Below are 72,089 nucleotides of genomic sequence, written 5' to 3' on the forward strand. Positions count from 1 at the left end.
TCTTGCATTCTCGTTCATTATCTTCAATGGTTTGTTCTATCTAAATATACCTTTCATTGAGTTTTGAATTTGTGTTTGCATACTACTCTATTTGTGTTGAAAGCTCATCCATAGAGTCCACAATCAGTAATCTTGAATGCATGTCATACTGTTTTGCCTTGTAAAGTCTGATATTTTTCCTTATAGTCTAAAGTTTAAAAAGAAAAAAGAAAAAGAAAATCAAGCATATACAACAAAGAAATTGTGGTTTCTTAGAAAAATCCACGAGTAATTCATAGGTTTTCATGGGTTTGAATTGAAATCTCTCATCCTCTTTAACAACTAACTTTCCAACATGCAAATTTCCTTTTATGCTACTGTTGGATATTAGGTTCTTGTGAAATCTTGAGATACTGAAATGCTAAAAAACATGATAATCTGCAAAAAAGCATAGTTACACGGGATATGTAGAACTAGCTAAAACAGCTTCTTACCACCACCTCACAAGCGTGCGGACTGACAAAACTGAAATATTATACAATGTGGATCCTATATTAGAAGTGAATGAATTATAAAGTAGAAATAGAAAGACAAGTGACAGAATGAAACTGCAGGATAATAAGGCAGAGGAATGTTATATGTAGAAGAACTAAATACTAATGCCACATTCTGTATATTATTTTGAGTTGTTCAATATCAGTTTTACACATACATGACTGAGAATGCTGACAAAAAATTAGAATGCTGAAACTGTTCCTACACTCCTATTAATTCACATAAAAAATCCGTTTGAATGAAACCCCTATGAGAGCAACGCTGATATGTTTACAACCAACCTTCAAACCCTGGAATGTGATCAGATTAGATGAAATGTTAAATTGCAATATAGCTTGTAAACACTATCAAATGCTGAAACTAAACTAACATAATATCAGAGGCAAAAGATCAGCATTCACAAAGTTGATATTAACAAATGGCTTCATAATCCTTAATCGTTAAACAGGTTAGATCTCAGATGCTGTCATATCCCCTATTTCAGATTAAAATAATCAATAATATTTTTTAAGTTGGCTCTGGTCGGTTTGATTTTTGGAACATTTTAAATAATGTCATTTTAATAAATTAAAAGAGTGGTTTTTTTTTGCACTTGCATATAAAAAATATTTATAATAGTAGAACAATTAAAACTAAATTAAAAAATTTAATTAAAATAAATGGAAGGCCTAAAAAGGCAACTGTAAAATGAGCATTTTTCCTCATTTCATCATCAATCATCTTTCTTTGCATCCAATTTTTAAATTTGTTCAATCTAAAGCATCCAAAGATGAAAAAATTTGGTTTGTTTACAAAAACCTCTTGAATTCCACATTTGGGATCAAGAAGGAAAACCCTTGTTTCAAATATTCGGTGATTCCATCTGGGAATAACAATTGTGCTGATTTGTGATGGAACTAGATTTTGCTATAATGCTGCTACAATGTCCCTATAAACAAAATCATCGTTTCATCACCTATGCATATTTGAAAGTTTATAAATTATTTTTAGATTTTTTGGCAATTTTTAGGTCATCCTAAAAGGCTGGATCTGAGATGTTACAGTCATACCAACTGCTGGATGATATTATTGGAGGTTTCGGCACACTATTTTTGGAGGTAGCCCAGCTGCACAAAAATTTTAAATTTTTTTTTCAAGGGTGGCAAACCATTTTGAGATATTGATTGCTGATTGGGGAGGCACCAGCTGTGAGAACAGTCCATACAGGTTTATTTGCCACTATTGAAGTCTAATTTGTGTCTCCAGGGTCTGATCTGCATTACATCAACAGCAAGGAGGGTAGTTTTGGTTATTGTAAGCTCCTACCACAGCCGTACAGCTATTGTACCAGTCCATCCAACCCTTAACCTAGCTAGATCAGCCAGCCATACGAATCCAATAAGGCCTATGTGAATTTAAAATTGTAATTTCGGATCTTCTTTTTGTTTTGGAACTACTTCCAACTTGTAATCCTTGCAAAAAGCAATAAAATCAACCTTTGAGAGTTTCCAAATTTATGTTTGAATCTGATCTGAGCATTTGAAGTGACCTAGTGTTTGTACCAGCCATTGAATTTATCAAAATTTGGTTCAGATTTAGCTTATCAAGTGTTTGAGAGATTGATTAAGTATTTTCCATCATTATCTTCCATTTTAGTTAGCTATTTCAATTTGTTTCTTGTTTTAAAAAAAAATCGGAAAATACCAAAAAAGTATAAAACTATAACAAAATGTAAAGGGTACATGACATATGCTTTGAATGAATCAGAGAAGGCATATCTCTTAACATTCTCTTCAGACATTTTTGGATAAGCCATATAGGCTAGGATTCAATGATGGGACTTGCAGAGTAAGCATGCCCTCAAAACAAGTATTTTGTAGTATCATACAAGCATTCAACATCAAACAGCCTATGACACCACAGAATGTTTTCAGTGAAGTAATGATATCATTCTTAGAAGAAGTAGGTCGAGAACTAAAACTAAGAATGCATCCCATACAAAGTTGAATCAGCAAATTAGTGATTCTCATTATAGTGATAAAAATATTGGCAAGATAACTTGGTGTATAAAGTACTTCAGGAATTGCCTTTTTTGAGTTTTTTCATATTACGCCATTTATCCTTCAAGTCACCAGGAAGACGAGAGTTATGAAATACACCTTTGCCATGCTCTAATATGCATTTCCATTTCATTCCGTTGGAATCGCATGGGAATTTATTCGTACCTTCCTGCAAGGAAAAATAAGCCTCAACTCATACTCTGCTCGTTATTCAAAAAAAAAATCCAAAATCAGCAAAAACTAAGTTTGCATTCCTAGAAAATAGACCTTTAAAATCTCTTCTTCATCCTTTGTCCAAGGCAACTTGACTCTACGTGCACCAGGCAAGGGAAAGGTTTCCCTGCACATATAACAAATGATGAACAGGGTTGAGCATGTTTTAGAAATGGAAACTGTTAGATCATTTATTTTGGACTAAAGACAAAAAATAAGTAAGACTGGAAATATTTTTTTAAAATACATGAGCAGCGTAGACAACTGACACAACAATATAATATGTCAACAAATACAGAAATTGTAGGATAATTAATTATTGTGATCGCTTCTGGTTTCAATTGTGTGTGTTTTTTGATGTAAAAAAACACACAATCGAAACCAGAAGTGATCACAATAACTATCATGGATTGTGGAAAACTAATATCTTTGAAGTATAATTAAGTCATTTAAAATCAAAACTTTCCTAAGTGAATTCTTATTTATACACACCTCATTGATGACTTCTTATCACGAATTCTGTTTTTCCTATCCGCGTAGTGATTTTCTCCAAGATCTCCACTAAGCCTACAATCATGAGCATCTGTCTGCATAAATTGCTGTTTATTTCTGATTCCACCAGGCATTTCATTTTCATGGACAATACTTTTGGAGCCCCTGCTATGTAAAGACAGTTGTTTTCTCTTATAGTAAGACTGAAAATAGTGTCAAAAATTCATGAGCAATGTAGACAAGTGAAACAGCAATATTAGATGACAACAAATACATAAATTGAAAGATATTAAAATCCATGAAATATTCAAAACCCAAGCTTTCCTAGACTGAATTGTATTTGTACACACCTCATCGATGACTCTTTATTACGAATTCTGTTTTTCCTATTCCCATGGTGACTTTCTCCAAGATCTCCATTAAGCATATCATCATGAGCATCTGTCTGCTTAGATTGCTCATTATTTCCAATTTCATCAGGTAATTCATTTTCATGAACAATACTTTTGGAGCTCCTGCTATGTGAAGGCAGTTTTTTTCTCATAGAGGCTAAATTAAATGCACATGGATGACTAGAATGATCCTTCGAAGTGTTCCCTGTGTCTGGAAGCACTTGCTCTTTACTTTTGCAGTTGTCTCGTGAGGTCTGTTTGTTACCTTGGATTGCTTTGATATCAATGAATGCAAGTAACCTCTTTTTGGATTCAAGTGCTTCTTTCTTGGCTGTTCTGTAAGCAGCAAGGGCTTTTTTGTATGAACAGACAGGGCAATCAACACTTTCCCTTGATGTGATAGATATGTCTGATTGCAGACAATTAAAATGTAAAGCAATAGAACACCCATCACAATAGAACAATGATCCACCATCTTTACATTTCAAACAACTTTGTCCGAGGCAATCATTCCCCAGTAACAGATGATCTGGTTCTGGCAGCTCCTCAGAGTCAAGTATGTGATTCTCCTTTCTGCCTTCGGTATCTGAATTATTTTCCTCCTCTCGTTCACTTATTTGTTGTTCCAAGCCATAGTCTCCATCATCAGTGCTTTTGCTACAGTTGCAATTACTATTGTTATTTTTTGACTCGGTGCTACTTGATTCCTGTGGTATTTCTTTATCTCTATTGCAATTCACCTCTTGTCTAGATCCCATAGCCGAAGAATCATTTGTATTTTGAAGATCATTGTTCAAGTTCCCTGTTTGAGAGCCTAAAGTATTTCTCTTCTGTAAATCATTTTCAGAGACATTATATCTAGCCACAATGCATTCTTTTATCTTCTCAACATGCGATGGAGAGATATCATTCTCACTGTGCTTTAATTTTTTTTGACCTTCTGCAATTCTATTCTCACACTGCAAGGTGGCTTCTCTGCAGCATCGCTTTCTAGACACACATGTGATGATTTCATCTCCTGTTGACACATGCTTCTTATGTGGGAAAGATGTACAGGTATAGCGCCCATCAGCGATATCACAAACCAGCTGAAAACCAATAACTGAATATTGTAAACTATCCTGACATGCAAAATAATTCTGTGAATCTAACTAGAAAACCCATTCTCAAGTTGTGAATTGCTTGGCAAGGGACTTTTACCTGATCAATAACAGTTCTACTGAAACAATTCTTCTTCCCATGAATAAAATGAAGCAAATCATTCCTCAATACTTCAACTGGATATTTCTCTAATGCTGAAAGACAGGAACTTTTATCCTGTGAATTGATAACAGCACAATTCAAGTTAAATCAATAAATGACAAATTTGGCAAAGGCCTCTTAATTTAAGCAGAAAAAATAATATACTTTAAACCCAATTCTAATCCAATTTTATGCTACTGCATAAAATTCTTAAGCTTACAAAGCTCTAGGTTTCCCTTCAATGTTGATTTTCTATATGAGAAAGAACGAAGTACATACTTTTACCAGCCCTAGGAGCTCATTCCTTCGGCTGACAAATGGCAGCAATAAGTCATATTCTCCAAACACCTGATTTAAATCATCTTCAAAACCCTCCCAATCTCTTTCTCCATCTTCATCAACCTCTCTTATGTGGCCTAAAACAACCTAACTACATACAATTAGACATAGAATTAGGGATTTTATACACCATCTGACTAGTCTTTAAAAATTGAAGTAAAATAAGCCTTGAAGAATATTTTTATATAAACTAGACAAAACAATGACAAAAAAAATGTTGGTTAAAAATGGGGTTTATAAAGCAGATCTCACCCCATCTTCAAATTTCACAAAATTGAAAAACGCAAGAGCAAAAAATTCAATGCATTCTTTGCTACCAAATACAATGTTGTCTTGACTATCTAATCCAACAACAAACAACTATCATGAAGTGGAAAAAGACTAGAAAACATCAAAAAACCTAGTTTGCCAAGAGACAGTGCACTTTATTATTGATGATGCCATACAGGTTACAACAATACCATCATCACTTAATCTATCATCAAAGCTGAGTTCTACTTCAAACTGTAGCGTCCAGATGTGGTTAATCTTACAGGCATGATGCTACATCTTTAACTAAGTTCTCAGAAGAGAAATACAACCAGAGATAAAAACCTAATGAATTTGTACTGAGTCTCTGCATAAATATGCTATTTCCGTACAAGCAAATTGTCGGGTAACAATATGATATTTCAAGGCACACATCAACAAACATTCAAAAGAATCGATCTTGTTTCCATGGCAATTAAAGAGTGCAATATTCATCACCGTATACAGATGAGAGTATGCTCCTAGCATGCATATGTTGATTGGAACAAAAAACACACTTAAAATCTATTTTCTGTATCACATGTACCATCAAATCTCACTTAGCCACTCTGGCACAGGCTTTGAGCAATAAGTACCATGGAAGAGAAAAGTTCCAAACAACCATATCATAATCCACTGAGTTCAAGCACAACATAAACAGAATACACGAATTAGCTTTTCCAATTCAGGTGCAAACTAACGCAATCAGGGATATTGTATGTTCTCAACACAGATTTGTTGGATACAATGGCTTATAATATATGGTTTCCATTTTTTTAGAGTATACAGTTTTACACAGGATTACAAGTAGTCTGCTTTCATAGTGTAAAATCTTTGATGTGTGTGACAGTATATGGAAGGAGTCTTTTCGTACAGGATTCCAATTGAACACGAATTGTAGTCATTTCATACAGGATTCCAATTGAACACAAATTATAATTATGCCTGTAAATCCTTGGATGTATGCCAGGAAAGAGTGATTCACATCCAGAAGGAAACAAAGAAAAAGTGAGTGTGTGAAACAGTGAAAGTGACTGAGTTTACCACATCATCTGAACAAAATCACTCACCCAACCATATTTTCAAATACCAGATTAACTTCTTAAGACTGATGCAGCAAATCTATTTCCATGTTGTAAGCAAAACCATAACCAACTAAATAAAGGATATTCTTACATTAATATAATCCATCTATACATAAAAAGTAGTGACTGTTTAGACGACTTCTTTGCCCTTATTGATAATGTTCCTAACTTCACTAGAAATGTCATTTCAGAAAATTAACAGTTCTGTTTTTTCTTCCAGTCCCATTCCCATATTGGCAAGGGAATCTCTCCACTCAATTACCTTCCCATTATACAATCAATCTCCTGTTGTTCTCTAAAATGTACTTGATTTGCACTTTGAACCATTTCTCATGGATAAACTGTTAATAACTTTGGAGTCTCCTTCCCCGATTAAGTGTTCACTTTGTCTCTCTTGCTAAGCTGATCTGAATTCAAAGGCGAATCCAGGTAACAATACTAAGTATGTGGAAACTTGCAGTATTGCTTAACAAAAGTGGAGAATAGCATAACTCATGGATAGAGTTGTGAACTTCAAAAGTCGAAATTCATTCAATCCAAAATGAAGTTTATATAATTATCTGGAATGCCAACAATCTCCAAAATCTCATCAATTTGAAATGAACAGTTGACTAAATAAAAATGATAAACAAAATTACAGTTTTCAAAAAATTAGAAATTTAGATACCGCAACTTGGCAGGGTCATAAGTTTCTGCTTGGTGCTCGAAATCTGAAACTGTTTACACCATTGGAAAGATCTGCAAGAGCTATAATTTCGGTGCCTAAATATCTTTGCCTTCAGCTAACAATTTTTAGGAACCGACAACAGTTTTGACCCCAAATTCTGCTCTGAAGGTCTCCGAAAATGCAAATTACTAAAATGTAGAAAATACCAAAAAATTTGGATTTTTGGTTTTTTCCATCTCTGCTTGTTCCATCACCCCCAGACTGATCCGGATAATAAGTTGAACCCTAATAATAGTGCAGGCCACTACCAAATTATAGGTAACTGACCCATAATCATCTGCATATGCTAACATTAGGTACCAAATTTCATTTCTTCAAATGCCCCATCTTCTTGCAAGGACCAGGTTGCCTTTGGATTCTTAGTTAAAGATGAGTATAAACCATCTCTTTTTAGTGGTTTCCATTTCGCTAAAACTCTATTTCCAAACTTGACCTTAAGAGAAATATAAATACTCAGCAGTATACTTGGATTTACTTTTCAAGTACCAAATATCCTGTAAACTCAATAGAAAGTTCAAATTAAAACTTAAAGGCATCTATATTGGTGGATACATCAACTGATAGTGCCATCCCATACAGGAGGGTTCCTAAATTTCAAATGCAGGGATCGTTTAAAAATTGGAGGCTATTTTTCTGGTTGGTCCAATGTCTTTTTGTTATTGCTACTTACTTTTCAGTTCACGTAAAATCTGGAGGGAATTTTTCAACATAAAATTTGCATGGAGAATGTCAAGAAAAAATTGTAAGGAAAGTCCAATCTGTAGGCACATGGCAAAAAATTAAAAACTGTGGCTGCATAATCTCAGCCCTGTCTCCCATCCTAAGCTGTAGCCACTCCTACTTGTAAGGAGAAGATTCCAAAACATGCTGTAAGTTTATAGAATTTGCATTGGTCACCTGTGCCTTAACAAGAGAAGCAGTGGTCCCTGCATGGGAGAATGCTGTAGGAACTAAACTCTTGCATTGTTTATCAAATCCCATAAATTAGGTCAAGTAATGTCAGAATTTTAATATGTTCAACACATGTTAACCATTGATTACAGAACAATGAAATAAACTGTACAGAAATAAAATGCAGAAAATTTTGCACAGCACACAAAATTTACTTAGTAAAAACCTTATTGTCAAAAACCCCACAAAAAAGTATTATTGAGTTATATTAATCAAAACCTGGCTTTTACCTCTACTCTCCCCTTCCACACACAGCTTCAATACCTCTGGTAAACTTTAACAAATCTCAAATTAACAAATCTCAAATTTACATATCCAAATTGTCACAGAAGAATCCTTAAATGTAGGATGAAACTACCCAATACTCTTTTGGGTTGTTTTATCTTTTTGTTGGAAAATGAGCCACACTCAACAGCAACTCAGCAGCAAATGGGTGGTAGGCTCAACTCCTAGCTGGTCCATAAAAAAATTTACACTTTTTCAATTTTAGTATAAGATCCTTTAATTAATAAAATGATATTTATATTAGTTTATTAATTAATACTCAATCCAAATGGTTATATATATCATAAGGTAAATGATCTTTCAATTGATAAAGTAATATTTATTTATAAACTGTTATTTAAACAATCAACCCCTTATGGCCATATATGCCATAAAAATTAATATATGGCTAAAGTTCATATTAAATATAACCTCATTAGAGCATAATATGTGTGCTGACTCCTGGTCACTTTAGACAAAGAAGGATTCTGTATGTTGGCCTCTTGAATTAGATTTTGAAGTCCCTTGGCTCTTTTAAGTTGAGGATTATCCATAGATTCCTCCTCCTTCCATTCATCTGCTTGAAATTGATTATCTTCAGAAACAGAACACTCTTCATAGGTTTCAACAGATTGCAAAGATGAAAAGGGTTTTATAAGTATATGCCAATTCCTACTAAATATAGTATCCATATTTGAAGGGTAATATACTCTTAATGTAATGTCCCCTCTTTGAATAGGATTTAATTATAAATAATAATAATAAACTTAAAATACAAAAGATTAAAAAAAATATAATATAAATAAAATTTAATTCATGAAATGGAAAGTTGTGACTCCCTCAAACATGAGATATAAAAGGGAGAAGAGAACCCAATTTGAGGGCAGAATACTTAAGGGAATCAGAAGTGCAGATCTGATTTAAATAAGTGCAGAGCTGATTTGAATAAGAAGTGCAGATCTGATAAGACAACAATGAGGGGGCATGACCCTTTAAATGGATGTCTCTTTTCCAAGAGATGTGTCTCCTCAATAAAATAGGATAGTATAAAAGGGTATGGAATGGAGGGAGGAAGAAGAAAGAAGGAAGCATGTAAAACAAGGAGAGATTAATGGAAGTACAAAGGAATGTGCAGAAACGATGAGGGGTTAAAACTCTTTCAAGGGTGATAATTGTTAAAGGTCGTGACCCTTGCAAAGGGAAGATATGATGAAGAGTTGTGACTCTCCCTCACATGGGAAGATATAAAGGGAAGAAGATTTCATCTGAGGAATACATCGAAGGGAGATCAACTTGTGGAATAGAAAATAAGCATGTAGTGAATAATCAGAAGTGCAGATCTGATTTGAATAATAAGACGGCAATGCGGAGACATGACCCATTTGAATGGATGTCTCTTTCCAAAGAGATATATCTCCTCAATGAGATATGAAGGTATAAAAAGAGTAAGCAATTAATGGAAGAGGATCATGATTGAATCTCTCACGCAGAATCAGATTCTAAGCAGAGTCAGTAAATAAATACATTTGCCAAGGAAGATCGAAGCATTCAGCATAACAGCACTTCAGTCGAGGATCGACTCAGAGGTTGAACAGCATATAAACCAAAGTAAAGTCATTTCCAGATCAGGCCAAACGACAGACTGATGCTATATCAGATCTGCCTTCCTCAGCACTATCCTTCTTACAATCACTTGTTGCTTATGCATGATACATAATGCTTAAGGGTATGTTCCTATAGAATATAAGATGTGCTTGATTGTTTGAAATCCCTCTTGTGGGATAAGGCCTGAGGAGTAAGATGTGGGCAGTAAGCAGGCTCGTAAGGAGGCCATCCTAGTAGGATCATTGCCACCTAGCACAAAGAGAGCACTTACAAAATCAAGTAACCCCCTTCCAACCTCCACCAAATCCTACAAGAGGGCATGTGTCTTCAGGAAGATGAGACATGAATGGGGAAAGACAGTACAAGCCGCCAAGCAAGCAAGAGGGCTGTGGTAGACATCCCCTTGGGCTTGATATAGAAATGGCTTTCGGCGGACCCATCATGTCTACTCCTCCAAACTCTTATGTGTTTAGTAGTATTATTAGTAATCTACGACTATGATTAATTTGCCTAATCCAAACGATTAAGTAAATATGTGTATATGTATCTATATGTATGTATGTATCTGTATGTATGTATACATATAGATATACATATATACGTATGTGTGTGTGTGTGTGTGTGTGTATACATATGTATATATATACATATACATGTACATACATACATACATACATACATATATATATATATATATGTTGTCATGTTGTGATTCTAGGATTTGCATATGTTGTCATGTTGTGATTGTAGGATTCAAATTCAAGATTGCATTATTGAAGAAATATTTATTTGGTAAGATGTAACCCTAACCCTAATTTGTTGCAATTGTTTTAGGGCAAATTCTAGGGCCAGTTAGGAAGGGGACATTACACTTAAGCCTTTTCCTCCATATCCTACAAAACGACATTTGAAAGAAGTTGGATTGAGTTTCTTTCTTTTGTTTTTAGCTATGAGTACTAAAGTATGGCTTCCAAATATTTTCAGGCGGAAGGCATTAGGTTTCTTTTTCTCTCACATTTCCAAGTGTGTTGGTAAGTTTAATGTCTTTGAAGTAACCCCTTTAAGAATGCAAACAGCTGTTTTCATAGCTTTATCTCATAAAAACATTGGTACATTAGCAGAATGCATCATGAATCTAACCATTTCCATAATGGTTATGTTTTCTCTTTCTACCATACCATTTTGTTGTAGAGAATAGGAAGTGGTTAGTTCCAAATGAATCCTACAAGAAGCACACAATTCCCCCAACGCTCTATTTATGTACTCTCTTCTATTACCTATTCTGAGATTTTTCAATTCAAAATTAGACTGATTTCCAATCGAGGATTTATATTCTTTCAATTAAGCGAGAATTGCATTTTTTATTTAAAGCTAGTATGCCCATATCATTCTAGTGTAATCATCAAGGTTAGAGCATACAAAGATCCATTAAAAGATGGGACCTGTAAAAGTTCCATTAAGTCACTATGGACCAGTTCTAGTGAATTAGAAGATTTGACAATTTCGGTCTTAAGTTTGTCTAGGAAAATGGAGGGACATTCCAATAGAGATTTTCTCTTGAAGAAGACATCAAAATAATGAAATAATTTTGGGGAAATTGTTTGTTGATAATTGGGTCACAAGGCCATTCATTATATTCATTCACCTACTAGAAAACCTTCACAAGTGAGTAGATTATTTCTAGTTTTTCATAAACCAATTGTAAGGTTTTTGCAATACATATCATTTAGACTTGTGATATTTAGGCCCCAATCTTTTCGGCCAAAGTGGAGTATCATTTTTGGCTTTGGTGGAAAAACAAATTTCTCTTGAGAAACCACTAAAAATATGTATGCCATTGTAATGTCCCCTTTTGGGGGGACCCTGGATCTTACCCTAAAATCACAAGATTCATTAAAATAAGAAATGTAAGATAGTTAGGAATCATACTTTTACCAATAAAACGTCTTTATCAATATAAATCTGGTTGAGATCTTGCAACCATGTTAGATAATATTTGAAATATAATTTATAAGACTAATTATTTCTAGTAGGGTTAGTAATCACACAAGTATAATTATGTAAAATCATCATAATTCATTAGATATGTCACATCTATAGTCATCACAATAGGTTTGAATGTGGGAGCACAATAGGTTGGCCTAAAGCAATTCTCACACTAAGCCCAAGAGCGGATATATCATCCCCCTTGGCCACAAGCGGCAAGCACATTGGACATCCATCATGGGATGGTCTACCTAGTGGAATGATTGTCTCTGCCCTCCCTATTGATGTCACCACATCTATATTCATTTTTAGTATTCAATCACAATAGGGTTTGAATGAGGGAGCATGATAGGTTGGCCCGAAGCAATCCTTACACTAATCCCAAGAGTGGACACTCACCCTTTTGACCGCAAGTGGCAGGCACATTGGACATCCAGCATGGGGTGGTCTACCTAGTGGGGTGCTTGTGTCTCCCCTCCCTATTCATGTATCCTTATTCATCCTCTTATGACTTGTGATTCCTCCAACAATCAACAATTGTAGAGGTTGGGAAGGAAATCGTAATAGGGTGGTCGAATAATCCTATCTAAGCCCAAGAGAAAACACTTACCCTTTTGGCCCCAAGTGGCAAGCACATTGGACATCCATCATGGGGTGGTCTACTGATGGTGATCTCGTATCTGCTCCCTTTCTTGCATTTCCTGCTCTTCTCCACATGATTGCTTGTTAGGGTATAGATAGATTAATGGTTGAGAATATGTATTTCACATTATCACATACAATTATTGATTCCACTAATTCATGCCACTATAATTGTAGAACATAAGATTACTGCAGGTTATATAGTTTCAGTCTGCTGATGCAATTTAGACAGATTTGACTTGATGCTGATTCCCTCCTTGAATATTGAATGGTTCGATCTATTTATTGTATCGCTAGGTATTGTTTTCTCTCTTATGAGTTATGAGGATCAATGTTCCTTTTTTAAATGATTCCTTGATGCTTGATGCTTGATGATTGATGCTTGATGCTTGATATCTTCTGGATTGATCTGCTATTTATGAGCACTGATTGCTAGTTGGATTGATTGCCTTCCTTCATGGCCCGATGCCTATATACTATTGCTGTATAGTAACTGATTGTCGCACTATTTAATACGTTGTCTCCTATTTAAGATGATTGCTGCTTTTAACTTATTGCTTTTAGGATTTAGATCTGCTGTTAGATCCTAGAACATTTCATTCCCTTTCCCCCCTTTACTTCTATCTTACATATCCTTTTTTATACGCAATCCTCCCTTTCTTGAAAGGAGGCAACGTTTATAAATAGGAACGACTTTTCAAGTGTGGTGACTTCTCCCCCAAGAGAGGCGTCTAATCATGAGCCGACATTCGTATCATTTAATTGCTTAATATCCTTTAATGTATTTGGACTCTCTAAATTGTGTGATTATGTCAAGATAGGTCAGCCTTCTTACAAGGTGATTCTAATCCAATGAGTCGACCTTTCACATATATTTTATTGCCTAAATTTACTTACTAAAGCTACGAAACAATGTTGCCCTAGGTCGGCCCTAACTTCCTTCTGCCCTAGTCGGCCCTATACCATGCAATGCATTGCCCAGGTTTAGGTATTAATACTGTTGTGATTGATTTGTTGAAGTCTTCATGGCGGGGGGGCATAATAGCCATTTTCCAAAATACCTTAGGTAAATCTTTAAGAAGAATTTTGTAATATTTTTTGCATTCATTGAGAACAAACAATAAGTTTTTTCTTAATTTAGGAACAAATAATACATCTTCTATAAAACTGTTAGGGTAAGGTCTCATGGAGGGGGGCTTCCTAAAAACATTCTGTGGGTGCTGCTGAGATTTTTAAGGAATATTTTAAAGCTAGTAATTCTATGAATTTAGTACTGCTGTTCAGCTTAAAAGTTTACGCTCCAAAATTTAGGGAAGTGCGTGGTCTCATGAAGAATGCTGTGAATAAAAAATTAATATATAAACATCATTTTTCTTCTATTTCTTTTCAGGACGGAATCTAAATTATTAGCTGATTAACAAGTGGCATAAAAAATTCCTAAGCTAGTGGGGCAATTTCTAGCCCCACCCCAATTTCAACTGTTGAAATATGCAGTCCTAGAAATTGGGAAGTGCTATTTTTCAATAAAAGATTCCAAATAATACTGTAGCACAAAAAAATTTGTTTCGTGAGACCTCCTACTCTCTGAAAATAGATCCTGAAGCCCCCAATGGGACCTTACCCTTAGAGATTTAAGCTATAACTTGCCCATGTGCTTCTATAACTAAGCTTATCTCCTCAATACACTTTCTCATTACAATAGACAAAATCTAAAGAATATCATACATATATGTCATATGTCTTGATGCACCACTATCTAGGAACCATTCATTATCGATAAAAGCAGAAAAAGTAGTATAGAGATAAATTGTTCGATTTAAGTTTTGAATGATACTAACTAATTGAATTCTACATAGTTTTAAATCCTTGTGCACTGTTTTTAGTGTTCTACATCCTTCATTGGAAGGATTGGGGCAGAAATTCATCTCCAACACTTCTTAAAATAATGAAAAATGCTTCTTGCTAGCAATAAGTATTGACCTAATTTGCTTTAGCATCAATTCCATTCACAATAGACCATTGGTTTTTGGCCATGAATTTGGCCTTCAACAAAATTTTCCAAATGCTATAATTGGTCTTATGTGATTCGAATGATTTCGAAATAACAAAAGTTGATTTCCAAAAGCCATTTGCAGCTACAAGGAAGTGCTGGGAATGGGGCCAGTATTCGACAAAGCATCAAAGGGCAAGAAGAAGCTTGCTGTGGATTAAAACTTGTGGGCTGAAGGCTGCCAGGCCTCACACAAAAATAAGAGCAACTTCAATCTGCCTAAAACCCTTAATATTTCAAACATTCTTACTGACCCTCACATTGGCAAGACTACAATTGCCAAGGCACCCGCCTCTAATCCAAGTAACCTCACCCGAAGTGAATTCTTCCACTTTTACTCTACTTCTTAATCAAACAGTCCCTATTCCCCTGCTTTTCCACCATCAAACCATATTCCATAAATTTGTATGGGTGAAGAAATCTCAAATTGTGAAGAATTCGTATAAGATCATGCATTGATATGTACATTTATTGTACTTTCACCCAAGTTGAGCAACCTAAATACTTGGATTATGAAGTTATGGAAATAAGCAATTGAGGACATAACCATCTACCACTGTACAAGTGGGTTTTCTATTCTTGAGTTTGAAACTATCAAATACAAAGAGGTAGTGATCACTGTTAGACCATGGCATCTTCAGACAAATTGCCTCTACAAAAAACCTTGGTTTCCCTCCTTTGACTCTTGAACTAATTTGTTCTCCTCAGAATATGCGTATTTGATTGCCTTACTACTACAATTCTAGGAATTACAAGGACATTATGCTATTGGAAGTGTGCCCAAAAAATTAACAATATATCAATGCAATCCACTCGTTACACCTACACGCCTACACTCGCATACATGTGGACCTCACCAAGGGACTCCTGGCTAAGATTTCACATAAGGTAGACAATAGAAGATTGCACCAACAAGTTGGCTATGCAAAAAATGCTTCTCGATGCAAAAAATGCTTCTGAATGGAGCATCTTTCTTCCCTATATCCTAAAAACCCGATTCAAGAAAGCCATCGACATCACGCCAAGCTTAGCTGGTGGTCTAAAGTCAAAGCCCATCATTTTACCATCACCCCTAGGGTAAAGTGTGAAAAGGTTTTACCACAAGTTCCCTCTTAAGGGGCTTCCCCCAAACTCTCCCTCAGATTCACTCATTTTTTCTAAAGATGCTTTGAATAAGGCCATGACCAAATAGGAGGCCTTATTGGCACACACTTTCCCAAAAGAAATAAAGATCCTTCCAGAATAATCATGAAGAGCATTAGTCTCTTCTCGAGAGGTTCTCTATGCCTCTTTTAAAGGACCATCTTTGTGCATGGGTCCCTTACATGGCCTCGTTTCTCAAACCATTTCTAATTCTCTTTCTTTTGTGGGGGTGCTTTTATATTTAGATGTAATGAGGACACTTATAAACCCTGCTACTCGCTCTCCTTCATTTCATGCTTGTCATCCTCTAAAGTTAGGCTTAGAACTCCTGATCAGACTTAACCACATCTAAAAACTAACTTGCAAATATATGAGCGTTTTCTAAAGATCTTGTTGTTCCTACGATTCATTGCATAGTTGGAGTGGGAATTCAACATACTTGGAGCTCAAGGTTTCTTTCTTCTCAAAGGAAGGTGCATCATTCATTGCAAAGGAGCTTACTTCAATTCTTATTTTGAGACATTTTGCATTCACATTCTCTCTCTACCATGTGGATTCATTAACCTTGCAAGGACATCAAGAGGTTACATCTTGGGAGGGGCTACTTACTCCTTTCTCTCTCTACTCTAAAGGGGGTCCCTTCTCTCTCTATTTGGGGGGTAGGGGAAGGGGGGTATGGGGGGAGTAGAGAGGGTATTCTCTCATTTTAGGTATTTCTTCTCTTTGGAAGGGATTTCTATGGACAAGGGTACCTCATCAAACTCCGTTTGTCAAGATCCATCTTTTAGCCCAACTAAGTTATTTTTGAGGGAGGGTGTTAGTGTAGATTTCTATTTTCCTACCATTAGGTCTTTTCTACACTTTAAATTAAGCTCACTTAGGTCAACATTATGAGTATTAATGTGAATGGATTGAGTTGTCAACATCTTCCATAGGGCTTATTCTTTCATATTTTGGGATATCTCAACACTTCCTATTGGTTGTATTTGCCACCCCCTCCCTCCCACATAGTCCATATGTACTCACTCTCCTAGCTTGTACTTTCATTCATGATTTTTGAGTTTTCTTAATGCTATTTTTCCTTTTGGAGCATTCGCATTTCTCTCGTTGGATTCCAGCTTTATAATGCTATTTTGATCTTTAATCATTTGTATTTGTAGTTTCATGTTTTTTATTTCATACACTAGTTTTGGGGTAATCATCTACTTTGCGAGTTTTAACACTAAGGCTTGGCACTATCTCTCAAAGAAATTGGAATTATTTGTGTGAATGCAAAAAGAATTGTCATTCTACACTCAAAAAAACATCTAATATCTAAATTTTCTCCTTTTGCAAAGAGTTTTATTACACCAGCTCATTTAAAAGCTTCATCAAGCAAATCTATGGAAGGGGATATGGATGATAATAAAATGGATTTGGAAATTCAACCTATTGATACTTTGAAAATCTCACAATTAGAATTATCAAAATTGAAACCTAATTGTGGTCCTAAACAAAGGAAAGGCCTAAAAACAACCTTGAAAAAAATCAAGGTCAACCTTCAAAAGGGTGTCGGAAACTCATGGTTAATTATCTAAGTAAATATGGAGATGTAAAACACCACCCCATCGGGGGTATACTAATCCTTTCATAGAACATGAGGAGCCTCAATGCCCCAAACAAACAACATTTTCTTAAGCATTAGCTCCAAGCACAAATAATGGGCATTCTAATTTTGCAAAAAAAACTTAGTAAGGGGACTAATTTGATGATCGAACCCTTATGGAAACACTAGAAATGTGATTTTGTGGATGCTTTCGGGGTTTTGAGAGAATTGGGGGATGTTGACAATGCATTTAAGTGTCTCGTAGAAAACATCTCCTTTTTCCTTTTCAGCACTTATGGACCAACTAGTCCTCTACTCACGTGCAAGGTTTGGAACAATATTTCATCCTTAATCTTAAACCTACATCAAGGGCACGTCATTGTGGGTGAATATTTCAACAATATTATCAAGACTTGGGACAAGCAAAGAGGGGTCTCTAGGCCTACACAATCCCAAGTAGACTTCTATACTTTTTTGAGAATATGAACTTGATTGATGTACTTCCTCAAAAATGGAATATCTACTTGGACCAAGAGAAGAAAGGTTTTAATTAAATAGTTAAAACTTAAAAGATTGAATCATTTTCTTCATTTGCATCTTTAGCTTGATCTAAACTATACTATGGAAAATAATATTTTGTCAATAATCGATTTAGATCAATATCTAATCTCCCTGAACATTTTGAAGCATTTCAATGGACTCTCCTCCTAAATGCCCCTTCAAATTTGAGGTCGTATGGCTAAGTGACCCCGATTTAGAAGACTTTTTACAAAAGTGGTTGGCTGATGCTTCAAATCCCACAATTCTAAAATGTTTGTCTTAGTCAAAAATTAAAACACGTCATAAAAATGTTGAAAGGATTGGAATCACCTATACTTTAAGACCAACTTCCACGAAAAAGAGAGTCAATTTAGAGTAAGAAGAGTTGGGCTAACTTATTCAAACAATGGTCATGGATCAAGCCTCTTTTGGTACATTTGCCTAAATCATATGAAGAATATCGAAGAGAAGAGTAGTTCTAGAAACAAAAAAATGAGAGTTGTGACTAAAAGAGTGGGAAAAATATACCAAATTTTTAAACAACTCGAGGTGTATTTACAAGCATTTCCTAAATCCATTTGATGAAAGGCAAATTGTTGGATTATGACTCTAATATCTAGAATGAAGCCATCATTTTTTTCAAGAAATCCTTTACCCATTGGAGGCATCTCATTCGCAATCTCACATTAGTTTTTTGGACAAGTGTGTCCACCCTTTTCTCCAAACCAAAATGCAATGATCATGGCTCCATTTGCAAAAGGAGGAAGTCAAAACTACTCTGTTTCATATGCAAAAGGACAAGACTCCAAGGCCGAATGGCTTTCCTATATAGCCTTTTTTCAATGCTTTTGGTAAAATGTGACTAGGGAGGTTTGAGAGGTGGTGAGAACTTCCAAGAAATTAAAAAAGATTCTCAAAGACTTTTATAACACTTTTGTTGCAATCATTCCTAGGATGGATACAAACTCTGAGCCTTTTGTTGATTTTTGATGCAGCCGTAACCGGTAAAACCCTCAAAGAGAATCAACCGACTTATGCAGCAAAAGCAACACAACGAAAGCAGCCAGAAAACATAAGAAGATTACATAAACAGATCATATTAATGCCTTAGAACTTCTGGCAATCATCCGGCAGTCATCATATAATCATCAAAGAACATCCGGCAATTAACCGGTTACATGCAGGCTATCAGCCAGATAAAACCCAATCCGGAACTCTAAGAACCAACCAGATCACAAAATGCGAATCTCAATGCTTATTCTCAATTCTACTTCCTTTGCCCCTACAAATGATTACATAATAACATATTTATACCCACCAGAACATATCTGGGTTGGCCTCATAAGATTCATATATATATTCTGATAAAGGAAGATTCCTCCATGGTCAAAATTCCTTCCTCCTAGCAAAAATCTGCCCAAGATTTGCATGGCGCCAAAGTAAGGTCAACGTGGAAAATGGAAAATATTGTGAATTCCATGGCAAGGTCAAAAATCCGCCTAAGAAGGTCATAGGGCGGCAGAATGAGGTGACCTTGGAATTCATTGAAATGCATTAAATCCTTGGCAAGCACAAAATTCCGCCCTACTCCTCAGCAGGGCACCAAAATGGAGGGGTCATGGAGGATTCAGCATTTGATGAAATTCCTCCTCCACAGTGAAATTCCGCCCAAGGCATGGTGAAGGAGCCAAAACAAGGAAGTGATGGAAGATTCCAAACAAAGTGTGAATTCCTCTGCACATGGAAATAGCGCCCTAGACTAATGGAAAGCACCAAATTGAGGGGTGCTTGGAGGCATGGAAAATGATCAAATTCCAAGACATGGTAAATTCCATGCTTAAGCTTGAAAAATGAAAATTTGTCTAAGGCATGAAAGTCAAAGGGTCAAGGAGGAATGAAAGAAAAAAATCCCCTTGAGAAATTTTTTGAAATTTCCATTTTTAGACACCAAATCTTATCAAAATCTGCAAAGTTTTGCAGATTTGGACTCGTGAGATAATTTTCTCTCTCCTGGACCCGGGTCCTAAATTTTAGGAAAATTCCAAAAAAATAGGAAACATGGCAAATTGGTGAAAAAGCTCCCTGTGGACATGATGAATTCAAAGAGCACAAAAATTCCATCCTCAAGGAACAAATTTCCAGAATTTTTTCTCCAATTCCAAAATGTGCCCAAGGTTGGAAGCAAGACATAAAATCAAGGTTCACGAAGAAAGGTTCAAAATTCAAAAAAAATTCCTTCCTCAGGGAAGAATTGCGCCCAAGAAGAAGAAATTCCAGGAAAGGTGAAAATTTGGCTAAGTGTCGGAAATTCCTTCCTTCAAGACAAAATTCCAGGAAAGGTAAAAAATTGACTAAGTATTTGAAATTTCTTTCTTCAAGACATAGTTCTTGGAAATCATGAAAATTGGCTAAGGCATGAAGAATTTCCTTCCTCGGGGGCAAGGAACAAATTTCTTTCCACAGGAGAATTCCTTCACAACATGAATTCCACATCGGGATGAATTGAAGGTGGAAAAAACAATTTCTAGGGCAAGGATGAATTGAAAAAGAAATTTCCCCCCCATGGAAAAATTTGAAAAATCCATTCTCGAGCATCAAGAATCATCTGAATTTGAAAATGATGGTAGACTTGGAGTCATTAGGGAATTTTCTCTCTCCTGGACCGTGGAACCCTAATTTGTGGATAATTCCTAAAAAATAGGAGATGGTGGAAAATCATTAAAAACCTCCTCCAGAGCAAGGAAAGTTCGAGAAACTTCAAGAAAATTCTTCATGGATCAAATTCTTCTCTCCTGAAGTTTTCTCTTTCCAAGGGTTTCTCGCCAAGTGGCACCCGAGTCAATGCACACTGAATTAATGAAGCATCTCATCTCTTTGCATGCAGCCGTCACATTTATGGCATTATGGCAGATTCCTTTTGCATGCAGCCGTCACATTTATGGCATTATGGCAGATTCCTTTTGCATGCAGCTGTCACGTTCAAGAGATGATGGTGCATTTATGGCATCATGGGCAAATTTTGCACATTCATTGCATAGTGGGCACCTTTTGAATGTAATGGTTAATTAATGCTTTATGGGTGCCATTTTTGGAAGGATTGTAATTAATTGTATATGGGATTTATGGGGTATTTATTGTTGATTCCCAACTTGTTGCATCTTGAGTGGGGAATCTTCTAGGGCGAAACCCTATTTAGGGTTTTGCATGTAATCATGGCCTGAGGCCTTTATAAAGGGGTGACCCCCCTCATTTCTAAAGGAGGGAGACTTTGTATGAAATTGTTGCGATAAGTTTTGAGATAATAACAGTGAAACATTGTTCTCTGATGGTGTCCACTTAAATTATTTTTTCAAAGCTTGCATGGTTTCACCTTCCTCACTTAGATTAGAAATAGTAAAGTGCTTTGATTTCAATGGAGAATGTAATGGTATCTGATGAATTTCCATGGTTCATACTTTTTGCATCTTGTTGATTGTAAGTTGCAATGTAAAGTTAGTCTGAGACCCCTAAATTTGTGCTAAGTTCGATTGTGGATAGTTGTTTGGATTGCGTCGTTTTTTGGGTATTCAAATGTACTTTCTCGATTTGAAAATCCTCTAGCATCCCCAGAAGATTGCACCGGTTATTGCGGAGTTGTAGTTGATCTTTGCGAAGCAGAGCTTGGTTTATTTGGAATTTGTCCACCAAAGCACTATTCATTGTTATCACTACTCTTAGGAGTAGATTTAGATCCGTCTAGACCCTTTCCCTTTTACTTTCAATTCATTTTAGTCTGTTCGAAGCAACAGCATCGCAGAATTGCCATATCCGATGATGGAGTTCCAACCACAACAAAGAAGTGAAAGAATTATGCAAACGTAAGGCCCCTTGGATTACCAGCAATCGCAGCAACCAACTGAGTCACGTCCGTAGCATAAAGGAACCTTGGAGTCGATTGTTTGAACTTCATGCAATCTTAGCATGCAATCGCACTTTGATCAAGAGAGAGTGAAGTGACTGTAAGGCAGCTTTATTTTGTGTTCGACGTAGTCATAAAAAACATGTCAACACGGTGCCTCAACCGGCTTTTCTAACCTCTGACTCTCTCTGTTTCTCTTCCTTTACTTCAGATCTACACATTGTCTCTGTTTACTATTCTCTTTCTTCTGCAATTCCGGTTTGTTTCTGCCACAAGACTTCATCCGGTTTGTCACCATAAGCTCTCTGTCATCCGGTTCTATCTGTCCATCAAGTTCAACTGTCAGATCTTTATGCAAACTCATGTCACCCTTCGGTATAACCTCTGCAACTAGTTTCATCGGATCTTTCTTCAAGTCACCTTCCGGTATAACCTCTGCCACCAGTTTCTTGGTACTGAAACTCTTCTCAAGGCTCAGATTCTTCACCTCCTTCTCTTTCTCCTTGAAAGAAATCAATGTGAACTTATGCCCATCCTTCTACAGTCATAAATAGCTCCTCTATCATACTGCCAAGGTTTTCCCAACAAGACATGACAAGCACTCATAGATACAACATCACACAAAACTTCATCTCTGAAAGGCCCAATATTAAAATTCACCAAACACTATTCCTTTATCTCTATCTTTTGATCATCTTGTAACCAACTCACCTCATAAGGACAAGGATGCTCAAGCCTCTTCAATCCAAGCTTCACAACCATCTCCTCAGATACCAAATTGTCAATACTTTCACTATCTACAATAACCTTGCAACACTTACCACCTGGCTTACACACAATCTGGAAAAGATTCTTCCTCTGAGTAGATCCGGTATCCTTTCTTCTGAACATCAGGGATTCTCCTTGCTCCGGTGCACAGTGAGATCCGGTACCTTCATTTTCCAGTTCCTCATTTGCCACACAACTTCTTGCCATTCCCTGCTTACATTCATAGAATCTATGTCCGGTTTCTCAACACTTGTAACATTTGCCAGGAAATTCTCTTTCGGTACTGCTACTGCCTTTCCTCTGTATCTTTTGCTCCGGTTCTTTACTCCACTTAGGTTTAAATTCATCTTCTTCAACCAGTTTCTTCATATTGTCACTCATTTGTCCTTTGAATTTCTCCTTCCCTCTATTCGGTTGTCTTCTCCTCATCTTCTCCTCAGCCTTCAAAGCATACTGGTAAGCTTCTTCAACTGTGGAAACCTTCAACATACTTATCTCATCTTGAATGTTAAAAGCAATTCCATTGATGTACCTTGCCACCTTTTCTCTGTCCATCTCTCTATGTCTAGATCTAATCACCACCTTGTAGAATTCCTCAGTATATTCCTTCACAGTCATGTTTCCCTATTTCAGGTTCTGCAACTTCTTGAACAATTCCAATTCATAGTCTCCTGGTATGAACTTGGCCTTCAATCTTGCAACCATCTGTCTCCATCGGGTGATCTTCAATTCACCATTCTCTACTCTATCTTTTCTGCAATTCTTTCCACCATAAGGCAGCATGCCCTTTCAACTTAGTCTGTGCCAACCGGACTCTCTGTGGGTCCTTGACATCCTCAAACTCGAAGTAATCATCCAACTCTCTAATCCAATCAATCAGATCCTTCGGGTTTAGCATTCCGGAAAAGTTGGAAACTTCAACTTTATGAACTTTACTCGCTTGCACCATTGCTCTCAGGAATCTTTCCTCTCTTTCATCTTTTGGTCCTTCAGCTTCCTCAAGCTCTTCACCGGCTTCTTCATATTCATCCTCAGAATCAAGGTTTATCTGCAAACCAGCCAAAACGTTTCGGATTTCATTCCTCACTTCATTCTTGAAGCCTTCCATCATCTGCTCTACCCTTTGGGGGTTTGTCCTTCTAGGTAGCATCTCATCTTCCACTCCAGTGAACTGCCTCAACTCAGCGGTCTGACTGCCGGTTTCAATTGCCTCCCCTCGGCGATCTATTGAACACATGCACAACTTGCCTCCAATCGGCGATCTATCCACCCAAAGGAATGTCTCAATGTTCGCAAACAATTCTTCCACGAACCAGTCCATAACCAACTCTGATACCACTTGATGTAGCCATAACCGGTAAAAACCTCAAAGAGAATCAACCGACTTATGCAGCAAGAGCAACACAATGAAAGAAGCCAGAAAACATAAAAAGATTACATAAACAGATCATATTAATGCCTTAGAACTTCTGGCAATCATCCGGCAATCATCATATAATCATCAAAGAACATCCGGCAATTAACCAGTTACATGCAGGCTATCAACCAGATAAAACCCAATCCGGGACTCTAAGAATCAACCAGATCAAAAAATGCAAATCTCAATACTTATTCTCAATTCTACTTCCTCTGCCCCTACAAATGATTACATAATAACATATTTATACCCACCGGAACATATCCAATTCGGCCTCATAAGATTACATTTACCAATGCAAGAAAATGAAATGTGTAAATAGGTCGGCCCTAAGAATTAAAGAAATCTTTCTGGAAAATAACAACCACGAAGTGCAGTTCAGCAGGAAGGTCGGCCACACGCCAAAGAGCATCGGAAAAGACCCGAAATGGATTCACACACCAAGAATCGCACCGGTAATGAAGGAAAACCAACCGGTAAGCACAAGAACTGCTCTGGAACCCAAAAACAGTCAACTGGAAGCGATAACTGACCGGAAAAGAACCCAAATAAACTGGAAATCTGGAATTAAGCACATGAACCAGCTTGGAAACCGAAAATAAGAACTGCCACGAAGAACAAGCAACTACCGATGCCAATCAGTAAGAACACAGAAAAAAGCATAAAGAACTAGACAAGAACAAAACTGAAAAGAAATATTTTTGGTTGATGCAAGATTGCTCATTGACCGGAGATGCTCCTGCATCAATTTCGGACCTATCTCTCTTTGTGACACTATTTATAATACAGTTTCAAAGGCAATGGCATTGTGGTTGAGTCAAATCTTCCCTTCATCAAATTTGAGCAACTGGGTTTTGTCACCAACAAGGTATCACAAAAAGGGTTTTCTCATCTCTCATAAGAATTTACTTTCAATGACCTACAACAAATTGAAAAGAGTGCTAAAATTGTATATTAGCAAAGCCTATGTTAGGTGGATTGGATATATTTCATGCTTATCTTGAAAAGGTTTGGTTTTCATTTGGAATGAAGCAAATGGAGTTTTATTTACAACTCTAGTCCTAGATACTCCATTTTGCAAAATGGGAGCCCTTACGGCTTCTTTGAACATCTTCTCAAGGCACTCGATAAGGAGATCCTCCATCCCCTTTGTTGTTTATCATTATAGCAAAAGATTTGGGCAGATCCTTCCTTTCAGCAAGACAATGTAGCAACTAAAGGGGATCAAAGCAACATATAAGTAATTTGCCAATGACAATTTTTTGTTTGTGGTTGTGATGGTTAAAAGAGGCATATGAGTTCAAGGTTATCTTTTACCAATATACACTAGCATCTAGCTAACATAGAAATCAGCCTAAATATGAGATTTTCTTTGCTAATGTGTCTTGAGTTTTGCAAAGAAGAACCAATCAAACTCTTGGCTTTTGTTTAGGTTCTCTCCCCAACAACAAGTCTACGGGGTTCCTTTGTTCATTGGGGCTAGCTCTACTCTAGAAACATTTGGTTGAGGCTTTTAAAGCTAAGCTCAACTCTTAAATAAGTAAAGAACTTTCTTTTGCCAACAAGAATTTAGTTGATTAAGTACATCTTCTCCCTACCTATCTATACAATGTCTACATTAGAGACTTCAACTACTATCACCAAAATTTGGAAATGATCATTGTGGAAGTTCCTATGTCGAGAATCAAGAGACCAAAAGAAAACTCCTTAGATTGCTTGGTGTAAAGTCTATTCTCTATAAGGAAGTGAGTTTGGCATCAAAATACTAGAAAAACAAAATTTTATTGTTAGTGTAAAGTTGACTCAAGGCATGTTCTCCTAACAAGAGACTAAGTGGTGTTAGCTTCTCCAAAACGATGGATTTGGATTCCTGAAATCCTATTAGGATACTCACAACAGCTAATCCTCCCAAGGGTTCTCACATTTGGAATAGCAGATCATCTCTCTTGGGAGATAAAAAACGGAAGATTAGTGAACTTCTAGCTCGATTCTTGGAATGCTTTCCCTCTTTTGGATAACTCGCCCTCTCTCCCTCTCTCCAAGAGACTAGGTACGTACTCATTACTATGTGAGACCGCAAACGTTGTGATCATTGGATTTGCAAAGTTCAAATAGGTTTCTGTATGATTGAATGGAAGGACTTTTCATCTCTTCCATTTTTTGAAGAGCAAATAGGACACACAATTTTTCTTGTTGGTAGGAAGGTTCATTATTATCAAGAAAATGATATTATTCATTGGACGATTTTGAAAATGGGCTCTTATTCAGCAAAGAATGGATACATCATGTTGGCAAATCACTCCTTTGAGAGGTCTCAACTCTTGGAAATCTACAATTACAGAAAAAGGCCCATCTCCCTTAGGTTGGTGCTATTGCAAGGATGGTTGCCCATGGAAAATTTTAACTCAAGACTAACTTCACAAGTACAACTTCCAAGGTCCCTCAAGTTGTCCAATGTGCCTTAATGCAAAAGAAAATGTGGCACTTCTTCTCATTAATTGTCCATTCTCAACCAAATGCTAGACTTGGTTGTGTGCTAAGTTAAACTAGCATAGAGCTCTACTAGATACATTATTGAAATTATTCTAGGTTTCTACTATTATAAAATCCATTGTAATCTTTTCTAGAATTTGGCTTACTAGCCCTTTTATATTGCTTTGGCACTCTGGAAGGAGAGACATTAAAGTTTTTTTTAAGTAAAGCTCTCACTACTATAGAGGTGATTTCCAAACTCAAAGTGGCTATTTATGAAGTTGTTCAATCTCGTGCTACTATTGCATTGCTTAAGGCTAAGAAGATTATTCCATAGGATGCAGCTCTAGTTAAGTCATGGTATCTTCTTAAGCTCTCTCTCATCAATGAGGTGCTTAATGACAAGCCTACTCCTTTGCCAAGATACAAGGTCAAAAGGTGTCCTCCCTAGTCTAGCCATATAAAAATTAATTTTGATGGGATCTCTTCAGGTAATTCCATTTTCTCCAAGGTGAGTCGCATCATTTAAAATGGCTTAGGTGCATCAGATTTAGCAGCCTGTAAGCTCAAGCGTTAGATTGTTTCACTTTGCAAGCCTATATGAAATTGCAATATGGAACAAATAATGCAGCCAAAGCCTAAGCTTTCATTATCAAGCATTAGATTGTTTCCCTTTGCAATAAAAATCAAATCTGTATTGAAGGATATTGTATGATTGTTATCAACACCATCAAGAAGAGAACCTCCCCAAACTGGAAGATTAATAACATTCTAAATCAAGCGTGAAATATAATGGATTCTTTTATAATTATCTATATTCAGCATTATAGAGAGACAAATACAATAGAAAGCATTTTAGCAAACTAAAGTATTGATTCCCAAAAAAATGAAATGATAGATTCTTTAGAGCATTGGGAAGGATTAACAAAGAATATGGGAGGCCAGCTCCTAATATTTGGCTTTGATGTTTCATAGTTACTTCCTCCATGGTGTAGGAATCTTACCACCTCTCTCAATTATTTCTTTGCATACAAAAGAAATTTCTTGAAATCACACATAGTTGGAAAAATCGAGCTCTACTTCAAGAATTCTCTTTATATTTCTTCTAAAGGTTTGTTTGTTGACAACTTCGCCTTTCTCTCCCATGCTAAGAAAGAGCTTGTTGAAGTTGGCATTGTTTTCTCGTTGAACTATTATTTTTCTTTACTCGGATATGGGGAAATGATCTTTAGACACCCAATAACTAAGATCAAAAAGAAAAAAAAAACATTATTCAAAGTAGTTTGGTTGAAGAGGTTATCAAAGACATACTAGGACCGGATTATTTAGAAATGGACACAAGGAGCAAGGCTGATTCATGTTGGTGTAATTATTTAATTAAAACTTATATTAAATTTACTTAGATAATTTATTTTATTTACTCTAGTAAATTAGAAAATAATGAGCACGTCATCTCCTTGATTGATGGAAGTCTTGGACCTCCTCAATCTCATTCACTCCTTGATTGAAGATAGTTAGAGGCCACCACTCCCTCATATAGATGACTTCTACTGACACCATCGTTCCTACATGTTGAGTCAGTCCACCACATTATCACTAACTCAACTCCTCTGAGACACTTGTAACCCTAACTTATGCATCCCAAATTCTATGTATTGCAGTCTATTTCCTTTGTTTTTCATTATGAATACAAATATTGGAATGTTGTTATGTTCCTTTTGTTTGCTCTTGAATTTGTCATTGTAATGTTGTTTTGTTGGCAGGTAGATTTATTATTGCAAGTTCATTATTAAATCTAAGTTGGTATCAAAACAAGGCAATTTAGGTGTCAATTGATTTCATTCTAATCTATTGTTTAGGTTCTTTTTATAGGGTTTAGTCTTGTAGTTTTGGTGATCTTTGATTACCTTCTATAGGAGGCCTTCAAGGAAGAAATGCATTATCTCGCTTCATCTAGAAGGATCAACTTAGCTAAGTTATAATTTTGTTTGTCCAAATTGTACATCGTAAAGTCAACTTACAATATTTTTTACCATAGGGTTTCATTGGGTATTTTGTAAGTTTAAAAGATGTCAAAACCTACAAATCACCTAATCATTTGCCAAAATCAAAATAGGTCAACCCAAATTGTGAAGATTTTTTGCAGGTGTTTTTTTTTAATTCTTGTCATATAGCCCTAATCAACACTAACAATCTCCAAAAATCATTGCACCTCCTAGTTCAACCGTTGTGCTGCCCAATTTAGCCACCAACACCAATTCTCCGCCATACCACTACCAACTTGCAGCCTAACTACAGCTCTAAAGTGACACCACCCAGTCATTTTAAACAAGTCATCAATCCATTGCCCCTACTAAACATGCCACTCAAGCATACCCACAATCAATAAGGGTGTCTTCTAACTTTTGCCTAGCAAGTCAAAATTTGACAAGATGTTTTAAATTGCTTAAAACTCTACAAAACCAAATTTTCAATCTATTTTTACTTTTGGTAAGCCCATTTTTCTAAAAATTTATAAAATCACTATACACTATAAACAAGTGATTGGAACTTTTCTTTTTATTAAATTACACTAAAATAAAGTGCAACAGACTACTTTTTTTTGTGTGTGGAGAGTGGATCTAGTTGGGCAAGTATCAAGGTGTGTTGAGTTTAATGCTCTCTTGTTCTTTTTCCTGGTTTCTCTTTTCACACAATCCAACATGGTCAACAATCTCCTCTAATGCTCACGCCATTTAACTATTCTCTCTATAAAAATAAAATGCAAAGTATAATGCATAGTAAAGTAGACACATAATTGAAGTATCAGAAACTAATCCAGCAAATGAACCAACATAAACAGAGCTTCTTAAAAAATATGATGAGGCATTTGGCACTTTGTGTTTACCAATCTCTCCAAATCATCTATTTCAAGTTGAGTCAGTCACTACACCTAATAAAATCTAGACAACACTTGAACGCTTGTATGTTAAACCATAAAACTAATGAAATTTGTGGCCATCAATTAGACATGAATTGATTATCAACCCTATCAACTTTGAAAACATTCAAGACTTAGTTTCAAATTCAATGTCCCCTAACTATCAAAAGACCTGATGTACAACTAGTTGTAGGTGCTATCTTAATGTTGGGTCATATGTAATGTCCCCAATTTTTAAAGAGACAATTAATTAAATTGATTTTTATTAAGTTGTCAAAAATAAGTAAAATATTCAAATGATGACTTAATATTAATTAATTTAATAACAATAAACTAATAAAATATTATTGTCACTTTATTTCTCCAAGTGGGACAATCTTCTAGATGATTCCTTGAGATCTTTATGACAGGGTTCTTGGTGATCTATTAGGCATGCTTTTGATTCGATAAACATTTGATGATTTCTAGAGACAAAAACCTTCAAGAGTTTAGCAGAATAGTTGGACGACAGCCTGGTTCTTCTGGAGGGGTGGATTCGCGGCGGACTTCACATATGTGCCAAATTTGTGAAGTCTTCTTTCAAAGACAAATTTGCAAAAATAAAGGGATTCGTCGTATTGTGTTATTCAAAACATTTTAAGTACTGCAAAGGTTGAATGTAGGCACCGATAAAGCTTCTTGTGGGGAGTCTATTAGGAATATTTTGATTTCAATATTGATAGGGGCAAGTTAAATTATTTGTATGGAAGTCAAATGTTTATTTAGTTGTCCATTATCGAGGTTATCTCATGGAAAAAGCTTGAACAATGAATATTTCATTGGTGAAGACTAACATTTGTGGTCATCTTTTCATTGGCTAGGCAAAGCATTATAGAGGATTGATCGATTTATTTAATCTATTGATCAAGTATAGGGTCGTGGTATTATTTGAAGGAAAAGCGAGTATTGGGCCTATCATTAATATATGTGATAAGGGTTTATTGTGCTGTGGGAAATAACCTTCGAAAGTTATTTGATGAGTGGAGGCACCACCTTAACACTTTATCGTGAAATGATAATCCAATGTTGTTATTAATTAAGGAGAGGAATACTCCTTATATAGAAAATCATAAGATGATCTTGTATCGACCTCTTGCCTATCCTATACATATAATAAAAGGTCAAAGATTTGTGATAGTTGTGTATTGGTTATATCCTTTGAATTCAGCTAAGCACCAAATTTATGATTTTGTTATTATTTCTCTACAAGTTCTAAATGACATATATGTAAATCTGAAGCAAACATTGAATATGTTAAAGTAGTTAAGAATGAAATGCATTCATCTGTGACATTTTGTGGGAGATGTTGTTAAGTCTTGCTAATATTCTTGTTTAGGGATATTTCATCATAAATGTTTTGTCTTTGTGTCAACACTGTATTCCAGTAGACCTGCCTTAGCAACTACTTTTACCATGCCAAACTTTCATGTGTTTGTAGAACATCTCACTCATGAGCAAGATAAGCTAATCAAATGAGTACAACATATAGTTAGTCTTTCAAATCCACTACCTTGATTGCCAACCAATCACAGAAGAGTTAGAACAGAAGTTTTCAAGAAACAATGAGAAGAAAACAAAGACATAAACTCAACGAAGCGAATCCTCCTAGGACCTAGACTACTCCAAATGTGAATACTCAACCAAAAAGGGAAAAGGGAGGCAACCAATGTGGTTATTGTAATAACGAAACATGATTATTAAAAATGCATGCAAAAATAAATTGACTCGCTCACAATGCAAATAAAGAAGAACAAGATCATTATTCCTGAGTCCTCCCTCCTCAAAAATTGAGAAAGGAAAAAGTGAAGTTCCCACAACCATTGCCTCATCATCATCTTTGTTGATGGTGTTTTTACGCACTATGCAACACAGAATAAAATACTAAGTATTATATCCTCTCTTGAACAAAGACTTCCCAAATGCTAAGCTACGTGATCAAGTGGGATGACTCCAAGGTTCTCGAATGTCAAGTCTTGACGACCTCTTGGATAGACTCAGTTTATATGATTTGATATTGCTAGAATCACAAGGTGGACTTACATTTGAATGCTTGAATGCCTTGCATATCGTTGGGACGTGGGAATTCACTTGATTGAAAAAAAAGGGGAAAAAGGATAGGGTTGAGAAAGATAATCTACTCCTAGCAATGCAAGAGCAATGGACAATCTTTGATGAAACTCGACTAAGCTTTGCTTTGACATGCAATGAACATCTCCACAAGGCTAGTGTGATCTCCTAGGGATAGCTTTATGATTTTCAAATCACCACCACAAGCATAGATACCCTCAAGGTGAAGCATATCACTGATGGAGTGATATGCTTCTACACAAGGCACTTTACCATCAACAAGATGTTAGTAGTATAGATATAAGAATTTCACCATTGATCATACACAGTTCTTCCATTCATCTAAAAAACATGAAAATTAAATGAGAAGTAGAGATCATGCAAATTGTTGAATCAACACATCAATTTCACCATATCTTCAATGAAGTTCTTCTCACAACAATGTCTTGACAACAATCTTTGCCTTCTCTTCCTACTCTACTCTAACTGCTTGCTATCTATTCTCTACTCTTGAAATATTAATCTACTACCATAAACTTTTACAAATGAAGATGTGAAGCCTTATATAATGCTCTCATTACAATTGAGTTGCTCAAATCGATTCGCAATCAATGGCCAAGATTGAAAGATAGAAACCCTAATTAGGGTTTGTTACACCCATTGCAAAGCATTTAATGCTTGACCAATGACAAAATTACATTTGATGGGAAACATGTCCTTCCTTGAATAATTGACTAATAGATGGTGACGGTAGGTGCATCGAACTTTGTGCCCACATGTGGTAGTTATCCTCTTTGATGGATGAGCTAGGTACATTGAATCTGGACGCATTAGCTTGAAATGATGTGATTGGATAAGTGATGGTTGGGTGCTACCTTAGCTTGATTGATCTTTGTAACTCATCACAAGTTGTAAATGAATGAGGCATATCCCCTGATGCTCAACATTATCAAGCGCCTGATATGATGATGACTTTGCTCAAATCAATCCTCTAACTTTGATTAACTCTTCTAAAACTAACTTTCGTCTTGATCACTTGCATTCCCCTTGTCTTGTGTGGAAACTCCTTCGTCTTGATCGTCTTTGATCTTCTTTGCCTTTCTTGGTTACTCTCTTGTGCTAGCAATACTTCGTGGATTTCCGGAGGAAATTCAAGACTATGTAAATTTCTTCCTTGAGTGCTTGATGTTATTGCCACTCTTTGCCTTGTAGTGCTTGACTTTCATTATTCCTAATGTGAAATCCTTTCCTTTGAGCAGCTTCCTTGTAACCTTCTACCCACTGGTAAAGCCTTCATGTATGTCTTCTCATCTATTGCAATTGAAGTGTGCTAGCGTATCAACATGTTGATCGTGTTCTTTGCCTTTGCTGCCATCCTTGTGTTGATCTTGATATGTTTCTTGTTACTTTGCAGTTGTGATGACCTTCACCACGTTACAATCCTTTATGTGACTGCATCCTAATTGTGAAGTTTGACTTGCGCCTTTGCATTGTAGTGCCTTGTGCTTGGCAATCCCATCAGCTGCCTTGTATAAGCTTGAGACTTGAAGTGCAATGTCTCCCTCGGGCCCTTGTCTTTGCTCATGTGGTGAAATCTTGAGATTGTATGTGAGCTGATAAGCCTTCATCTTGGAGCTGATCTTCTTCACTTGCTTTGCATGTTCATCCTACTTACATCAAACCTGAAAACAAACTTAAATTGAATCAAAACATTGCAAAAAGTACTTAATCAAGCTTCCTACTACCTTCTCTAAATCTGGAAATAAATTTTCTGATGATGGAAACATCTGATTTTAAGTCTGATTTTGTGTCTCAGGTGTTACATCCCACTTGTGCCCTAAATATTTTGATGTTGTTTGTGCATTGATACTTGTTGCTTAATATTGTTGAATGGTGATTCGCAATACACATGTTATTAATTTAGCTTTAATCATTATGAACTATGAGTTGATTGCTTCTTTATTAATAAATGCAATGACAAAGATATGTCAAGATTTCGGACTAACTACATGATTTGACCTATCGGGATGACTTCAAGGTTCTTCCCTATAGGATCTCTACGTGTGGATAAGCTCTCTGTGGTATGATGTGATTTGCTGGAATCACAAGGGGACTTACACTTCAATGACCTGAACGTCTGATTTGCTGGAATCACAAGTCCTACTAACTAACTGGAAGACAAACAAATGGCAAAAGATGCAAGGTTCAAGAAGTCTACTCTGCTACCTAGAATGCAAGAAGATGGATGAATGACTAGGTGGATTCCTACTGGCTGGGTCTCACCATCAGGCTGAACAATTCAACACCAACTCAGTGCGATCTTCTAAGGGATGCTTCCAATAAGTTTAAATTGTACACCATCTGACAATGATCACCATTCAAGAAAATGCATGAAACAATAGACGTGTAACGACTTATGATTAAGCTCATTTCATTCCAGTTGACCACACAAGGCGTCCTTACAATCAGTAAGAGGCTAGTGGTATGGATTAAACGGATTCCACACAGGTGCATTCAACAATTTCCTTCATTCGATCTAATCATCTACCATCTAGAATTGAAGATTCAACAAGAAACCATGCATATCGCACGAAACAACACACTTCACCATTACTTCAATGAAAATGGAGTTTGTTTACAATCAATGGCAACAATTTCTTGCCTTGTCCTCCTATTCTACTCTAATTGCTACTCTATCAACTGACTATTCACCTTCTAACTACTCTCTATCCATCTCTATTATTCCTTTCATAAATGAAGAGTCAGGGCTTATATAGTGCCCACAATACAATTCGATGGCTAAGATCAATTTGAGATCAATGGCCAAGATTCAATAATGAAAACCCTAATTAGGGTTTGTTACAACCATTACATAACATTTAATGCTTGACCAATGATAAAATTACATCTTTAGGACACATGTCTTCTCTGAAAAAATCGACCAATGGATAGCTGGGGTAGGTACATCGAAGTTTGTGCCACCTCCCATGAGTTGGGTACATTGAATCTGGACATGCTGAGGTGGACCAACCTGACTGGAGGAGTGATGACTGGGATGCCAACTCGTTTGACACTTGGTTGATGCCAATTTGATGTTGCTGAGAAGCTAGCTTTAATTAACTCTTCTGAAACTATCTGCTTCTTCAACGAACCCTTGCTTTAACTTCTTTTGTCTTTGATGTGCAGGATGATTGATGTACCTCACCTTGAAATGCTGGATTGGAAGAAGTTATTCCTGATGATGCTTGACCGAAGAAGGCCGTCCTTGTCGATGCTAGACTGGAGGAGGTCGCCCTTATCCTTGCTTGATCTTCTTTGATGATACTGAGCTGGAGGAGATCATCCTTGTCCTGGACCGGATCTTCTTTGATGAGAGCCTTCCGACTTATAGATCCTCCGAACTTTGGAGTCGCCATCTTGATACCTACACAACATTTCAAAATTAGTAATATATCTTGCAATCTAGAAATTAAACTTAAAAGGAAGATTTAAGATTTTAATTAGGAAACTTCATGATAAATCTTGAGTTATCATTTCCTAATTAACCATGTAATACTTAGATTTTTCCAAAACAAATGTCCAAAAATCAAACCTTAAACAAGGGTGTCAAGATGATTTTGCCATACCTCCTCTTGAGTATTAAACTCTAAGAAATGATGTAAAAATAGATGAATTTCGCTAGGCAAAGTTTAAATCATAGCCTCCTCTTGGATGAATCACGCCTCCATTAACCTCCAACACTTAGCAAACTTCGCCTCCAATCTTCTGGATTTCGCTCCTCAAATTGCTCCTCAATTAGTAGAATTTCGCCTCCAACATGCTATATTTCGCTCCTCCAATTCGCACTTCAGCTTTGCACTTGAAAAAGGATGAATGAATGATTAAAACTTGAACAAAGCATCTCCTATTATATAGAGCGCTCACCCCTTTGCTTCCTCTAGGCCGACTTGGCAAAAAAGGGGGTAAAAAATAAGTAAAATCTCAAAAAAGGGGGCCGACTTGGCTAATAAAAACAAAATAAGGCCTTGAGCGCTTTATTAATTTTAAATGCCTCCAAAATAAGTTTCGATTTTCTAATGCTTAAAATCAATTTATTAAATGCCAAAATGCTTTAATTTAATGCTAATTTAATTTTAATTTTCCAAATGCCTCAAAATTAGCAATCTTGGCGATCAAATGCAATTTGGAGAATATTAATTTTCAAAACAAGGCTTGATTAAACTCCATGATGATTTCGCCCTGGACCCTCTCTGAGGGTCAGGAGCGATTTTTGAATTTTAGCCTTGAATACTTCACATCTTGACTTGAAAATCTCCTGGAGGGTAAATTGATATCCAGTTAACGCGTTGCACTTTAAATTTGACATTTTTTATGAGGAAAAATAGGTGAAAATGTAAATTTCGCCTTGGACCCTCAGCAAGGGTCAGGAGCGATTTTTCATTCTTTAGCTAAAATCCACCTTGGCTCGATTGTTGACCCTTCAATATCACTTCTAAGATCCATTTCCTTGCACTATAAAGTTAATTCATCAATAATTTTGAAGGAAATAATGTCTTTTAAGGCCATTTCGCTCTGGACCTTCACTGAGGGTCAAGAGCGATTTTTCATCCTTTGCTCAGATTTAGCATTTTTCAACCTCCAAAATCTCTTCAAGACATTTCAACTAGGCCTTCTCATTGACTCGCAAACTTAGCTCTATCAAATTTTGGAGAAAAGGTGTGATTTTGAAGTTTTTCGCCCTAGACCCTCAGCAAGGGTCAGAAGCGATTTTTGCAAACTAGGCTTGATTCTTCGCCATTTTTCATTGAAATTTTATTCATCACTTGGCAATGTTCTTCCTTTATCCATCTCATCCAAACTCGCTTTGTTGTTACAAGGTAAAATGAAGATTTTCAATAATTTCGCTATGGGCCCTCTCAGAGGGTCAGGAGCGATTTTTGCTCTGGGCCTTCACTGAGGGTTAGGAGCGATTTTTCATTTTTAGACACATTTCTCCATCCTCTGGACTCCAAATTGCTTCTAAGGCATAAAACATCATCTCCTCTTCCTATCCACACAAGATTTTGCCTCAATTCGTCAAACAAAGGAGAGAATCCTGGAAAATCGCTATGGGCCCTCTCTGAGGGTCAGGAGCGATTTTTGTAATTGCCTTCAAAATACTGACTTTCAACAATCTCCTTTCACTCCAAGGCATTTTAAACATTATTTCAAACCTATGTCTAGACTTGTCTTTCCTCAAACTTGGATGAAAAGTTCCCATATTAGGTTTTTCGCTCTGGGCCCTCTCTGAGGGTCAGGAGCGATTTTCGCTCTGGGCCTTCACTGAGGGTCAAGAGCGATTTTCGCTCTGGGCCCTCTCTAAGGGTCAGGAGCGATTTTTTGATTTTGGGTTGATTTCCTCTTTCGTTGATCATCCAAATTATATTCAATGGGTAGAACATGCTTTCCTTCATCCCTTCCAATCATAAAAATCACTTTGATCTTGCAAGAATAATGCATTTTTGAAAATCTCGCTCTGGGCCTTCACTGAGGGTCAGGAGCGATTTTTCGCTCTGGGCCTTCACTAAGGGTCAGGAGCGATTTTCGCTCTGGGCTTTCACTGAGGGTCAGGAGCGATTTTTTGACCTTTTGAACTCTCCGTCAGGATAATTTTATGGAATATAACATTTAAGTATACTTTCGGGATGTTTGAGAGTGGTTTCATACCTCCAGGAGTTATATTGCAAAATCTAGTTTTTGGAGGTTTTTCAGTTTCCAGACTTAGTCAAATTTCAGGATCAGGATATTCCAGACTTAGCCAAATTTCAAGATAAGGACATCACTCCAGCAGGACCTGCTATCCAGGTGATCCCCTTGGCGACACTCAAAATGCAAAGGCTAATAGACAAAACCCTAAAAGACCCAGAAAACAAACCCTAGAAAGCAAAAAGCAGGGGGGTCCCCATTTGCAATGGGGCGATGTGTGAAATGGTCACAACAGGCTACCATTCAAGATCAAACAGTAATGACACTGAGTGAAATGTGAACTATATAACTGCTGTAATTTAAGATTGATAAAGCTGAAAAGGAAATTGGCACTTTAAAATGGGGGTAGTGAATTTTGCATGTCTCATAAACAAGGGTTCATTCTTGTACTCGTAGGAGAGCAGGTTGCTAGCTCAAGGGCACAAGAATGAATTCCGTTTTAAATTAATCAAAGGTGATGTCAATAGAAGGATTACACCATAAGAATATGTGACACCCTATGAGTCAAGCCACCTTGAGTTTGTTGACCAACATGAGTAACTTGGGTCTAAACATGAGTGTCAACCAATAAGCCTTTTAGGGTCACTATGCAAATAGCGTAGAGACTTACAAGATGACTTGGAAACTTCATTAGGTTAAGTCTTGCTGAGTTGGGTGATGAACAATGACTAGATGCATTCGCATGTTGCAACTCTTAAATCCTTTGGCCAAGGTGATGCTACAAACTGTAAGCGTCACTCAGTTATTTGATCCAATTATACAACCCAGTGAGAGGTCATACTTATTAGAATATTTAATTATATTTTAGTCACCTATATTTAGTCCCTTGTTTAATGGTCATTTAGCTTTTTAGTTAATTAGCTTCTAAGCTTTATTTAAGCATTTTGCTTTTTCTTTTTAGTTAATTAGCTTATAAGCTTTATTTAGCGTTCAGCTTTTTCGTAGTTCACTTTAAACGACTTGTTCTTAATTTAGAACGTCGTCTTGTAATCTCTATATATACGCTTGTATATTGTTGAATAGATTATCCAATTATTTGAGCAATCAATTTTTCATGGTATCAAAGCGGGATATAAAATTTTTTGGAAAATTTATAATTCTAAAATAATTTCTTATTGAAATTTTTTTTTAGTGAGATTTTTCTGAAGTTTTTTTTCTGGGCAAATTGGATCCAAGAAGTTTAGAAATTTTGCAGGTCTGGCCGCCTAGGGTTTGCTGAAGGAAAAAAATCGGTTTTTTTCAAGTCGTGATTTTATTTGGTGCAATTTTCTGGGTGTTTCTTTTGCAAGGTCGCGTTTTGTCTTCGGCGTGATTTTATTTTCACGGCGGGATTTCTTTTTTTCCGCGATCTTTACTGCACATCCCATGCACGATATTCAATGTCGTGTCTGTGATTTTTCACGGGATCTTCTTCAGCTTGCACGCAGTTTTCGGCAAGTTTTGTTGTTCATGAGTTTTTTCGACCACATTTTTGCGATTTTTCGAGTTGATTTTATCTGTTTGGAAGCCAAGATAGGATGACTCAATAGGGTGCCCTAGAGACTATCCCAGGCCCAAGGGCAGACCTTGTCCCCCTTGGCCTCATGTGACCTGTGTCGTTCATATTGCGTAAACCAGAAATTAATGCAGCACATAAACAATTAGACAACCACACATTGAACAAATGAACACCAAGATTTTCTAAGTGGACAACCCAAACAGGGAAAAACCACGGTGAACACCTACCCACAAAAATATATCCACTATGTATATCAGATTACAATGAAAAGAGCTCAATGCTCTAGACTTGCAAACCAAGGCTAACTGCTCTTGAGGCAAGATACAAAAGAGGACTTGCAAACCTGAAGCTAACTGCAACAGGGCAAGATACAAAAATGATATGAAAAGAAGGATTTCCTAATCATGAAGTTGTCCTTGAACTCTGCATCAAGCAACCAACATCAGCACACACAACTCAAACCTCAACTGCCAACACTCTATCTCATATCTTTGTCACAGTCTCAACACAACTTGCATATCATTCGAACACAACTCTTCTTCTCTACTCTTCACCAAACCTCACTGACTATCTTCACATCACACATCTACACTCCACACCTCATCACTCACTCAACTCAATCACATTCATCCTTATATACAAGATAGATCATCAAAGCTTGAACCAAGTCGATTTGAACCAAAATAAACCATTCGGACCAAAAACACACACGCTGATCCACTCCAAGAGAAAGAGGGGACCAAAACACATCTTCCAAAGATCACTTCATCAATTTGCAATCACTGAAATATAACAAACAGCATATCAACATGCTACGCATCCATATAAGCAATTAACAGTCAAAACATATCCTCCAACATCAATTTGCAATCACTGAAATATAACAAACAGCATATCAACATGCTACGCATCCATATAAGCAATTAACAGTCAAAACATATCCTCCAATGCAAATAACTCTAATCCGGATCTTCACACGCTACGGTGACACCCCATAACACATCAAACAATCTTCCACAAATCATATCCGAACCTAAGGATAGGTCTAACATAGAATATCACAACCAGCTATGAATAATGCCACAACACTTGGGGAACACAAGATATTTCCGAACCATTGAACTATCATATCCACGATACCAAAACTATATCCAAAGAAGATAACAATAACAAACAACATTAGCAACACTTTCCGAAACCAAACACTTCCAGAACAACCAATAGAACAACTGCATTGCCAACACAACAAGATATCATTGCACCACAGACATTCCAGACCAACAACAATCCAGAACAAGAAGTTTGACATCAATGACAACCACAGCAAGACATACTTCCAACGATCTTCCCCTTTGTCATTGATGGCAACACTTGACAACACGCAACTGAACTCAACCTGCCACAAAAACCTCTAAATCTGCAAAACAATATTGCTTTGTCTCTATCTTTCCCTGAAACCAAGAAACTTCTCTATCTCTCCCCCTTTGCCATCAAGGACAAAGGCCTCAACAACACTACGCACGCCACTACTCCCCATGAGAGCAGCCACAACATCAATTTAGGAAAAGAAATCAGCATGAAAGCTCCCCCTGGAAAGATGCATCTCCATAATGCACCTAGCTAGAAGGAGGAAGGGCAATAACCCCAAGCTTCTCCCAAAAAAACTCAAATGTATCCTTTGCCAATGACTTGGTGAAAATATTTGCAACTTGCTCTTTTGTAGAAATGTACTCCAACCGAACTTCCTTCTCAACAACTTTCTAACTTAAGTAGTGATATCTGATTGAATTATGTTTTGTTCTTGAATGCATGACTGGATTCTTCGAAATGTTTATTGCACTTGTATTGTCAAATATAATAGGAATTGCTTCATCACATGTTACCTTGATATCCTTAAGAAACTGTCTCATCCACATTACCTAAGCACAACATGATGTCGCTGCAATATAATCTGCTTCAGTAGTAGATAGGAAAACTGATTCTTGTTTCTTACTAAACCAAAAGACCAATCTATCCCCTAAACAGAATGCACCACCACTAGTACTCTTCCGATCATCAACACTTCCAGCCCAATCTGCATCAGTATAAGCTTTCAACATGAAATCTCCACCTTTTTTGTACCGGAGTCCAAAATCCACAATACCTTTCAAATATTTGAAAAAAAAATTCACAACTTGCTCATGTGTCACCTTCGGATTTACCTGAAATCTAGCCACCAGACACACAGCTTGCATGATATCTGGTTTGCACGCAATCAAATACAACAATCCATAAATCCATCAATTCCCTTATTCAATTGAAGTCTCTCCTTTAGTAGCCTTCAATTTTACGCTGGAGGGTTATGTCTCTTCCGTTGGTCACAACCTTTCCAAGATTGGTGTCTCCTCATAATGTCGTTTGCCCCTTAACAATTTGTGTTGTTAATCATAATGAAATTGCTGCCTTAATCATTATTGAGATTGTTGCTTGTTAATAATGAGATTGCTAGTTTTATAAATAATGAGATTGCTGGTTTTATAAATAATGTGATCACTCTTCACAATATTTATATGTGTTGTTGTATGGTGATCGTTGGGTGTGAATCATCCTATGCATCGGTGCAGGGTTAGTTTCTAAAGTCTGATAGGATAGAGTCAGTCTTGGTCCAAAAGGAATTAAGAAAATCGCGAAGTCTTAAATAAGAAAATTTTATCGTGCATAGGTGTTCCTTTATTTACCTAAGGATGGTACAAGCATTTAATATCATGGCGGGGGCATGACAGTTTCTTAATACTTATCCCTTCTAATTGTTTTGTCTTCTAGTGTCTTTCAAATTTCAGGGACATTACACAATTCTAGAGTTGATTCACAATGATCTTGTAGCTTCATTTCCTACTTTGTCATTCAATAAATGTTAGTACCTCCTCATATTCATGGATGAATTCTCAAGGTTCACAACACTTCAAGGCTTTAGTTGAGAAATATATAGGTAAGGACATCAAAATACTTCACATAGATAATGTTAAGGAGTGTGTCTACAATCAGTTTGAGGATTTTTGTTCTATAAAAGGAGTTGATATTCACCACTCTATTTCATATATCCCACAATAGAACAAAGAAGCAGAAAGGAAGAATAGATCCTTTAAAGCGATGGCTAACTGCATGATAGAATCACGATCATTAGCAGCACAACTCTAGTCAAACCAATCAAGTGCTAACTACATATAGAACCACACTCCACACAAAGCCTTGGAAGGCATCTCTCCAATCAAGGCTTGGAGTGATCACAAACCATCAATTAACCAACTTACAATTTTTTTATCTCAAACTTGGGCCCATATACCTTCATAAAAAACAAAAGGTTATGGCTCCACAAACCAAGCCTCACATATTTGTGGGTTATCTAACTATGGACCACATACTCACGATGTGATCATTGCTCGAAGTGTTAACATTGAAAAAAGACCTTCCCCTATTATTGACACTTCGCATTCATCCTCCACACGAGGGTATCATCCAAACAGTGATTCTGATTTCAAGATAGAAGAAACTCATCCTCCCTCTACACCCACCAATCCTAACTCTCCCACACACAAACCTACTCCTATTACAACTACATTTCCACTTTACGTTCATCAAACATTACAAGCAGCATCTACATCAATTGGGGAGCCATCAAGATATGCCTTGTATATACATAGCTCAAGCTTAATATTGATGATCATTTGATGGCGTTTTTATGTACGATCGAACACAAAATAAAGTATTGAATGCTCTATCCTCTCTTGACCAAAGACTTCTCAAATACTGAAGATGGTGAAGGATCACTTGAGACGACTCCAAGATTTACGTCACGTCTTGACGTGTTAGATAGCTTCAATGGTGTGATATGTTTGTTGCACCTACAAAGGGACTTACATGGTTGTTCTTCAAGCTCAATGACTGACATTTTCGGAATGATGTTGCAATATCGCTCTTTCCTACTACTAAAAAAAAAAAAAAAGGAGTAAGGTTTGGAAATGCTACGCTAATGCTAAGAATGCAAGACAATGGACAATATCAAGTGAGCTAAACTAGGCTTTGTTTTGACATGCTATGAACATCTCCACAACACTAGTGCAATCTTCTAAGGGCAGCTTGATGATTTACAAATCACTACCACAAGCATAGATACCTTCAAGATGAAGCTTATCAATGATGAAATAGTAATTGAAGTTAAGCTTTAGCTATAATTGGTTCAGTTGACTACGCATAATACTTCATCATCAATGGAGTACTAGTAGTATGAACAATGAGAGCTTCACTATCAATTATGCACATGCATCTTTCATTCATCTAAAATACTTAAAGGAAATTCTATTCTAATTTTTTTTGTCTTTTCAAATATTAGGTTCTCTCATAAAAGGATGAAGAAACAAGCAAATGCTCCAAAACTCAATAAGTCACCAACACTTCAATGATTTTATTAATTCTGCAGCATCAAGCAACAATTCTTCAAAACTCTTCTAATCGATCCTTTACAAATGAAATGAGTGGGGCTTATATAGTGCTCCCAAATATAATGAATGGCCAAGATTAGATCAAGATCAAGGGCCAAGATTATGCCACCTAAACCCTAATTAAGGTTTGTTACATCAAAACCTAATCTTATTGCAAATTTTTTTAATATCAGCCAATAGGAATGTGACATCCAATTGGCGCAACATTGAGAAAATATCTTCCAATGAGAAAAAAGATGCCACATGGGATCATAACAAATTATCTTCTAGAAGCTTATTTCCCTTATCCTTTTCTTTTGGTGCAAATTCAACGAATCTAGACACCATGAATTCAATCTTAGTTATTGGAGCAGCAGGCAAGTTCTTCAGTTGTTCTTCAATGAAGCTGACTTTGTCTAAGGCAGAGGCAAAGTTTGTCTCCCATCTCGGTCCATAATCTCTAGTCTTCACTAGCAAGTACCATGAATGCGTGTATGTCATCCAACTGTCTCTCGAGAGGTAACCGTTTGTTCCAAAGAATATGATCTTCACTCTCTCAGCTAGCTGCCCTGCATCTATGGGAATTCCTTCATTCATCTACTTTTTGAGTATGATCTCAACTACCTCCACAATCTTATCATGTATCAAGTTAATTGCTCCATAAACTTGGGTGCATCCACTATTGATATCTTCGAAAATGAACTTCCTCATTCAGAGCAAGTTACACCGTTGCCAGAAATCAAGCGATTGTCCATCTCTCAATAATCCACCATTCACCAAGGTTTGCCTAGGTAAGTTCTTCATTGCTTGCAATCTCGGCATGGTATAGTCTCTGGTGAATATGAAGGTGTCATAAGCTGCCATGAGGATTTGAGTTCTTTCAAGAACACTTACGGCTTTATCAAATATCTTCACTAATTCCTTCAATAATGCATTCGCCTTCTTGAAAGTCCTATCTATCCAAGCATCCATCAAGTGTGTCAAAGTTCTCATCTTTTCCAAATTATCAACTAAGTTTGGAGGATGCAACAGTGGTGGCGTAGCTAATGGATCATGTTGCCTTAGCAGCTGCTTAAACTACTGGAAGTAACTTCTCAATGCACTTCTTTTTCCAATTTCTTGTTCTTTTCTACTTCCAACTTTAACACATCGTGAACTGTCTTCATTGTGTCATTCAAATCTTCCATCATCTGCTCGATGGTGAGGGGACCTAAGTCAATAGTCTCCAAGTCATACTCTTCTATTGTGATCTCGCCTTCAGGCTTATCTACTCTTGGAGTGGCAATTTGTATTACTCGAGATCCTGTACTATCCCTTGTCATCTTTGACATCTTAGTTGCTTTCTTCTTTTCAGCGAGCTCTTGAGTTTTGTTCAAGAAACTATCCAGATCATTAGTAGGATCCTCCTCTGCTACTATTACTTCTTTTGCCAAACTCTCCCTGAGCCATGTTGGGATAGAAGACTTCTCTTCTCCTACCTATGCCTCATTAAGTTGTTGGTCTTCTCGGGTGGAGAAGTTACTTCTTCATCTTCATTCTCAATATCCACATATGCATCATTGCCTTCCTTATCATCGTTCTGCTCATGTGGAACTGAATTGTCTCGTCCTAGTGGTTGCTTACCTATGTCCGTCTTATCACCTCTACTATTATGAACTATAGACTCTACAAATCCATTCACTCCATGATCAATGCTTCCTCTAAGTGGGTAACCTTCCTGGTTGGCTGCTTGATTCATCTCTACTTCGTGTACTAAGGAAGTACTATTGGAAGGGTAGCCTGAACTTGATTTATGCTTCTTGTTTGAAGGCTCTTCCTTATGACTTTCTTTTCTCTTCGATACAATAGAGTGAGCTGATTAGGCGGCACTTCTACTAACGCTCGTGCTTTCTATATCTTCATCAGAGGATTCTACTTCTCCCATCAATTCGAAGGTTAGTTGTGTATTTTGACTCTCTAGCTTCTATATTTGAATATTCACCCATCTTCGTGTGTATGCTAAGATTGGCATCATTAAATCCTTCAAATTAGTGATGTCAACATTACTCCAATTGACTCCCACCTTCTTGTCTTTCTCTTGTGCATATATCAACTAAAGGCGATCTCCACTATCTTGTGCTTGATCTGAAATGTCGGAGACCTTACATGTCCTGACGATGTGTTGATGTGTCTTTTGTCCATGACCAAACACAGAATAAAATACCCAGAGGTATCTTATTCTCTCTTGAGTAAAGTTCCCGAATGCTGAAGATATCGCAGAAGGATCAATTGGAGGAACTTCAAGGTTCTGTTATGTAGGTTCTCTACTCGGGGATAAGCACCAGTGGTCGTTGTGTTTGCTGTTTTACAAGGGGCCTTGCATACTTCCAAAGAAAGCTTGTTCGTGCCACTACTTTTCGATGAGGAACTGGATTCTCCTAATACTAAATGATGTTTCAAAAAAGGACAAAAGATAATGGTTTTAAGGAGATGAGACTAAACTAATCCTAAGAATGACTCAATGAAGACTGGTCTAGGTAAAACTCTACCAATTTCAGTATTGCCAAAAGATTACAACTCCGCTGGAATTGGTGCTATCTTCTAAGGGGATTCAATGATTTTCAAGTCATCAATGGGATAGATACTATTAGTAGGATACATATCAATACCTCCAACAATGATTGAACTCTTAAACAATCTTAATGTTTCCAGTTGACCACACAGGGCGTTCTTACAATTAGTAAAGAGCTAGTGGTTTGGATTATGAGTTTTACCAAAGATCAAGCATAACATTCATCCTTCAATCTTAAAACTTAAATACTATCTCTACTAAGAGTGATTCAAGAAGATAAACAACCATGAAAATAGCCACAAGGATTGCAATAAAATACCATAACTTCAATATTTCATTGATCTCATAGCCAAATAAAACAACAATTGTTCAACTTTCTTTCTTCGCTACTTTTCCTGCTGCTAACAATATTAAACTTATTTCTCTTTTCTGATTCTAACTCTTTAACTCCTAAAAATGAAATGAGTGAGGGCTTATATAGCACTCTCAAATACAATGAACGGCCTGGATCAAAAGAAGATCAATGGCTAAGATTTTGACACCTAAACCCTAATTAGGGTTTGTTACAAAAAAGTCCCCATTTGGATAAACATTATCAATCCATAGCCAATAGGAATTGGCACAAATAACGAGGAAACATAGCCCAATGGGAATAAAGTTGCCACATCATTTTATAACAACTTTTCATCTAGAATTTTGTTCCCTTTCCTATGCTCTTTTCTAGCATATTCAATGAATCTGGACGTAATTCCCTCAATTTCAGCAATGGGAATCTCATGAAGATTCTTTATTCATTCTTCCAAGTGGAGGACTTGATCAAAAGCTGTGAGAAGGGTCGTCTCCCATCCAGGCTCTAGCTCTTTTGTTTTCTCGATCAGGAACATAGTAGCATACATCTGACCTCGCAGCTCCTCTGTGGCCATGTTCTCCTCCTTGCAAAAAATGATCTTGATCCTGTCTTCCAACTCTTGGACATCAACATCTGTCTCGATCTCAATCCTTCTGTCAAGGATCGTACACAATACATCAAACACCTTGTCTTGAATAGGGTGGATGGTGTCTTCAACTCGGTTGCATCTGGTATTGGTGTCTTCGAAAAGAACTTCCTTCATCTAGAGTAATGTTGACCATTGCAAAAGGTTGTGGTTTCCTCCATCCATTATCTTCTCTTGTGCTAAAATCTGTCTCGGTGTCCTTATCACTTGCAAGACCGGGATGATAACGTCTCTAGTGTGAGTGAATGCATCTACAGTTATCAATAGATTATGAATGATCTCAAGGACCTGGATAGCCCGATGGACTGTCTTCATCATTCTTGTTGCAAATTCAATGGCTACCTTGTAAGATTCATCAATCCAAGAACTCATAAGTTGGGCTAAGTTCTTCATCTTTTCTGCCTCATTTATTGATTCGGGAGGAAGTGCATACAAAGGTGATATCGTTGGATCATGTCGCCTCAATGGCTGACTAAGATGACTAAAGTAATTTCTCCAAGCACTAACCTCTCTTTCTAGCTTCTTATTATTTTCCATTTCTTCTTTGAGTTTGTCATTAAGTGTTCTCACTGAATCAGTTGCTTCTTCCATGGCTTGCTCGGAGGTAAGTGGACCAAGATCAAATGTCTCTAGATCATATTCCTCTACTAGAATCTCATCCTCATACTTGTCCACCACGGGTGTGGCTATCTGTACCTTTCTGGATCCTGCTTCATCTTTAATTACCTTTGACATCTTTGTGGCCTTCTTCTTTTCTATCTCTTCATGGGAATTTCCTATGAGACTTTCCAAATCGAATACTTGTTCTTCCTCTTCGACCACAACTACCCTTGTCAGTCTTTCTTTTAGCCAATCTGGAATAGAAGAATTTCTTTCTCTTACTTGTATTTCCTTAGGCAGGGGTCTATCTTCTCTGAAGGGAGATGTTGCTTCATCATCATTCCTTCCTTCTTGTTGTTCATTAGCACCAACTTGGAGAGATTGACTTGATGAATGCTGAGGTGTTTGTCCTTTATCTTGTTTATCATTCTGCACCATGGATTCCATAGACTCATCAATCTCATACACTATCTGTCTTTGATCTTCTCTTTGACTTGTTTCCTTTTCATGCCTAGAAGACGTACTCGATGGACGATTGGGATTCACCTTTTGTTTCTTCTTGGAAGGTTCTCTCTTCTCAGGTCCTTCCTTTCTCTTCGATCCTTTGGAATGAGAAGCATTCTCACTCACACTTGCTTCTCCTTCTTCCGTTCTTGTTTCCAGGGTGAATGTCATGGATACATTTTGCTCCTTCAACTTTTGATGTTGTACGTCCACCCATCTGCGAGTGCAAGTTAAAACAGGATCCATCAATGCTCTTAGGTCTGCAACTTCTGGCTCATTCCAATCTATCTTCCCCTCTTTATCCTCCTTCTCATAGGAAGATTGGAGATATCTACCACTGTCCTGGGCTTGATCGGCTACTCTGTAAACTTTACATTTCCTAATGAGATCTAAGGGTAATCTGGAATGCATCTTTCTTTTCACCTCCATATCATCCTGGACATTCATCCACAAGTCCTCCACTTGAAACTCATGTTTGTATTTCTTCCCAACTGTCTCTTCCATGTGACCATGAGGATCGAAATTCTCCCTTGAGGCAAAGGATGTGAACGAATACAGAGATAACTCCTCTGCATCCTCCGCAGCCTGAGAATTAGGACATACTTCAATTGAATTCCCTAGTAGAATGGGTACAGGGATTCCATTTCCATGCTTATGTCAATTACTTGAGGATATTACAGGGATTCCATTTCCATGCGGCCTTGATGATGCCACTCTCAATTATCCTCTTGGCAACAGGCGATGGCTTGCCGATGTAGGGCACTTCTCGAAACTTCTTCACATTGAAGTTTCCTAGATTAGTGTCTCCGATATTGCTCCACTTAGACACGATCCTGGTCTCCAAGTCATCGTTCTTCTGATCTTCTTTGATGAGACCCTGTCGGGTGGTGGATCCACTGGCCTTGGGGGTCGTCATTTGATACCTACACAAAAGGCTTAAGTTTGGTTTGAGCATAATATCTTAAGGTAGGAGATTTAAGACCTTTCAAGGAAATAAATAGATTACAATTTGAAAATAATGTGATAAATCCTTAGAATTATGAATTTTCAAATTGATATTACTTATGAATTAAATCAGATTATGCAAGACTTAACCTTACAAAGGATTGATATAGAAAATCAAATCTAATCTTCAATATGCATTCAAAAAATCTGATTGTACATACCTCCTCCTTGATTCCTAGTTATCAACCTTGAAAATCGATAAAGGAAAATGAAGATTTGCTGGATGAAAGGTCTTTGATCTGAATTTCAGGTCCTCCCCTTTGATGACTTAACCTTCAATCAGCTTCCAGCCAGCCTTCAATCAGCCTTCAAGTGAGAAATTCGCCTTCAATCAGCCTTCAAGTGAGAAATTCGCCTTCAATCAGCCTTCAACCAGCTCTTAACCAGTTTTCTCCAATCAAGAAATAAGCCTTCAATCTGCTGGAATTCGCACCTCTAGGTCTGCTCTCTAAAATCACATAAGAAAGAATGAATGAATGATTAAAGAAAAACTAAACTACACCTCTCCTTTATAGGGTGCTCCACCATTTTACTACTAGGCCGACTTGGTTAATGTGTTAAAAAAAATAAAATAAAATAAAATAAAAAAGCCTTGCACAAGCTGGCCAACTTGGCAATAAAACACAAAAAAATGTGTTAGAGCGCTAAAGTATGAGAATTTTGATTTTAAGGCTTGAAAGAAATTAATTAATTCATTTTTACAAGTGCCTTAGCTCATGCGAATTTGTCTTATTCTCATAAGTGAGGTTTGATTAGCGATTTAATGGGAGGATATAGGTAAGCCTAGTGGATGCTAGAATTTGTTCAAGGTTTGATGAAGGCACATTTTCTCCATAGGCACTAGAATGCTCACGATATGAGGAAGGCTCAAACCACCCCAAGGAGGCTTGCTTGAACTTCTCACCTAGGTTCATTTACCCCATCTATCAACACCTTCATAATCTTGATTTGTCATCACCTCATGCTCTTGTCATCATAACTTTGCAACTTGCCTTTGTCATAGTCCAAACAAGGTGAAGAATAGGCTTTTCCAAGGATTTCGCCCTGGCCCCTTTGAAAGGGTCAGGAGCGATTTCCTTGATTTTGTCTCAATTGCCTCATTTTTTCACTCCAAAATCCTCTTAAAGGTGAGCATATGCTAGCTTTAGTTTAACAAAGCCTAGGGATCCAATTCTTTAGCTTCTAACATGGGCAAATTAGGTGATTATGAGAATTTCGCTCAGGACCCTTTGGAAGGGTTAGGAGCGAAATTCACCTTTTAGGTCAAAATTCACCCTTCTTTCACTGACAATCTCTTCTAAGGCAATCTCTAAGGTCCATTCACCTTGATCACTGACTTGGCTCAACAAAATCTTGAGGGAAACATGACATTTTATGAATTTCGCTCTGGACCCTTTGGAAGGGTCAGGAGCGAAATTCAAGTCTTAGGCTTAATTCTTGACCTCCTTCACTTCAATTCATCTCACAAAGCAAAGTAACATCATTCCAATCTCAACCACACCCTAGGAATCACAATCCTGGCTTCGCACAAGGAGGAAATGGTGGATTTGAAGAATTTCGCTCTGGACCCTTTGGAAGGGTCAGGAGCGAAATTCATATTTAGCTCAAAATTCACACTTTTGGTGATCAAAAAATCTCTCAAAGGCAATTCAAAGAGCTTCTCACCCTGGTCTAGGCCTGACTTCACTCAAATTCTAGAGAAAAAGATGGTTTTAGGGTTTTTCGCTTTGGACCCTTTGGAAGTCAGGAGCGAAAATCTTATTTTGAGCCTATTCCTCCATCCTTTCAACCTCAATCAAGTCCAAAAGGCAAGAAAACACTTCTTCACACTCATCCAAGCTATAAAAACCCAAAGTTTGACTTGACTTGCAAGAAAAATAGGTGATTGTAGAATTTTCACTCTGGACCCTTTGGAAGGGTCAAGAGCGAAAATCTTGGTTTGCACAAATCCTTCAAATTCCTGGATCACTAGTAAGTCAAAGTCATTCTTAGGGACATCTCCTTCTTGAATTTACCTTAGCCCACACATGATCTAGCACAAAGTTAAGAGAAAAGAGTGGTTTTGAGAAAATTCGCTTTGACCCTTTGGAAGGGTCAGGAGCGAATTTCTCATTCTTGACTTGATTCTTCATCCTTTCAAACTCATTCTTCCTTATAAGATAAAATTGCATCGTTTTTCACCCAAGGAACAAAGTTTTACGCCAAAGCAAGGTTAAAAAATAGGTTTGTAAGGAATTTCGCTCTGGACCCTTTGGAAGGGTCAAGAGTGAAATTCATGTTCTAGGCTAAAATCCTTCACATTCTCACCTCCCATCACTTCAAAACTAGAATGTAGGTCCAAACAAGGAAGACAATGAGGTTTATTGAGATTTTCACTCTGGACCCTTTGGAAGGGTCAGGGGCGAAAACCATGTCTTAGGCTTGATTGTTCATTTTTTCAACTCCAAACTTCCTTGGGAGGCAAACATAGACCATTCTTCTTGCATCTCCACCAAGGTCCTGATCTTGTCTAAGGGGAAAATGAGTGTTTTCAAGAATTTCGCTCTGGACCCTTTGGAAGGGTCAGGAGCGAAATTCAATTTTTAGGCTAAAATCCTCCATTTCCTCCACCTCTAGTCATTCCCTTAGACAAAAACATGTCAAACACTTCCATTCATGCCTTAGAAACTAGGAATTTGGTCTTGACAAGTGAGAAATTGAGGTTTGAGGGGATTTTCGCTCTGGACCCTTTGGAAGGGTCAAGAGCGAAATCCGCACTCTTGGCTAGTTTCTCACTTTCTTTCATCTCATGCTCCTTCAAACTTGATAGATTCAACTTCCTCCTATCGCAATCAAGACAATCTACCATCCAACTGGCTCTAGACAAGGTCAAACTAGGTCTTTAAGGCCAAAAGAAGGCTAAATGGAGGATTTTGCTCTAGACCCTTTGGAAGGGTCAGGAGCGAAATTCTCCTTGCAGGTTGATTTTCGCCATTTCAAAGTCTCAACCTCCTCTCTAAGGAAAACATGCATCAAAACCTTATCAACTATGCCTCAAAAGTCAACAATCTTGGTCATATCCTTGAGAAAAGTGGAGAAAAGGTAGATTTCGCTCTGGACCCTTTGGAAGGGTCAAGAGCGAAATCCATGCCTTAGGTCAAAATCTTCATCCTTTAATGCTTTCAATCACTTCTTAGGCAAGAACATATCAAAAACCTTCACTATATGCCTAAGGAACAAGACTTCTTGAGCAAACCAGGAGAAAAAAAAGGTGTCTTCTTGGAATTTCACTCTGGACCCTTTGGAAGGGTCAGGAGCGAAATTCTTGGTTTAGGTTGATTTCACACCTCTTTCCTACTCAATTCACCTTCAAACTTGGTTAGATTCACTTCTCCTTATCACCATGATGTCCACTTGCCACTTGCTCAGCTTGAAACAAGACCTTTCCAATGCCTGAGGCAAAATATGAGGTCAAATGAGGATTTCGCTCTGGACCCTTTGGAAGGGTCAGGAGCGAATTTCCTCTTCCAGGCAAATTTTCATCATTTTGTTACTTCAAACTTCCTTCCTAAGGCAAATGTACATCGCAGTGTTCCACACCATGCAATAGAAGTTTCAAACTTGGTCAAGACAAGGGAGAGAGCAAAGAAATATGAATTTTGCCCTGGACCCTTTGGAAGGGTCAAGAGCGAATTTCATCGTTTTGGCTCATTTTATACCTCAAAACTCCTTTCCTTGCCTCGGATATAACTTTTCAAGACCTCTTTAATCATTATCAAGTAAAATTTGCTCATTAATTTCTGAAATCGCCTCCTGAATCTCCCTTCAGCCACTGACTCTGCTTCAATGACTCTGACAAGAAAACCAACATTCCTGACCTACCCTAACCTGAGACCTATCATCTCCCTTTGCACAATCTATCCATCCTCATTCTCCTGAAAGGTAAAACCTCTAGAACAACCCTAGGGTTCAAGGTGGACAACACCTGACTTCCCAAATCCAAACTTCACTAAGCTTTGATAGAAACCCTAATCTACCCAACCCAAGCGACCACTTCACTCACTCAAAACACCTAGCAAGCAGAGAAAACCTAACTAAGGGAAAGGCAAAACCCAAGAAAAAGAGGGGGGTCCCCATTCTAATGGGGCAATGTGTGACATGGTAACAACACGATGTCAATTGATAGTCTTGAGCACATTCTTCTTCTTATCTCAAAATTGTCCTGAGCATTCATGAAATGATCTTCCAGTTGCAGCTTGTGTTTGTGCTTCCTTCCATTTGCTCTTCTGATATTGCCGCGAGGATCAAAGCTATCTCTAGAAAGTATGGGATAAGAAAGTGAGATTTCAACTCCTCTTCCACTTTCTCTCTTGCCTATAAGGATGGACACACTTCTAATGATTGCCCAATTGAGATAGGAAAAGTGACTCTCACTTTGTGTCTATTCTTTTGTACTTTATTATACATCATTGACTACCTCACCAACTCAAGTAATACTATCTTGTTGATAGGATAGCGCGGTAGCATGTAGGGTGGACAAGAGCATCCTTGAATTTTGATGTAGGTGAACTTAGGAAACTGAATATACCAAGCACCAAATTTCTTTATCAACTCCTTCGCTTGCAGGGATAGCCTTTGATGAATGTTGCCTTGCAAAGTTCTTGTTATGTGCATGGAGAAGGCATTATTCACCCTTCTGTAATGTGCTATGCCAGGATAGTGCAGTTGTGTATATGATAAGGGTTTGTCATGTACCGATTCCAATCTTCGGGGTTGCCATGCTCTACCTGTGAGAGTATTTAAGTTAGGGTTTTGATATGATTTCAATGTCAACGATATCCAAAATGTGTCTAGGTTAGTAATCCCTCTATAAAATCATTGAAATCATTGATGAATTACTAAAACCCTAGGCGTAAATATCAACCCTAGACTCGTCTAGATTTGAAAAAATGATCATCTAATCAAAATACATTGCATTTAAGCATACTAGTTGATCAAAATGCAATAAAAGAAGCATCCTACTAATTTGCTTCCAGCCTCATGATAATTTGAACTTCAGCTCTCTTATCCTTCGAATATTGAACTTAGGAAACTGGATATACCAAGCGCCAAATTTCTTTATCAACCCCTTTGCATGCGGGGATAGCCTTTGATGAATGTTGCCTTGCATGGTTCTTGTTATGTGCATGGTGAAGGCATCATTCACCCTTTCATAATGTGCTATGCCAGGATAGTGCAGTTGTGTATATGACTCGCACGCTCTCAACTCTTTGGCTCCTATTCTAAGGATCATACTACAAACCTAACCTAAAACCTAAAACTAAAAGCAAAAGAGGGGGTCCCCATTTGTGATGGGGCGATGTTTGAAATGGTCACAACAGTATGCAACAATTGGAACAGTTAATAAATACAAAGCACATCTTGTCACAAAAGGATTCCCGCAGGTGTCTAACATATACTATATCAGGACCTTTGCACCTACTTCCAAAATAATTCCATCCCCCACCTCACTCTAGCCATCATAGTTGCTCACCACTAGCTTATTTATCAAATGGACTTGAAGAGTGATTTTCTACATATTGATCTAAAAGAAGAGATATATATGTGACAACCAGAGGGATTCATTCATAATTATTCTTTGGTATGCAGACTTGGGAAGCCCCTCTATGGCCTCAAACAAGTGCTTCAAGCTAGGTATGCCAAGATAGAGACATTCCTTATTTTTGTTGATTTCACCCAATATCACTCTAACTTTCACCCAATATCACTCTAACCCTACTCTCTACATTTAGTGACAAGTTGATGAGCTTCCCCTTTTGGTGTTGTACATCAACGACCTAATTCATCACTAGAAGTTCTTCATCCCTCGTTGGCTTCATACAATCCACACTACATTACACATTCTCTATAACTAACAAGGGATTGTTGCGTTACTTCCTTGTGATTCAGATCACACAAACTAATTGCAGGATAAATTTTGCTCAACCCAAGTATGTCTTGGATCTTCTCTGACAATTTCAAATAATAATTGTAAGCTTGCCTCAACTCTCTCTATTAGACGTTGAATTGGAGGCAAATTCCACTTCAAAACAAACATCCATTGGGAAGAGTCCAAGGGATCGAATCTCACAATTTAGTTGTTTCATCTATCCCTCTTTCAGTAGAGAGAAGACAAGCTCGACTTGAAGTCATGTGTATCATTGTTCAACTCCTCTTATTGATGCTACCATGCATTGTAATTTTGGGCGTCTCATAAACCTCACACATACTTGTCCGGATATTCCTATGTTGTCGGCATGGTTACTTTCTTTATACAAAAACCTCATGAGCTAAAATAAAAAGCCACCAAGCATATATTGCACTATGTATAGGGGACACATTCATATGAGATACATTATGCAACAAACAAAGACACAAACTTGGTAGGATATACAAATTTTGATTGGGCTAGCAATTTTCCAATTTGCAAATCCATATCTAGCTACAACTTTCACCTTGATTCTAGTCATATTTGTTGGTTGAGTAGGAAGCAACATGCCATTGCTCTTTCATCTACAGAGGTAAAGTGCAAAGGGGCTATCAATGCCACTAAAGAGGCCATTTGACTTCACTAAATCTTGACAAAGATCGGAATCTCCTATTGGTGACCATTAATCATCTATTGTGATAATCAGAGTGCTATTGTGATCCCCAATAATCTAGTTCATCAATAGAGAACCAAGCATATTGAGATCCATATGCTCTACATTAGAAATTTTATACATGAGCAAATCACAAATCTTTAACATTAACCCACATCAGAGCAAAAAGCAAACATTTTCACCAAACCCTTTACCATGAGCACATATGTTCATCTTCAAGCTCTTCTTGGGGTGCGGGACACACTCACTTCTAATGGAGCTATCTAGTCATCTCCATGTCCTTCATTTCCTTTTTGGAAAACTCTCTTTATGTAGATTGGATTTAATTCAAATCATACATGGGTACTAATATTAAGTTTACATAGATAATTTATTTTATTTACTTAATTAGGAAATAATGAGCACATGTCATCTCCTTAATTGATGGGTGCCACCACCTCATTCACTCCTTGATTCAAGGTAGTTAGGAGCCACCACTACCTCGTCAAGATGAGTTATCTTGACTCCATTGCTCGTACATGTTCAGTCAATCCACCAGATCACTGGCTAACTCATCTCCTCTAAGACACTTCTTACTCTGATTTGTGTATCTCAGAATCTGTGTATTGTAGTCAATTTCCTTTGTATTTCATTATGAATACAATTATTGGAATGTTGTTATCTTTTTGTTTGCTCTTGAACATATATCATCATAATATTGTTTTGTTCTTGAGGTAGATTTATTAGTGCAATTTGATTCTTAAATTTTCAGAAGTTTGTAGTTGGGGGCCAGGTGGCAAGGAACTTCAAGGACTTCAATTTTGGGGGCCCTACAAGCCCCTTTTCTGTCTGTTCATCCTTCGGCTGGGCATAATTGTTAAAAGTTAAAACCACTCTCACAAGGCTGTTGGGGCTCTAATGCATTTGGCTGGCTCATTTGTATGTCTTTCGCATTTGATGGTTGAAGAACATGCAGATCAGATAGGATGGTTTCTGATGACACTGAGGATAAAGATCTCTGCTTATTTTCATGTCCCCCATTTCATCGTCTTGGGGTTTGATGTCAATGTTCCACTACCTCATAAGTATGTTTTTGACAATAAGATAGTTAATGTGTAAAGTCCCGGGATAGCTGCATAGCAAGCACTTTGAAACTATATATGCAATTTTTTTCTCAAATTAACATAAAGGGAAAGGGAAGTATGTTTTCGGCAGTGAGATACCTATGTGTAAAGTCCCGGGTTAGCTGTGTAGCAAGCATTTTGAAACTCTCTATATAATTTTTTTCTCAAATTAACATAAAGGGAGAGGAACCCACTTCCCTCACTAATTAAAAAAACAATATGCAAATTCTATATATCCTAGTCAAAATAATTTGGATATGACCTTAACATAAACCTTAGCACTAAATCAAATTCTAAAAACTTCAATTCTGATCAAGCTTCAGGTAAACTCAGCTTTATTTTTTAATTTCAAATTTCATATGCACTGACCTGGATCATAAAAGAAACCATTGTGCTAAAATTAAACCCCAAAATCCTCGCTGCCTACATATACTTCAGCTAGATTCCTGCTTTATCTTCAAATTTTAAATATCTCTTTTGCTAACCCTAAGAAAGATCTCTGAGCTAAAATTAAACCCAAAAATCATCCGGTCAGCCACATATTTAAGCTAAATTCTTGCATTCATTTTTGAAGTTTCAGAAAAATAATCTGAAGAGAAATCCCAATCCTATAAAATTAAAATTTAAGCCCTAAAACCCTGAAAGTCTCATTACTGGCACATAATTCCGTTAAATTCCTACATTTCTTTGCAAATTCTGGATATTCTGTAAAATAACACTAACAAAAAAGCTTTAAACTGATGCTAAGATAAACCCCAAAACCCTCACTACCGGCACATATATCAACAGAATTTTGTATTTTTATCAAATCCCTAATATCCCGAAAAGCAACCTTGACATAAGCCTTTGTTTTAAAATCAAAATCTCAAAGCGTCCTTTCCGGCAGATACTTAAGCTACTTTCCCGTACAAATGACACTTTCAAAACGCTCGGTGCTAAAATTAAGCTCTAAAATTCTCGCGGCCGGCACATACATGAATTATAATCTTGCATTCTTTTAAATATCCTATAAATCCTGTAAAATAACCTTACAGAAACCTCTGTGCTCAATCAAACCCTAAATCCTCATTTCTGGCACACACTTCCGCTAAATTCTTTCCAAAAAAAAAAAAAAAAAACTTCGTATTTCGAATCAAACATAACCTACCTCGGTGCAAATTCGAAGAAGCAAATCTTCAGCATCGGTTGAGTCTTGCAAAGACGAACCAAGGAAAGCCTTCATGAGAGGGATTGCATGTGCTTCAAATTTGCCAGAAAACACACTCTCTTCCAAATATCTCAGCGCAATTCTTTCTTCCAGGCTACTGCAGGAAGGACTTTTTATGTCCGGAACGCGCATTATCATCGCTGTAGATAGAATTTAAAAAAAAATTTAAAGATGTAGACAGAGAAATTTTTAAAAATATAAAAAATATGTTTCATTATTTTCCCATATAGATGAAAACAATTTCTGCATACAGAAAAATGAAATGAAGAGAGTGAATAAGCTTACCTTTAAGCAGCGGGGTTTCAATTTCTTTATTGTCGACTAGCTTTTCGATAATCCATTCCCACGGCAAAGCCGTTGGACCTGAGGCCATGGCCGCAGTGAAATCCTGCAATTATTATTACCCAGTGGTACGTTTGTGCATGCAGAAAGTGATATTAGCATGTATTGATAAATATGATGCAGATTTGGCTCTGCGGTGCTGCGAGGTTCGAGTAGCAGGTGAGCAGAAACAACGAGCCCCAAATATAGTTTCCCTCTCCCTTGAGTCTCGACTCAAAGAATTTACATAACCTGGCTATAATATTAATGGCGACTCACTCCTACAATCCTCGCGCCAGTATGTCCCTCCCCATACTATTCTCGCGTCCAATGGCAGGTGTGTTTAAGGAAATGAGAGGGCGGCTGCACAAGTAAAGGAAAGTTCACCCTTTCTATAAATGCCGCAATCCTTTTTATGCCGCACAGCAGTAATATTAATGGCGGTGTCCTCCCATAATCTGTTTCTTAAACCAGCAACAACCCAATTTATCCTCACATCGACCTGCGATCCCCAATTCTTTGACTCGCCATGCCCTAATCCTTAGAGGCCAGCAACTATCCTTTGCGACTGGTAAAATAAATCCACGACTCTCTCAGAAAAGCCGCGACCAGCTGGAATCCTCACGTCTTTTTTCTGAAGCTTGGTTTCCTTAAACTATGAAAGATAGGCGGCCGAGTATACATAAACTCCAGTGATTTTTCATATGAAATGGATAATTAACCCGTGAAGACTTCTCCTAGCTGCAACCTGAACTTCCTGAATATCACAATGCAAACAATTCACCCCTTCTGATTTTTAATAATATGATAAAACAAGTTTACATTATTTATGCTGAGATTTTTATGTCAAACGCACCAATTTCTTTCTGGAATTTTAATTGTATTTGCACCTTACTTATGCGGCCTCTTATTCCAGAAAAATGGCGGCCCAGTAAAGCTGAGCCAGAAACTCGCATCAAACTCTTTTATCCTTCACCTGGACTCGCTTGGGATCAACACAACAATATCTTCAATCTACCATCGAAGTCCCCAAAAATTGATATCTTCAAACCAGCATATCCCGCTCAAAGAGCAGCTTACGGTTTATATCTTCCCCATGACTTTTCACCATTGTTTTCTCTTAACTTTATTTTAATTTTTTTTTAACTTGATATTAAATAATTGTGTTAATTTAATAATAAATATTAATTGCATTTTATTTATTAAAGTTATTTCAAACAATTTATTATTAAATTAAATTATTTTAATTGTGAAAAAGAAAATGTGATTGTATTAAAACTAGCATACCTATTTTATTTTAGAAGAATATAGGTAAAGTAGATATTCTCTTTGTTCATTATTCTACTTAAAAAATATTATATTATTATATTGTAATTAATATTAAATTATTATTATATTATGGTATTAAACTTAATAAGTGGTAGTTGAGAAGCAAATATATAATTATTATTAAATAAATAAAAAATAATAATAGAATATTATTTTTTATTTTTTTATTGAATGACACTTTTACAATAATACACCTTCATCATAATTATTTGAAGTTGTTATTGACTACAAACAACTAAATACTAGCATATTGTATTTTAAAAAATCTAAATAAAATGGTTCAATAAATTAACATTGACTAATTAAAAAGCTCTCCCTCTCTGCAAGTTCAAATTTCAAACCTTCGTCGTTCATGGTGGTGTCTGCTGGTGGGGATCTCCCCCCACCACCCACGGACCTCGTTTTGGAATGTTGACACTGTCTATCACATCCTCTCCTAGTCCCACGGCGGTTCCTTCTTCCGATCCGGCGATGCCTCAGATTGATGGTTCTTCTTCGGAGAGCTCTCTGGCCACGCCCGTGGTATCTTATTTTGATCCTATTCCTGACATGTCGATTGTTCTAACCATGAAGGTTGTTAACGCGAACCTCAAGGGTTGGAAAAACGTGCTAGTCGAAAATACTGAGACTGTAGACCCCAACTTCATCCCCGTCTACTCGCAATCTAAGGAGGGAACGTCTTTTGAGCTTCTTGACGTTGTTTTGGACCGCATTTTACTAAACATGGCCAATACTCTGGTGGGGAAATTCTTCTCAATGCGCCCCACGGTGGACATGGTCAGAAAATGGGTCAAGGACAAATGGAAACTGAAAGGGAGTTTTTCTATTAGTGTCGTGCCTGGCACCCTCTTCCTCTTCAAATTCACTACTAAGGAGGATGTCGCCCTTGTCCTCTCCAGATGTTGGTCCTATGGTCGAAACAACCTCTCCCTCTGTCGTTGGAAGGCTAGCTTTGACCCTGTGGCTGACTTGCAGAAAACTACTCAGGTATGGGTTCGGCTCCCAGGGCTTCCCCTTGAATACTAGGATGAATCCATCTTCAAATGGATTGGGAACTCCTTTGGTCATTTTGTAGGTGTTGATGATATCACCAGATCCAAATCGCGCCTAGTCTATGCTCGTTTCTATGTTCAAGCTACTATGAGCATGAATCTCCCCAACTTCATAACCCTCAAATCCAGGCTTGGTAGCTGGACTCAAGCCCTGGTTTATGAAAATGCTACCCTCTTCTGCCAAAAATGTCGCAAATCTGGGCATGTTATCTCCCAATGCAAGGCTCTGGCCCCCCTATCCCTTAAGCTTAAGGGCTCGACCCAGGTGGAAGTTTCAGTGCCAAATGCTCCTATTATTCATCAAGACCTGGTTGTGGGACCTGTGGTCACTCCTACTCCTAGCCTGGACCTGCCTCCCTTAGTAGTCAAGGACCCGGTTATGGAAGAATACCCCTTTGTTGAGAGTATCAACAACCTTCTCAAATATCCTGCAAAGATTGTGGTGGAAGCCTCTAATTCGGCTCGAAAGGAACAGTGCATCTCCCCAACGGTCATCTCGGTTTTACTGGTTGATCAACTAGAAGATGGTGAGATTGTGAGGGACCCCTCTCTCGCCCCGAAGATAACTTGCTCCCCATTGGTGTCTCCCACCCTGAACTAGGGTTTACTCTCACCTGGTGCCCCTGGTGCGTCATTCAGTCATTGCATGACTCTTGTTGATGAGGATTGGATTACTCAAAGATGCAAGACCAGAATTGTAAAGCTTGATGTGGGGATGGATCTCAAAGTGCGTTGACCATCGCAGAGACTATCAAGACAAAAGGAAGCAGCAAGGGATATTGCCAGTGGTAGGCAACGAACCTTAGAGACATCCATAAAAGGTAAGAAATGAAGGTCCTCTCCTAGAACATGAGGGGCCTTAACAACCCCCAAAAGCAATATGCTCTTAAAAAGTGTAGTTTTGAAAATAAAATTATGGTCCTTCTTCTCCAAGAAGTTAAGATGTCTATGTCCTCCTTTTCCCTTGTTGCTGGGAAAATTTGGCTTGGTGTAAAGTTTGTTATTAGTGATGCTACTGGAGCCTCTGGTGGCTTGGTTACCATGTGGGACCCCTCCCATTTTTTTGGTAGTATTCTCTCCTCCTCAGCCAACCTTTTGGTCTATGAACTCTCTTCCCCGATGGACTCCTGCATTCTTGTTAATGTTTATGCCCCTAATGTCAGATCTGGTAGATTAAAGCTCTGGAACGACATAACTGCTCTAATACAAAACAATGCCAATGCCCACTGGTTGATTGCGGGTGATTTCAACTCTCCTTTGATCCCCTCTGAGAAGTTGGGAGGCCTTCCAAAGTACTCTGACAGCATGACTAATCTAGTTGACTTCATTGGTAGGAATGGGTTAATGGATGTGGAACTATTGGGGCAAAAATTCAATTGGTTCAATCTCAGGAAGGGAAAGGATCTTATTCAGGTCAGACTTGATAGATTTCTCATTTCGGGCAACTGGGGAATTGGTTCAGCCTTGAAGCTCACTGCCCTCCCCAGAATGGTCTTTGACCACAACCCCCTGCTCCTTTGCAAGACCACAAATGTTGCAAGGAAGAATCATCCTTTTCGATGTGAAATTATGTGTAACTCTCATCCGAAGTTCAAGGATTGCATTAAAAGATGGTGGAGCACCAACATACCTGGTACTCCTATGTTCAGGATTGCCCAGAAGCACGACTTGGTCAAAAGAAACGTATGGGGCTGGAACAAATACACCTTCGAGGATATCTTCAAGCCAAAAAAGGAGCTCAATAGTAAACTTATTGTTATCCAAGAGCGTATTGATCAAGGTGACTCCCTTGAAGCCACCCATATGGAGGAGGCTGCCCTCCGAAGAAAATGGAAGGAAAATTCTCACAAAGAGGAACTCTACTGGAAACAGAAATCCAGGGTTCAATGGCTCAAAGAGGGTGATAAAAATACTACTTTCTTCCACGGATCTGCTTCTATCCAAAGGCGTAGAAATATCATCTCTTCCCTCATGGACAACAACAATCAGGTGGTCAACGATGTTGATAGTTTGAGCAGACTGACTACCAACTATTTTTCCACTTTATTTAGGGACGATGATGACCAGGGGGGCCCAGCTGGGGAGGACCTTCTTAACTGCCTCCCACCACCCCTCTCGGAGGAAGATAACAACCTTATTTTGGCCCTTGTTTTTGAGGAGGAAGTCAAGTCTGTTGTTTTTGCTATGGGCCCCTTCAAAGCCTTGGGTCCTCATGGTTTCCCCCCAACTTTTTTTTAAGATTTCTGGGATGTGGTGGGCCCTGATGTTGTTCTGGCTACTAGAGATTTTTTCAGATCGGGAAGGATCCTTAACAAACTCAATCACACCTTCATTGCTCTTGTCCCCAAAACTCAGGAGGCATCTACTCTCTGCAACACTATTTATAATATCTTCAGCAAAGTTCTTGTCAATAGGCTCAAACCTTTCTTGGATCCTTTGATTAGCCCCTCCCAGAAGGGTTTTGTTCCTGGTAGAAAGATTCTTGATGCAGTCATCTCTACTTATGAGATTATCCACTCCATGGATAAGTGTCATCAGTCGGGGATGGTTCTCAAGCTTGACATCTCCAAGGCTTATGACAGGGTCAACTAGAACTTCCTTTTCGAAGCTCTCAAAGCTATGGGGTTTGGAGACAAACTCATCAAACTTATTGGGGAATGCATATCTACTATCACCTACGCGATGCTACTAAATGGGAGCCCCCTGGAGAAGTTCAGGGCCTCCAGAGGGTTGCAACAAGGGGATCCTCTATCCCCTTACCTCTTCGTCATCTTTGCTTAAGTGTTGGCCTCTAACTTGAACTCTATGGTCCACGGGGGCACTCTTCTGGGCATCAAACCTGCCTCTACGACACCCCCCAATGTTCTACAACAGTTTGTTGACGATACTATCCTTTTTGGTATCTCCTTTGTTTGGGAAGCTAAGGCTTGGAAATCATTTCTCAACGCCTATGCTCTAGCATCTGGCCAACACATTAACTACGAAAAGAGCAACATTTACTTCTTCCACACTAATGCCCAACTCCAAGATAAAGTCTACAAAATCCTTGGTTGTCAAAGGGCCTCCCTCCCTGGCACCTACCTAGGCCTCCCCTTGACTATTAAAGATGTCTCTAATTCCTTCTAGATCTCTATCCTTGAAAGAATACAGAAAAAAATGGTTGGTTGGAAAGGTAGATTCCTAAGTAGTGTTGGGAAATTGTAGCTACTTTCCTCCTCCCTCTAGGGGATCCTTGTGTACTTTCTCTCCCTATTCAGGATATATGCGGCTATGGCTGCTAAGCTGGAAAACATTCAAAAGACTTTCCTCTGGATGGGAATGGAAGAAAAGAAGAAGAGCTAGCCTTGGCGGGCTGGGACAAAGTTTGTCTTCCCAAGGCCATGGGCGGCTTGGGAACTTGTGAGATCTCAAGGTTCAATAAGGCCCTTATGACTAAAATTGTCTAGAAGCTTCTGAATAAGGATACAGATTGGAGTAGGATCATCAGGGCTAAGTACCTTGGTAATGTAGACTTTTCCTCTGTCCTGAAAGAGGAGGGCCTTCACAGGGGTTCCAAAATTTGGAATAACATCTTGAGCTGCACAGAGCCTTTATCTCTTGGTTTGAGGTGGATTATTGGAAATGGCAGGGACATTCTCTACTGGGAAGATTGCTGATTAGGAGAGAGACCCCTTGCTTCTTCCCCCTCCCTGAGACGGCTACAGGATGCCACCAAAGGCTTCTTTGGTGTAAGGGTCAGTGATTACTTCAACAATTGCACTTGGAGGGCCTTGGAGGACTGTTGCATTGACCATCCCTTCCTCCTCCCTGCTACTAGAGAGCTCCAAAAGCTTTTGGTCGATATATTCCTCCCCCTATTTCCTAGGGAGGATAGACTTATTTGGAAGTGGGACCCCTCTGGAGACTTCTCTGTCAGAACTGCCTACACCAACTTACTCAGGGAACCTATTTACTCCTCTATCTGGAAAGAGGTCTGGAATCCCCAACTCCTCCCCAAGGTTAATTTCTTCTGGTGGACTGCTCTCCTAAACAAAATCTTGACCCAAGACAACTTGGTCAAGCAAGGATTCCATTTCCCTAACAGATGCATCCTCTGCAAAAATGATGAAGAAAGTCCTACCCATCTCTTCCTCCATTATGCCTTCACTTGGGACCTATGGGGGATGGTCTATAGTAAGCTTAATATTCGTTGGGTAACGAAGAATAATTTGTTAAATATGTCTCAGGAGTTTCGGGGCCCCTCTTCCAACCCCCTTATCCAACAATTGTGGAAGCAAATCCCCCCCAGGTGAGCTAGTGTATCTAGAAGGAACATAATGACAAGATATTCAGAGACAAAGAGGCCTCCGTGGAAACTATGTTTGCTCGATTCCTTAATCTAATTCTTGATAATATCTTTGTTTCTAAAACTCGGATAGCATCCAAGCCCCCCTCTACCTAGGACTGGGAAATTGCTAGACACTGGAACCTTCCCCCCTCGTTCTCTCTTGTTGACTTCTCTAAGAGACTTATAAGACAAAGCACGGTCTGGTTCTCCCTGGCTACAAATTTTAAACTCAATTTTGATGGGGCTATCATGGGGGGCCTAGCTACTAGTGGAGGGGTGATCAGATCCCATTTGGGGGCCCTTGTTGCTGCTTATGCAGGTAACCTGAATGGGCATTCCTCTAATCAAGCTGAAGCGATGGCCTTAGCCTAGGGAATTCGCATTGCCCTCTCCATGGGAATCAGGATTATGGACATTGAGGGGGACTCCATGCTTATCATTGATGTTGTCAAAGGACAGAATAAGTTTAATTGGACAATTGAGGGAACCATCAGGGACGCCTTGAGGCTCATCTTCGGGCTTGACTCATTCAAAGTTATGCATATCTATAGGGAAGGCAATCGTGTGGCAGCCACCATGGTAGCCATTGGCCTAAACCTCTCAAGGCTGAGATGTTGGAGGAGTCACAACTCCCTCCCAAACCATGTTAACTTCCTCCTCCAGGAAGAGAAATCCAAAATCTCCACTAATGATTAAGCAGTTGCCAAGTGCTTCCCTTACCCTCCTCTCTTCCCTTGGGGCAATTTGGAGGCGGTGGTTTCATAATTCAAACAATGGGAATATCCCTCTGATCTCTTTTGATGTGGTGGTGACTCATTCGGCCAGGCTGGCGATGATGCACGTGTTGTTGTGCTGGCATTTTACTTGGGCTTGCAGAGTCATGATTAGGTACGACTAGATTGGAAACGTGTTGGTTTCCACCAATATTTGCTGGCCTTTAATGCCTCATAACCAGGAAATCATTTCTAAAAGTGATTTCATTTTTTCCCATGTGCCCAACTTCATTTTTGATTTTTTGACGTCGGGCTCGTACACTTCCCATTTTCTCTTCTTGGCTTGCTTCTCGAAGGGTCTCTGCAACTTTTTATGTTTCATGACTAAAGAAGCTTTGTTGGCGGAAGATATGGGGGGCGACAGAGTTAGATATGAACCGGATAATCTGGAAGATTTAAAAAACTACCCCCTAGTCTAGAACTTATGTGTTGAAGGTGGGGTTGCCGATTTTATGGATTGCTTGAAGGGCCATGATAAGCAAATCTCGACTACTTTCGCCTCCTTCTGGTCTGGGAGGTAGGTCTCGATTGGAGGCATTACCTTTGATATCTCTGAGGAGACTATTGCCCAAGATACGAAGCTGACCCTTGATGGTCATCGTTGGAAGCGTTCCAGTCATGTTGCAAACAGTGAAGGTTTGAAACGGTTCTTCCGTAACCGCAAAGAACCCATCAAGTTGCAGGGTGGGTTTGCTCAGGAGGAGCTCAAGCACCCATGGAACATGATTTGCCTCATGATCATGAAGTACTTCACTCTCGAAGGCAGGTATAAGGTATTCTACAACTACCATTTGCCTCTCCTCAATCACTTCCGTAACAATGATTTGCTTTGTCTGTCATTTTATTTCATGCAATCTATAAAGAGCTCTATTAAAGACTCTATGGACCCCAAGCATGGGGATAAGCCTCCCTACCTCCTCCACCAGGGCCTTATTTACAGGCTGTATAAATTTCATGAGGCTCTATGCCCCCCCCCCTAAATCTTTCGCTCTCTCTGCCCTCCATGTCGACTCCCTAGAAGCTCGCGGCCCTGTCTATGGCTTTCCCTAGATGCTTTCAATATCCTCATAGGGCTTTGCTACAACGACCATGTCCCTGCTTGCTTATGCCTTGGTTGTCTCCTTATCGATAGTCTTCCTGCCTCTCCCAATGCTTCTCGCTCCCTATCTAAGGGCAAAAGCAAAACCCCCACTAAACACCTACTCATTGTCTTTGATGAAAATTCTTCCTCTAAGGACGCTGAGAATGACAATCCCTCCCCAGATTCCAAGGTTAAAAGGAGATCCTCCAGACTTGCTTCCAAAAGCCGCAAAAAGAAGACCCTGGTGATCGAGAATCTGGACTCTGAGGAGGACCCCATTGGGGACAAGAAGGAGGAAGGCCCTAATACCACTATGTGGGCTCCTGATGGTGATGTTGTGGATGTGAATGTGACTAGGGACCCCATGGTCTCAACCATTGTTGGTGTCGTTGATATGAGTATCTCTGAAATGAGAATCTAGGACCTCATTGATGATAAGGATACGACCCCTATGAACATGGACACTGAGGGTCTTATGGGCGTGGAAATCTCTGATAGCAAAGCACTGAAATCTCATAATTTGGATTTGGATTCTAAAATGACTGAACAAGTGATGCATTATATCCCTCTGATGGGTTTGGTTAATGATAGTGATAACTCCCTCGCTGGTGGCGTGCCCAAAGAGACTAAAGAAACTATGGATGACTTGGTTGTTGAGAACCCCCAGGAGGTCCCTACTCTCCAACAAATGGAAAAGCTGAGAATGGATGTGTTGGATATCATGCAAAGAATTAAAAACCTCGACCATATGCTTGATCTGCAGACTATCAAGGAGGATTTCAACCAACTCAAGAATAAGATGGAGGCTTGGGAAGCCCAAATGGTGGGCCTTAACAAATTCCATGTGCAGGTTTTACATAGTTTCATGCTCACCCTCTCTCTACTAAGGGAACACTATGCGGACACTGAGGAGGACAAGTGGGAGGCTAGGGACCTCTACAAGTTCCTGTCAAACGAATGGAATAGTGCTATGGATGCCACTGGGGTGCGCAAGGCACCCCTGTAGTTTGTTTTTGTTTTATGTTGTTGTTTTTGATTTCTAAAGACTTGGTTCCTTTTTGTTGATAGTTGTTGTTAATTGTTGTCATAGTGTTGTTTTTGCACTATGATTTTTAATAGTTTTGCTATGTAAAGGGTCAGTGCCCTTGTTCTCACTTTTTATTAATAAAAAACAATGACTAATTCATCCCTAACTCTAATCATATCTTTAATTTTAATTGTAAACCTATTTTCAACCCTAATTTAACATTAAATTTAATCTTAATTGACTCATAATGCTAACCTTGTTTAAACTCTAACCATGTAATTAATCTCTAGCCTTCACCTTATATAAACCCTAACCATAATTTAACCCAAACTCAAATATTTTTCAAATGATCTTTTGAATTAGTTGATTATTAGTCTGTTTGGTAAGATTGTAGTTATATGATTGTAATTATAATTGTAACTTTGAATTATATACATTATAGATTAAAATTAAATGTATTATAATTTAATTTTAATTTTGATTTTGAAAAATAAAATTGTAATAGAAATAGTAAGATACATATATTGTAATATTATTAACTGATAGGCTATATATTGTGGGCATAGCCCACCGGATTTCAATTCCTCAAGTCATGAAATTATCGGTAAATTTTGCGAACGGTTGAAACAGTCCTCATTTGACACCAGTCCTTGTTTGACACCTGAAAATAAATCTTGTCTCACATGTCGTGAGGGAAAGAGTTGCCCATGGATGGCATCTCCATTCTCTTTGAGCATGGTCTCTCCAACCATTTATGTTGCCCTCCATTTTTCCCAGTTGCCTTCGTGTACTTGTAAGCAGAAAAGAGAAACTAAAAAGATATTTAGAGAAAAATTACATTGTGTGGTTACCAGACACACCTTTCTATAGAAACACAAACTTTGTTCTAAGAGTAGTTGACTTCAAAAACTCCCATGGAACCATTCCAAAGGATTATTTTCATAATAAGCTTATTTACAGGTATGCCAAGTGCAGGAGTTTAGATATGTCGTAGTTGCAATAGTCGTGGTATGCAAAATGTGTAAGCATAGACAAGATGTGTGGCTTGTTTAACATAATGCCTCAAAGAAATGTGTTCTCATCAACATCAATGATCAGAGGTTTGCAAAAAATGGATTTGTTGGAAATGCATTTGAGACTTTCAAGGAAACATAATTGGCAGGGTAAAGCAAAATTCCACAACTTTCACCAGCATACTATACCAAAATGGGAGCTTTCGAACAGTGTATGGACATCTATCAAAGCAAAATGGAAGGAGAGATTTTGTCAGATATTATAGTTGGAAATGCTCTAGTAGACATGAATGTTAAATGTGGAAGCATTGACAAGCCATGAGAACTATTTGACAAAATGCCTAAAAGAAATGTGGTCTCGTGGAATGTCATGATCACAGGATATGTACATAATGGATTCATTGAAAAGGATTTAGAAACTTTCAATAAAATGCAATAGCAGGTGTAAGCCAAATTCCTCAACATTTGCTAGCATCTTCCTTTCCTATGCCAAAATTGGAGCTATGGAATAGGGTATGGACATCGATTAAACCATAATTAGAGGGGTGATTTTTTTGATAGATCTACAAGTTACAGAAAATATGCTTTGTTACACAATAAAATTAGAAAATTGTGCATTGAAAGGCGAAGGGTGTGGCAGAGGCAGGGATATAGTTAGTTTGACCCATTTCTGGAAGCGTATAAGCGCCATTTAAGCAATCTTTTTATGCTAATTCAAGTTTATGGTGACCATGGAAAGAAATATAGTAGATTAATAACTTCATAAATTAAATATAGGACCTAGGTCCTCAAAATTAGAATTAGTCTTTTGCTTGTGTTGAAATCATGGCAATTTCATTTTAGTTTTTTAATCCTTCGGAATGTCATGTAGCTTTACCCTTAGAAACTATTGAAAATGCAGTTTCAACCAAGCTCATCTAACAAATAATGAAGTTTATCATTTTGGAATGCCAAAAGGGGGGTGTCATGGTGTATGTTTGATTTTGTTTAAGAGATTGAATGGTAGCTTGTCATGAACTATAACTTTGTAGTTATGATAGTTTTTTCTTCTGCTTGTTGAAGATCGCACTGCATGTCAAGTGACTATAGAAAATGAATAGTTGTGGAAATTTCATTGAAGTTGTGAGCTACACATATGGATGCTATGACTGTTACTCTTAGATGTCATCAACTTCTCTAGGGTGAACTCACAAAGCTGGTTCCCACTTTTGCCAACGAAAGAAATTGGCGAAAGTGGAAAATTTTGTTTATGGGGGGTTCGAGCGAATTGGGGGTGTTCAAACGGAATACCCTTTGGGGTTCGAGCGAAGACCCCACTTTGCTCGAACCCCATCTTTCGAGCGAAGCACCTTTAATACCCATTTATGTCATTTTTCAATTATAGCGCAGGGGTTCGATCGAACCCCCCTTCATTCGAACCCCCCTAAAAATGGGGGGTTCGCTCGAACCCCCCTTCGTTCGAACCCCTTTTTTAACACTTCTCAAAAGATTTCTACATTTTTTTGCAAATTTTTGGCTTTGAAACCTCTGGTTGAAGGCTCAAATGGAATGATCTTGACAACCCAAAATGTAGTATTATAGTCCTCGAAGCAAGCTTTCCAATGAATATAATTTTATTACATATTGAGTTTATTATGAACTTGTTTTTTAAATTTTACCAAATATGGGTTTTTCACCGAACATGAACTTCTCTATTCAATGCATTGAGAAAAATAGGAAACTAATTCAAAAAAATTCTGAAAAATATCTAAGCCCTGGGTATTGATGTCTTCTTTCTAACAAAAATAAATAAATTGAATTTCGATATATATAGAATAAGTTATGTGTTCAAACGTAAACCTATGTCTGAATTATGACTAGTCAGACTTCAAAACTTAATAAAATGAAAAATATTGAACATATCACTATCAAACCAACTGCAAGCCTTGGATATTGATGTTACAAACCAAAATTCGAAAGAATTGAGTTTTTATCATTTATAGAAAAAAAGTTATGCATTTCGGGAGGCACATCACTCTTAAAAAATGTAGTTTGTTCTATAAAACTACTTTTCGAGAGAGATGGAAAAATTTAAAAAAAAAATCCTTCAAAAAATTTTGAAAAAAAAATATATAGAATCTACAGACAAAATTCTACAAATCACTAATTTACATCATCTTCAAATTCTTAATAGTTTAAAAGTTATAGTTGTCGGAAGTTGAAGATTATTTTAAAATTGTTTATCTCAGTGTCAAAAGTGGCAAAAAAGTGGGAACCATTATTGTGAGTTCACCCTCTAATGGGGATTGATCACTATCTAATTGTCAGAGGAAGAACCAAAATAGAAAAAGCACAAGCAAAGATGTCATACTAACCATTTTGGAGTTAGGGCCTTTGCTATTACATGTGTATCTTTGATAGGGATAATATATTTGTTTTTACTATTTATATGAGCTTGAATTCTATCGAATCATTGAATGTGTCTTATGTTAGCAACAAATTTTCTATAAATCTGATCATTGTGCATTACTTAAAAAAAATAGAGGTGGTGTGGACTTCTATTACACACATATAGTCAAACTAACAATATGCTCTACTATGGTGTAAGTTCGTCTGAGATTTAATTGTGAATTTATACTTCTAAGGCTATATGAATATTGTTTGGCAAGAAACCTCAAATAAATATGATCTCATGAAATGCAATGATTGCAAACTACACCCAAAATGGATTGGTGACAATATAATCTCAACACATACTTAGATGAGTGATTTTGGACCATATCAAGTACATTCATTAAAATGTATGAAAAACGTGAACACTTCTACAAAAACATGTATATATAGACAAAGCATGTAAATTGTTTCATATAACTACATAGCATTTATTTTTTGAGTGTTTTAAATATTTAGAGACTACATACCATATCTTTTTTTATTTCCATTGGTTTGTTGGTTTATTTGATCTATTAAGTTATTGTTTGTACTCATTGATGTTATGATGAAAGAATAAGGATCCGGTAGAATACTAAGAGTGTGGGGGGGGGGGGGGGGGGGGGGGTGAATCAGTATACTCAAAAACTGATAATAAACTCCCAATCTCAAAATAAACTTATCAACAAATAACTATGTCAAGATAATTTCTTCAAAGATTACCAACATCAATCAATCATCAACCGGTTTAACTGTTATACCAACTTAACAGTA

The 72,089-nt window shown here is 37.7% G+C and overlaps 1 protein-coding gene across 3 annotated transcripts; it reads right to left on the bottom strand.

Moving 5' to 3' along the window:
• Positions 1–2,214: 2,214 nt before the first annotated feature.
• Positions 2,215–59,389, bottom strand: LOC131034069 (uncharacterized). 3 transcript variants are annotated; one of them, XM_057965424.2, is made up of 9 exons: positions 59,195–59,388; positions 58,269–59,061; positions 57,924–58,123; positions 5,192–5,338; positions 4,871–4,987; positions 3,629–4,758; positions 3,279–3,443; positions 2,841–2,913; positions 2,215–2,742 (listed from the first exon to the last, which is right to left on the bottom strand). In XM_057965424.2, the coding sequence occupies exons 2-9, from the start codon at positions 58,354–58,356 to the stop codon at positions 2,590–2,592; spliced, it is 2,073 nt and encodes a 690-aa protein (XP_057821407.1). In that variant the 5' UTR covers positions 58,357–59,061; positions 59,195–59,388; the 3' UTR covers positions 2,215–2,589. The 3 variants fall into 3 exon arrangements, with proteins under 3 accessions (XP_057821407.1, XP_057821414.1, XP_057821422.1); XM_057965431.2 differs by having other exon boundaries at positions 59,161–59,388; XM_057965439.2 differs by lacking the exon at positions 5,192–5,338 and having other exon boundaries at positions 58,269–59,389.
• Positions 59,390–72,089: the final 12,700 nt, after the last annotated feature.

Source organism: Cryptomeria japonica, chromosome 5 (assembly GCF_030272615.1).
Source record: "Cryptomeria japonica chromosome 5, Sugi_1.0, whole genome shotgun sequence".
Taxonomy (NCBI): Eukaryota; Viridiplantae; Streptophyta; class Pinopsida; order Cupressales; family Cupressaceae; genus Cryptomeria; species Cryptomeria japonica.

Bases quoted from the DNA above. Each gene is read 5' to 3' on its own strand.
- LOC131034069 (XM_057965424.2), bottom strand. From the start codon at position 58,356: ATGGCCTCAGGTCCAACGGCTTTGCCGTGGGAATGGATTATCGAAAAG. The intron at 4,759-4,870 runs GTAAAAGTCCCT...ATTGGTTTTCAG, and splicing joins GTAGAACTGTTATTGATCAG to CTGGTTTGTGATATCGCTGA. The intron at 2,914-3,278 runs GTGTGTATAAAT...TTATATGTGCAG, and splicing joins GATAAGAAGTCATCAATGAG to GGAAACCTTTCCCTTGCCTG.